Here is a 65,452-nt window from a genome sequence, read left to right on the forward strand (position 1 = left end):
CTCCCACTCGGAGTCTCCATATTCCAGCAGACCACCTACCATGGGCCCTGCAGCTTCTTTGCCGTGTTTCACCCAAGGTTTGTGCTCACCCTCTCCTGCGCTGGCTTCTTCCCAGCTGTGCTCCTCTTTGTCTTCTTCTACTGTGACATGCTCAAGATTGCCTCTGTGCACAGCCAGCAGATCCGAAAGATGGAACATGCAGGAGCCATGGCTGGCGCTTACCGGCCCCCACGGCCTGTCAATGACTTCAAGGCTATCCGTACTGTGTCTATTCTCATTGGGAGCTTCACTCTGTCCTGGTCTCCTTTTCTTATCACTGGTATTGTGCAGGTGGCCTGCCATCACTGCTGCCTCTACCAAGTGCTGGAAAAGTACCTGTGGCTCCTCGGAGTTGGCAACTCCCTGCTCAACCCACTCATCTATGCCTATTGGCAGAGGGAGGTTCGGCAGCAGCTCTACCACATGGCCCTGGGAGTGAAGAAGGGCTTCACTTCAATCCTCCTCTTTCTCTCAGCCAAGAACGGTGGTCCAGAGAGGAACAGAGAAAGCTCCTATCACATCGTCACTATCAGCCACCCAGAGCTCGATGGCTAAGATGGTAAGGAAGGAAAGTTTCTAAGTGTCTTTCCCATTCTCATTCTGGATACCAGCTAAGAAATAATATAGAATACCCCCAAAATGAGAGAACTTGCCTCAGCAAATTGATCACCCAACCTTCCACATCCTACACCCTCAGGATGAGGCAAATGAGGCTGGATCCTGACTTTCATACATAACCAGTTTCTGCACCTGCAAATCTCCACCCTTTGCTCTTCTTTGGAAATAGGCCTGTCTCCTAGACAGATATACTCGCGTCAAGGAAGGTACTGCTGAAAAGGTTTTTGCATATTAGATCCCATTTTTTATTATACCAGAGCAATGTTGTCCAATAGAAATATAATGCAAGGTTAATATTCTAGTAATCACGTTAAGAGGCAAAATTAATGTTAAGTTTTTTAAGTCTCAGGCTTTGATTTCTAAATTCTTATTTTAATTGTAGATATTTATGTAGTACAATGTCTTATTTCAAGTGGGCAGTATATACTGAATAAATCACAGCAACATTCCCATCACCTTAAACATTACTATTGATGCTTTTTTAAACCCAGTATACTCAGAATATTGACACAACGTTTAATCAATATGAAAATTACTATACTTTTTTCATATCAGGTTTTGAAACCAGGTGTGTATTTCACTCTTACAGAACATCTCAGTTCAAACTAACAACACATCACATGCTCAAGAGCCATAAGTAACTAGTTCCCCCATACAAGACGGCATAGCACGAGGGAGATCAGGTTCTTTTCTTGTTAACTATTGATTTTGGTGATTTACTACAACCACCACTATCCAACAGAGTCCCTGCCTTCCCTAACGTGTATCACAGGTTATACATGGCAAGTTTACATTGGATACAGGAACCCAGATTATAGGACCCAATGCTTGTCTTTCATCATGGGGTTCAAAACAATGTTTCTTTAGTAAATTCCCTCTCTAGTGATTATTTCTGCTATTGGCACCTCCAGCCCGCCACCTTTTTAACTCTCCGGTGCCCCTTCCCCCCTGTTGCCTCCATTGTCACTTGTCACTACCTGCTGATGACAATGCAGAACCTCAAACTGAGACACTGTAAGGGAAGAAAGAAGGAAAGAGGTAGGTCCTGAGTAGGCACGGCCAAGCTCTCAAGAGTGAACTCGCCTTGCTCCTCAGAGCTACACATTCTTGAATTCATTCTGAGATGTGCATTTTCCTAAGGAACTCGGTCATCTAAGATGCACCAAAATTGCCCAAGAAACAAGCTCGTCCCTTTCTTCTGGGTCATATAGAAAGTGACAGTGTTGAAGGCTGAAGATGCAGCTGCTTGATGGAACACTTGCCTAGCACATACAAGGTCCTGGGTTCCGTCTTCAGTTCTCCCTGCCCGCCCCCACGCAAATGCCCATGCTTTCCACCTGAGAATGATGCTTGAGGTCCCTCTGGGCAGCCCTGACAGCAAAAGTCAAGGCAGAATTGGCGGGGGGTGGGGGTGGGGGGGGTGGGGGGGTGGTCCAGAAACTCAAGAACCACATTGTACTTTCCTCTAACTCTTTCCTCACCCTTCTGGCCTTCGTTGTGGATTATTACAGTAAGGGTCTCAGAACACTAAGCTTAATAACCTCTCAGAAAGATACCTAGTTCATAACAAAAGGTGCCACGAAGAAAGGAAAACAGTGTGGGTTAACTTCTCTGGTATTTGGACTTTAAACACCCTGAAATGTTATTCCCTCACTATCTTTAAAATGATGGCTTGATGTGTCCAATGTGCAAAGGCTCATTCCAAGACATTGGAATTCTTCATTCAGATCTGAAATACTATTGAGAAGCCATCCTCCTCTCCACAGGATGCTTACAAATGGGTTTTCTTAATTCTCTGCTAGTCTTAAGTTAATTCTCAGCATTCTTACACCAGCCACTCGGAGGGTAATAATCACTCCTTTGACATTCGGTACCCTTTAAGATCCCTTTTCACTATCCTCCATCTAAGAGCCTGGTTTCTACTGCTCTATACCAGCCCACATTAACCCTGTTTTGGTAAGATGCTCTGTGGTTGCACTGTTTACCATTGTAGCTCAGAGGAGGAAAAAGCTTGCTTTCACCACAACAAATTTTATGTCCCTGCAACCAAGGAAGTTTTTGCTTCTTGAGTGGTTGACAGAACCCAATAAGCTTCACAACCATAATGTAATGGTTGGTCTGCATTACTACAAACTAGCTAAAATACAAATAAGAAGTGGGTTTTGGATAAAATTGAAAACTGGTTCAAAGCAATCCCCCCTTCCCCCCACCCCATTGGTGTTCACAGCTTAATTCTTGTCCTTCCTGCAAAGGACAGATCTTGCTAAGATAATCTAAGTTAAATTTAATTAGTCTGATTTAATCATTCCATATTATAAACACATCAAAGCATTACATTGTACTCTATAAATGCACACATTTATTTTTCAACCAGAAATTTTAAAAAAATTAAAGATATTTTAAAGCCGTAAGAAGAAAGCAGGATCTAAGAGGAAGCTAGGTGATAGGTGAGTTATCAGCTCCAGTGTAAGAACCCATGCTGTCTCTGTGAGGAACATGTACAGCTGAGAAATCACAGGCTTTGAAGCCCAACAGACAAGTGTTCAATTAGTGCACACTTTTAATCCCAGCACTTGGGAGACAGAGACAGGTGGATCTGAGTTCAAGTCCAGCCTGATGTACAGAGTGAGTTCCAGGACAGCCAGGGCTACAAAGAGAAACTCTGTCTTGAAAATCGAGAGAGAGAGAGAGAAAGAGAGAGAGAGAGAGAGAGAGAGAGAGAGAGAGAGAGAGAGAGAGAGAGAGAGAGAGAGAGAGAGAAGAGAAAAAGCAAGGGCAATTTGGTTCGGAACTGTGAAACCTTCACCTGATGAATAAGCCTTTTTTTTTTAATTTGGTTTTTTGAGACAGGGTTTCTCTGTGTAGCCCTTCCTGTCCTGGAACTTGCTCTGTAGACCAGGCTGGCCTTGAACTCAGAGATTCGCCTGCCTCTGCCTCCCAAGTGCTGGGATTAAAGATGTGTGCCACCACCCCGTGAGTTTTTTGTTTTGTATGATTTTTTTTTTGAGAGATAAGACTCCGGGTACAGGGTCTAGAGAAAGTGTTCAGTGATTTGGATCATTTGCTGTTCTTGCAAAAGACACGGTTTTGTTTCAGAGCACCGACATGATGGCTAACAACGGCCTCTAACTCCAGTTCCAGGGGATCCAACACACTCTTCTGGTCTCTGTGGTTCACACACATACACTCAAGCTCACACACGTACATATAAAATAGTAAATGTTTTTTAAATATATGCAGGAGTTCAAGGCCAGCCTGGCCTACATAGTGAATTCCAGGCCAGCCAGGGCTATGTAGAGGGTAACTCACAAGTGTAACTCCAGTTCCAGAGGATCCAATACCCTCTTCAGGCCTCCTCAGACACTGCACACATTTGGTACACAGGTTTACATTCTGGCAAACACTCATATGAATGAAGTAAAAATAAATAAAATCTCAAAAAAAAAAAAAAGATTCAAGGTGCAAAAAACAAGCTGTAAATCTAATACCTTATCAGCATCGAGACAGAACAAGCCACACACAAGGCACTAGTAGTGTTACATACTTGGGAGTACCTGCAATTAAGAACACTGTGTTAAATAAGCTTCCAAGACCAGAGACACAGAATGCTATGCAAAAGTTTAATGGCTCTCTTTGATGAAGGCTTATTCACAGAGAAGAGGAAACAGTGAGATTTCATTTACATATCCAATGTTATCCCGCAATCTACTTACAAAGAAGCCAGATTCTTTTCAGCAACTGATCAAATATCCAAAAGATATCAAGACACTGACACAATCAGTATAGAGCTATCAGTTACATTCATAGTTTCCAGGAGCAGCTTATTGTAAGTTTGTTGTAAAAATTGTGCCTTGAGTAAGTTTCATATTAAATCCTTGGGAAACTAAACTTATGCATATTATACTTCTGTTTCAGCTTCAGGATTTCTCTCAAGAACATGAAATCGCACCCCCTTCTGTATAATGTGTTTTGAGTGTTTTACAATTGGTAAAAGCAGGTTGCCCTGACCTGCCAACACTCTTGCATCACCACTCAGTCCATCTCTAGGAGTTGACCAGCCAGAATTGCCCTTGGGATATCTTCTCCCTAGATGAAGTTTTAACTGACTCAAAGGAGAATTAAAATCATGAGATTGATTTCTTTCTCAGCAAGTTTGGTCTGGCCAAACTGAACAGATGCCATTGAAATGAGCAAGCACGAGAGATCCTCCAAGGACACGCATAGAATAAGAGGAACTAAGATGTCAACAGCTGGGTGATAAGAACAGCAATGTACGCCAGGACAGACCCCAACTCTGACTATCATCTCTCACTCACAACTGTGTGATAACTGCAGTAGCTGCCTTGTCCATCCTTCAAAGGCTGCTGAGAAGTCTGGAATCCACCTCCTTTTCCATGAATCCTCCTTTGCTAGTTCTTCAAATTGGCAAACTCAATGGTAGTACCTACAAATGTTAACTGCCATTCATTAACTGTATGTCTGTATGCCTGTCTATCCCACAAATATTTAAGAGTTAGGTGCTATGAAACTGCATCTTTGCTGGGGTTTCTTTTAGAGGTGCACACTGACATATGAAACATATTTATTAACCCTTTTGTATTATTAAAGCTACTTTTGCTCATTTTAGAAATATTTGAAAATACATAAAATCATTCAGGTGCTTATAAATTATACCATCTAGAGATGGCCACTTTTATTCTCCATCTTTTTTTCCACTTTATATTATATTGTGTGTATTTTCCTATGTCACTGTGTCTTCTTCAAAAGCATAACATAATGGCTGTGTGTGTGTTTTCAACAAATGAATATGTAGTATTTTAATCACTTGCTATAGTTGTGTTCAAATTTAATATTTTTCATTGTTAAATCAGTATAAATAACCTGTGCATAAATCTCTGATGTGCCTCTGTTCAATTACTTAAGGATACAGTCTCCAAAGCAGCATTACTAAACCAACAAGTATTAATGCTTGATAAGAATTTTGATTTAGGCTATGTATGGTGGCGCATGCTTTTAATCCCAGCACTTAGGAGGCCATGGCAGACAGATCTGAGTTTTAGGCCAGCCTGGTCTATATAGTGAAAACTTGTCTCAAAAACAACCAAAAGTAACAATGATTTTCATTTAGGTTTTGACTGGCCTTCCTTGGAGTGTTAGGTTCCCCTGGGATGGCTACTAAGAGACATCAGATGACCAGACAGCACTGACATGACTATCTCAAGGAAACAAAAGCATAAGCCATCCAAGAAAAATTGGTTTATGTCAGGTCTTGTTTGGTTTAACAAAATGAAATCTTTTGATATGTCCTGCTTTCAAGATGCTTAATCTGTCTCCTGAAACTCAGAAAGCTGGACTACAGAACACAGTAGTTTAAGAAAGCCCTTCGCTGGGACTCCATCAATACAGCACACAGTGTGATATCCAGATATCAATTTCAGTGTTAGCACTCAAATTTTCGGAGGCAATCTTTGTACGATATCACAAACTGCTAAGCAAGCGTGAGAGCCAAACATTTACACAGAGCTAGGAGGTGAGTCTTGATATAGTTGAAGATGAGAAGCTGTAGTCTTCCGAGAGACTTACTGAAAAGGAAAGATGGATCAGGCACGGCAGGATAAAGTGCATGCGAGTTTAACATGCTACCCAGCCATATGGTCCCTGGATTTACAAGCTGTTAGGATCACAGTCAGTCATTGGGCTCAAGCAGCCCTCTCACGAGGAAGCCTGGAAACAATCAATGCAGCCGCTAAGGGTCTAAGATCTGTTGTTACATACAAAGCAATACAAAACACCCCCATTTCTTAAAACTCCACTCCGTTAGAGTTGGGCAGGCAGGATTCATTTGCTCCTGAGTGCAGAGGAAGTAAGATCACACAGGGCAGAGAGCCTGAGGAAGGCTCCACGCATATCTGTTCTGTTTTGATATGTGCTGCCTGACAATCCCATGATTCAATCCCATTTCCCATTCACCATAATGAATGTGCATCAGTTCCAGTTCTGTCTCAATTGTGTTGACATTAAGGCACTAAACAGCTGATAAATACACTGGCTTAGGTCATGTAAAAGGCTGTGCTGCCTTACAAAACTGTTAAATGCATTTTGACAAATGTGTTTATTGGGACAGTCAACAGATGTGAAAACACTTCACATAGAAAGCAACTGAACGTCCTATCAGCTCAGCAGTAATTTGGAAAGGGGTGAAATGCAAAAAACAATAAATTACAGCTGAATGGCTAGGAGATGATTTCAAGTGTGAAAAATTGATTCAGAGCAAGTGGCTTTTAGACCTTTGTACCTCAAAATTCCAAGTACCTCTTTAAGATGAGCAGGTCCCCCCATAATCTTACATATAGTAACGTTGAACTGTTTTTTCTTATTTACTAAATAAGTGATAGGAACATAGATACATTAAAAAGTGTGTACAGTGCCTGGTAGTGGTGGAGCAGCTGCAGCAACGCACACCTTTAATCCCGATACTCGGGAGACAGAGGCAGGCAGATCTCTGTGAGTTCGAGGCCAGCCTGCTCTACAAAGTGAGTTCCAGAACAGCCACGGCTGTTACACAATGAAACCCTGTATCGAGAGAAAAACAAAAACAAAAAAGTATATATAAGAGTAAGGTACAGCTCCAAAAACAACTGGAGTCTGATGCTAAAACAGTGAATAACGAGAAGCATCTTTTAGATTAAAATTTTAGAATGTATCATTATTGGGGAACAGCCATTCTAATGAAGAAGACATGAAAGATGCTGGTTTTTTTTTTTAAGGAAAGTGAAACTTTTAAAAGATCTGTTCTTTTTTTTATTTTATGTGTATGATTGCTTTGCCTGCATGTATATGTATGTATATGTATATATATATATGTGTGTGTGTATGTATATATATGTGTGTGTATATATGTGTGTATATATCATGCATGCCTGGTACCCACAGAGGCAGAAGAGGGAGCTGGATCTCCTGGAGCTAGAGTTAAGGGTGGTTGTGAGCCGACATGTGGGTGCTGGGAACTGAATCTGGATCCTCTGCAAGAGTAGTAAGTGCTCTTAGCTTCTGAGCCCTGGGAAGGCAAGTTTGTTTGTTTGTTTGTTTGTTTGTTTGTTTGTTTGAGGCAGGGACTTTCTATGTAGGCCTGGCTGTTCTGGAACTCACTATGTAGATCAGGCTGGTCTGGAACTCACAAAGATATCCTGACTCCTGGAATTGAAGATGTTGACCACCACACCTGACCTCAGAAAAGCAACTTTGAACTTTAGTTTACGCTACTAGAGGAGAATGAAGTGATTAAAATCTTAGTGAACAGAGAATTACTTATAATCAGGTACTTAATAACTTAATATCTGTTCTATAAATTTGGTTATTACAAAATATAACTTTACACTGGCTGGCCACCAGGTGGTGGTGGCACATACCTTTAATCTCAGCACTCAGGAGGCAGAGGCAAGCCTCTGTGAGTTCAAGGCCAGCCGGTCTACAAAGTGAGTTCCAGCACAACCAAGAGTATACAGGAAACCCTGTCTCTAAAAACCAAATAAACGAATAGATGACAGGTAGATAGATAGATAGATAGATAGATAGATAGATAGATAGATAGATAGATAGATAGATAGATAGAACTTTACATTGGAAGAGAGGGCTAGAAGTCTAGTCCCATATCCAAATTAAAAATTTCAACATTTCATCTATACTAATAAGTCCTTGTTCTAAACATCTTTCTGAACCCTGCAGTGTTACCCGCTGTGAACTGTGCTGGCTTTGACTGGAGGAAGAAGGGATAGGGTAACAATGAAGGTAATGGAAAAGAGAGGCCAACAAATGAAAGTTGTAGGAAGTGGAAAATAATGGGGAAATGATATAGACACAGTCAAGGTCTCCAAGGAAACCATCAAAATCCAGTATCACAGTTAAGTGTCCGAGAGTGACCAACCACGATACTACTGACCTCCTTCCTTTCTCTAATGATGTTGTGAAGATCAAGGAATTAACAGAATCACTATTTTTGAGTGCTCACCTGCTAGAAACTTTAAGTTACTCCTAACAAAGTAAGTCAGTTTACCTCTCGAGTAGTCATAATAAGCATGAGCTCATGGACTAGACTTTGGTTAGTATTTGCTACTTTTGATGAGCAAAGTACTTCACTTCCCTACGTGCCAATTTCTAATCTGAAAAAAAAATGAGACTAGTATTTGCCTTGCAGGGTGGTTTTAAGGACATTTTATAAACACATTATACTTACAATGGTATCTGGCACATAATAAATTATTGAAGTATCTCTCTCTCTCTCTCTCTCTCTCTCTCTCTCTCTCTCTCTCTCTCTTTCTCTCTCTCTAAGACACACACACACACACACACACACACACACACACACACACAAATCTGAAGTACCTATTAGACTTGATCAGAGATGTGGAGTAGACAATGGCACATATACACAAAACTAGTATGCAGGTCAGGGGAAAGGCACAGGCTGGAGATGTCCATTCGGAAGTCATCAGTATATAGACAGTACTTAAAACCATGGCAATTCTGTCCCTTCTAGTGGCTCAAGTTTGAAGTCATCTTTAACATAAATCATCTATCTAGTAATTCAGTTTTTTTAAATTAACATATACTACAGTACCTTTTGAACCTTTACTATATTTTTAGGTATTTTATCTGATACTTGGGCTACAGATTAATTCACTTAATCACTTGACAGATACTTACCATATGTAACTTTGCTAGGCATTAAGAATCCAGCAGTCAATATAATTCCTTTCTTTCTCTGTTTTTGTTTTTTGTTCTTTTTTTCTGAGACAGGGTTTCTCTGTGTAACAGCCCTGGCTGTCCTGGAACTCACTCTGTAGACCAGGCTGGTCTCCAACTCAGAGATCCACCTGCCTCTGCCTCCCTAGTGCTGGGATTAAAGGTGTACACCACCATACCTGGCAACTCCTTTCTTTACAGAGATTTCAGCCTGAACAGAAATGTGGATGTTACTTGAATGGTCACACAAATACAATATAAAGTTATAAACTGTGATACAGTGTAAGAAATTATAACAAGGAAAGTTAATGACATCAGGAGAGAGGAAACCACTTAAAATGTTCTATTAAGGGATATAAGCAATAATTAAAGAAGAGGCCATGAATGGGGGGCACAGGAGGAGCCAGAGTGGAGGGAAGGAGGAGTAGGGATGATATAGATACCATGCTCATGTACCAAGGTCTCAAAAACAAGTTTAAAAAAATACCAAATGCAAATTATTAAGCAACTTCTTGTACGATTAAACATTCTCATACCATTCTGCAATCATGCTCCTTGATATCTGCATAAGAAAACTAAAATATTACACCTACATAAAATCCTACACACAAATGTTTACTACCTCTTTATTATTGCCCAAACTTGAAAACAACAAAATGTCCTTTAATAGGTGAATGGATAAACTGTTGTGCACAGGGGAAACAGAGTATTATTCAACACTGTTAAGGTTTGGATCTTAAGGGTTGCCCCCCTAAGAATCCTGTGTTGAGGTCTTGGCCTTTGGCTGATGGTATCACTGGGATGTAGTGGGAAATGATGAGGTAGGGCCTAACTGCCGGAAATAGGTCACTGGAGGTACATCTTTGAAGGCTATTTTGGTACACAGGTCCCTTCATCTCTTTCTCCTTGCTTCCTGGCTACTACAAAGCAGATTACTTTCTTCTATCATGGTTTTCCGCCACCATGGGCCTCATCCCAGCTCCCAAAGTATGGTCATTTCACCTAATTGAACCGAAACTTATCAAACCAGGAGCCAAAAACCCTCTCCCTCTTTATGTGTCTCTGTATTATGTCCCAGTGACAAAGTGTTGTCTATGACAAAGTGTTGTCTAACACAGCACTAAACCAAAATGAGATCTACAGCCATCAGAAGATAGAGAAGGGGGCAAAGAGATGGCTTGGTGTTTAAGAGCACTTATTGCTCTTGCAGAGGATGCAGGTTCAGTTCCCAGCAACCACATGGCAGTTCACAATCCTCTGTAACTCCAGTTCCAGGGGATCCAACACCCTTTCTTGGCTTCCAAGGAGCACCAGGCAGCACACAGGTGGTACACAAACATACAATGCAGGCCAAACACCCATGCACACAAAATAAAAATAAAGAAATCTCTAAAAGACATAGAGGATATTTAAATGAACATCACTAAGTGAAAGAAGCCCATGTGAGAGGCTACTATATGATTCCAATTATGATACTCTGGAAAAGGCAATACCATTGAGACAGTAAAAGTCTTGGTGGTTGTCAAGGGCTAGGAGGATTTTTAGGGCAATAAAACCATTCTTTATGATTCTCTAATGGCAGATGTATGTTGTTAAACACTTGTCAAGATGTGTGAGGCCTTATCCACATGGTAACATCCACTCTTCCTTTGACTCAGCGTAAATGTCAACTCCACTAGGAAGCTTTGGCAAAGCCTCTAAGTAAAGCTCTTTCTCCTCCATCCTCCTGCAGCTTTTTGACCAGCCCTCTCACAGTGAGTAGAAGCAGTTTCTACTGTAAGGTAAGCTTTCAAAACAGAGACAGACTCATTCTTCTTATCCTCAGCATCCAGGAAATAAAAGGCACCTAACATTTGAATAAACACATGAGCGGATAATTATGAAGACCTTAACCCGGAGCACAGGGCTATATTGTAAGCCTTGGTTAGCATTTCATCTGTAGAATTCTTCCAAATGATCCACTTGTTTACTTGTTTCATATTCTGGAAAGAACCACTGCCCTGATGTTTAGAAGTGGGTGGCATTATGTTGACAAATGGCCTTGCAAAAACACAATGTACTTATTCTACTCCCATAAATGTGTTTTAAGAGTCCAGTCTCAATTTCATAGTCACTTTCTCTTTTTCACTTCCCAGAGAATGTAACTTAAGTTAGGTAAATGAAGACAACGTCAAAATGATTCAGCCAATAAATAGTTTAATGAGAACCAAGGTCTATAACATAGATAGCAGTAACTGTGCTGGTAGCCTTCTGCTGTAGCCTATCTGGGGATAACCAACTACATTTAACCCACATTTGAAAAGAAGACCCTTTGGAATGTCACCCATCAGTATCCATCTTCACAGAAGACACCAATCTGGGGTCACACTCGCAATGTTAATACTTCCTCTTAGGGAAGAGGTAACACAAATGCATCAACAACCTTAAGTCATCCTACTAGTCTTCCATTAGAGGGCCCTTGGGAGACCACTGGTTCTGTAAACACATACATCTTTGTCAAAATACATTAGGAACACAAAGGAGAACAGTAGAAAGGGCGGCAGGGCTGGGCTCACAGATGTTCAGTTCTTAGATCTGAAGCCTCTTGAGCTGCTCATATGTAATAAAAAACTGAAAAATGAGTCAGGGAAGATTTCTGAGTTGATACTGAAAGTTAAACCCATTTTGAAAACTGTGCATTGCGTTCTCTTAAATTAATGTACTTAGTCTAAAGGGGATTGCCTTGAAAGACTTTTCTTAAGATAAACTGTGTTGAGTGCCTACTATGTACCTACCATGATCAATGGCACTCAGCAATGGAAACTGATTATAATAAAGTTAGAGTTTTCAAAAGCAAACAGAACAAACACAACACAACACACAATTCCAAAGAGAGAAAGGAATATTCTTTCTGTTCAGCCTACAGATCCCAGAAGGGTGGGAGCTATTTTCCAACCCTGCCAAGTTAACAAGTACACTCCTTAGCATCACACACAGCATCCAGCATATGGCTCTAAACACATGAGGTATTTAAGCATGGCTGAAGGGGAGAAATCCACTCACAATAATAGAATCCCACTTGGCTGTGGATTCTTTCACTGTATGAATGCTTTGTGTCCTCTTAGGATTTTCCAGCTATTTGGGTCTCATAGTTATTTGTTAAGAAATCTAGACCACGCCGGGCGGTGGTGACGCACTTGGGAGGCAGAGCCAGGCAGATCTCTGTGAGTTCAAAGGCCAGCCTGGTCTCCAGAGCAAGATCCAGGACAGGCACCAAAACTACACAGAGAAAACCCTGTCTTGAAAAACCAAAAAAAAAAAAAAGAAGAAAGAAAGAAAGAAAAGAAATCTAGACCACAATAGCATGCATTTTCCTGTGAGCATCTTCGATCAGTGTTGCTAAAAATTTCATAGCCCTTTTAAGACTGGCTGTGCTTGACATTTTGTTTTATTACATTTGTTTGTTTGTTTGTTTGTTTACTATTTGCTGGAGAGGGCATGCACCTGCCACAGTGTGTGCATGGAGTTCAGAGGACAACTGGCTGTCCTTGACATTTTGTTGCATTACATTTATTTGCTTAGTTAGTTATTTAGTTAGTTAGTTAGTTGCTTATTTGCTGGGAAGGGTATGTACCTGCCACAGTATGTGTATGGAGTTCAGAGGACAAGTTACAGGAGCCAATTCTCTCCTTCCACCATAAGTCCCAGAGATTAAACTCAGGTCACCAGGTACGAAGGTGAGCTACTTTCCACATGGAGCCATCTTAGACATTTTGATTTAAAGAGGAACATTTGACACATCTTTTCTGTCACTTTAAATGTGTATTTGCCTCCAAGGGAAAGTTGTTTCACTATTGATTCCATTCACACTGGTCTCTAGTGGGATGCTTGAGTTTCTTACATGCCTATAAAGCATTTAATATCAAAATTACCTTTCCATAACCTAGAATTACCTGGGACATTGAAGCACTGGCTTGTATTCTCAATTTCTAAAAGGATACAATGATGTTCCAGGGTCCAAGTCGAAGCCAGTTTGGCCAAAATCCTTTATAGAGGGCAAAAAAGCCTTCATGTTTCCACATCTGAGGTAAAGACATAACCAAAAATAGTGAATTTTCCTTTTTTTTTATATTTGACAACCATTTTTCATGCCCACCCCCAGCAACTTTGGCTATAATGAATGACCTCTTTTCTGAAGATACACTTTGGAGTCTAAATAATTGGTAGTCTAAATCCATCAAACCATTATTCAACAATTATTACTGAGTACCCAACATATACAACACATACTTCTTAATTCTGGAAATATAATTGTAAAAAAAAAGCTGGGCATGGCAGCACATGCCTATAATCTTCGCACTCTGGAAGTAGAGGAAGTAAATCAGGAGTTCAAGACTATCTTTAGCTATACAGTGAATTTGAGACCAACCTAGGCTACATGAGACCCTGTCTCCAAACACCCTAATTAAATGTAGTGGGTCACAAACAGACAAAAGAGATGAGGAATAAAAGTTGTTGGGTAGTAGAAGGGAATTTTGAGGGAGAGGGACAGGAATAAGAGAGGATAATGCAGGATAATTGATCCAAGTTCTTTATATGAATGAGTGTAGTGAAATTATGAATAATAATAATTTCACAGGCATTATTATATCTGAAGTAACTAGAGATAGCTACATAAAGTGATGGCACACTTAAAGGACCCTATTGAAGTGTGATGCTAATTAGTCTTGTCAATAAAAAACATGAGTCAAATATCAGGGTAAAAATCAGAGAAGCAGAGCAGCAGCCACTAGAGACTTCTTACCTCTATGAATCCTCTAACAGAAAGAGGGGCTGAGATCCTGTCCCCACCCTCCTTATATTCCTGTCTCGACATCCTGATTGTGCTGGGATTAAAGGCATGAGCCTCCCAAGTGCTGGTATCAAAGGCATAAGCCTTCCAAATGCTGGGATTAAAGGTGTGAACCACCACCATCTGGCCTCTATGGTTAACTAGCAGCTAGCTCCACCCTCTGATCTCCAGGCAAGCTTTATTTGTTAGAACACAAACAAAATATCACACAACATTTCCCCATTTTTTTCTACATACAGTAAGTACAATAACTATAGGCAAGAATTATATTAACAATTCTAGTCCATTAGCATTTGACAAATTCAGAGAAAATACTCCATTATCTAGCCTATCTTGGTGAATCCAAAGGGTTGTACCTAATTCACTTTCTATCCTAACTTGAATTACCACATTTCTATACCCTATTCCCAGTCATCCATATCCTTGTGTAGTCCTCACATCGTAACATATCAGGACTGTTGTGAGTTACCAAAAAAACATAGCAGAATTTAACACTGCTAGATTATAAAAGGTATATATATATAATAAGGTGTCTATCTCCTCTTGAATTATTCACTCTGAAGGAAACCAGCTGTCATACCAAGAAGAGAGGCCTACATCATAGAGAGCTGAAGCATTTAACTAATACTGTCAAGTCATCTTTGAAGCAGATATGCTAGCCCAGTCAAGCCTTGATGATGACTGAAGCCCAGGCTGACATACAACTCGTAAGAGGTCTTAATCTAGAATAATTCAACAAAGCTGCTTTTCAATTCATGATCAAAAAAAAAAAAAACAGTAGAGGTACCAAAGTAATTTCACTGCCTATTTGCCGGGCAGTGGTGGTGCACGCCTTTAATCCCAGCACTCAGTAGGCAGAGCCAGGCGGATCTCTGTAAGTTCGAGGCCAGCCTGGTCTACAGAGTGAGTTCCAGGACAGGCACCAAAACTACACAGAGAAACCCTGTCTTGAAAAAACAAAACAAAACAAAAATAGTAGAGGTATCAATTTATGATCTGCTAAAACTGGAAAAGAATAATTGTTCTTTCAAGACCCTGAGTTTTAGAGTAATTTTTTACACAGCAGTACATAGCTTATACAGTCTGTGCCCCTAGAGAATGTATATTCTAGTGTGGACAAGCAAATACACACATTGTTATAGATAGACGGATATTGGTAGATATTAATATATTGATACATATTGTATCCAGAAATGATAAAAGGGATGAAGAAAATAAGGAAGAGAATAAGGACTTGAGAAAGTCACTTGCCTTCTCTGTTTTCTATTTTTAAAGTTATTGTGACTCCATGGTATATTTCATGTGAATGATTTAAGGACCATGTATGAGGAACAACATGAGCTACTTTGCACTGTGGTGCCCTTATTTATATAGTAGGGGGTCTCTATATGTACCAAATGGTCTCAAGATTTAGATGACAGACTAAAAGTCAAAAGCTGATATCATATGCTGAATTCTGCCAAAAAGTAGTTTATATAATACACAAATATCTATTAAGCAATGACAATATGTTGGGTGTTTTGTCAGATACTGAGAAATGTTATTCTGCATTTTCATTGGTGAAATGAATTTTACCATTGTTTTAAGAAATGAACACATTTTAATAAGATAATGATATGAGCAGCCAGATTTAAAGATATCTCTCTTCTCATCCTGCAAATTAAGAATCTAGAAATGTGTCCTCATTAACCACTTGGGAGTGGGGAGGACAAATAATTACATACTAATGATACTACTGATAGACAGCCATAGATAATATGCTTCTACTAATGGACCTCCAGCAAATCTGAAGGACTGAAGCCAAAATCCGTTTTCGTTTTTACAACTACTCAAAATAAAGCTGAGATGCAGATAACCTAAAAATATACAATTAAATGACAAGAGACTTCAGACATAATCCAATTATCATTATCTCAAATACCACAATAAAATCCTAATTGGTCTAAGATCTCCACCTACAAACTAAAATCAATCTTTAAGAATTATAAATCAGACTATATTATAGTCCTACTTAAAAGTTCTCAGGTGGCTTCATTCTAATTGCAAATTCTCTGCAATGATCTGCAGGATCCTTCATGATTTAGACCCTGTCCCTCCCTGCAGATTCTCTTCCTACTGCTTTCTCATTCAGTCACCACACTCAGCCACACAATCCTGATTTTTAACTCTAATACATCAAACTCATTTCAACTCAGGCCTTTTATAATCTCTTCTTTCTTTATGAAATGGTTTTCTCAAGGTTTTCACATGGCCACCTCCTTCCCATTATCCAAATTATCCATAAGATTTCTTAAGGATCCTAGCTGAAGGAATTCAGACCACCAAGTTGCCATTTCAATATGCTGTTATTTTCTTCATAGTATTTACTTCTATCTAAAATTATTTGTCTGTCTCTCTCAACTGCATTATAACTTTCAATAGAGAATGAATAGTGTTTGCCTTGTTCACCTCTATATACCCACCACCTCATACCTCTTGGAACATTAAAGTTTTGTTGAATATAAATGCACACACACAAAAATAGTATGATGCTCTAACAGTTCCAAAACTCATCTGAATCCTTATAATTCTCCAGGACATTTGAAGAAGCAGGTTATGTGTAAACAAATAAGAACTTCTGCAGGTAAACACAGATAACAGAGTTCTGCAATAAATATATCAAAATATGAGTATTAATATATTAATATCTACCAATATCTATCTGTCTATATCAATTTGTGTATTTGCTTGTCAATATCACTAGCACATACCTTCCATAGGGGCACTGACAGTATAAGTTATCTGTTGCTGTGTAATAAATGAATACATTGATTTAATAAATAACTTGCCCTGGAAAAACTAATAAATGGAAATGTATGCAGCTCTGTTTTCATGAAACTTTACTGGGACAAACAATAAAAGAAATTCCAATAAAAAGTACTAAATATGAATAAAATGTGATACAGTCATGCAATGTAGTATTTTATTCAGCAATAAAAAGAAGCAAAGAATTGATACATGCTACTATGGGTGAACCTTGAAAGCAAGCTACTTTGAAAGGAGCCAATTAAAAAGGTCATACAATATGATTCCATTTTGATAAAATATCTAGAACAGACATATTGATAGAAATAGGAAGTAAGCTAGTGTTTACTTAGTTCTGAGGGGATGGGAGAAACAGAGGTGATAAAATGGTAAATAGGTCATTTTTCAGGTCATGAAGATGCTCAAAAATTGACCGAGTAATTGTTATACACATCTCATCATTATATACTACACACCATTTTGAATGAATTATTTTAACAATATGTGAATTTGTCCTCAATGAAGATTTAAATATATATAGAGAGAGAGGGAGAAGGAGGGAGGAACAGAGAGAGAATGGTTAATGGTATGACAGGAACTATAAGAAACCCTGCACACTCAGAAGGCAGGGGCAAGGGAATCATATATTTGGGACCAGTCTGGCCTAAATAGTGAGTTTCAGACAAGTCTAAGCTACATAGCAAGATACTTTCTCAAAAAATAAACAAATATAAATATAGAAAAATAAATAAATAAGCAAAAGGAAAAAAGAAACCTTGCATATATAATCTAGTCCAATGGTTAGTAAAGGCTCTTGTGGAAAAAGCTATGGATCTGGAGAATTAATAGGAGTGGGAAAAAGCAAAAGGCACATTTAAGTTATTACAGCAGGTATCTAAGAAAGTATATGAATGAACACTTAGGGAAAAAAATCTAGGGCATTTGGAATATAGAAAGGGAGAAATGGGGGTGGCGGAGTGAAAAGGATACTAAAGAACTATACACTTCTTTACAGAAGTAGTGACTGACCGAGGCAGCAGTTCTCTGCAGGATACAGTTTGGCACAAGCCTTTAGTGCAAAAAACTGTATAGTACTTTAGCATCCTCAGAAAGTCAAAAGGTTGTGAACTACTCTATCTTCTCTTTGGTTATATACCTATCTGGATGCTAATGATCCCAAGGACACTTACCTATAACCACAAAATTCCCCCAACTTAGGCCTGATATCTCCAAATACCACGGGCTGCTCATCAGTTACACATCAAACTAAGCATCAAAACCAATGTCTCCTATAAAATCTGTTCTTTCAAATTTTTGTATGTGTATGAATGTTTGTCCATGTGCCACATGTGTGCCTGGTGCTCACAGAGGCCAGAAGATGCTGTTGCATCCCCTGGGACTGGAGTTACAGATGCTCAGAAAACTGTCATGTGGCTGCTGGAAATTGAACCCAGGTCCTTTGCAAGAGTAGCTAGTACTCTTAACTGCTGAGCCCTATTCATCTTATGATGTCTCCATCACTAACTGCCACCATCTGGTCACCAAATCCAAACCCAGGAGGTCATCTTTGACATCCCCTCCCCTCCACACCTCTCTGTATCATCTCAACAAAACTCTATTATTCTAATTATTCCACATTATTAAATTATTCTCAACTAAATTATTCTCAATTCTGTCCTATCTTCTACACTTCCAGTCATATTGAGGATCAGGCCTTCATCCTTTCTCACTCAAATCACTACTCAAGTCTTTTAATCAACATCTTTATCTGCAGGTCAATGGCTCTTTAAATCAACCAGATCAGAATCAGTACTACCCAGGAACTTCCTGGAAATACAAATTCTCAGGTCCCACTTCTGACATGATGAATTAATTCAAGTAATTCTGAAACATGTTAAACTTAGAAGACTCATTCACTGCCCTACCCTTATTCCCTGAGATTAGTGGTCTTCAAAGATGGATGAACACACAACCACCTGTGAAATTCTAAAACTTTTGATAACCCAGGTTCTGAGTTGACTGATCTAAGGCAAACATGGGAGCTGTGGAATTAATGAGTGATTTCAATGTATACCCAAGATTGAGAACCACTATCTTAGATCCTATTTCCACAAAGACAGAGTGCTCTACTTAAAATACAAATGGGACCTGATTAAAGCTCTCAGTATCTCCAAGTGTCTCGGTACAACATTCAACACCCTTTATAACCCAAATAACCTATAGCACTAATATCAGGAAAGCACCAAGTGTTTTAGTTAAGAGTGCTTCCTCACGCCAAAGGGTCTGAGTTTACTGCAGCAGCCTACTTGCTAACTGAGAAGCTCTAAGGCAGGTAAGCCTTCAGTGCTTCGATAGCTACCTCGTGGGATAATGAGGAGAACTCAATGACTGAATACCTGAGAGTCTCATTAGAACAGCTCCTGTCATGCAATACAGCATTCAACAGAAATGAGTTATTATTCAATTTGCTAACATCTCCAGAGAACTTATTTCAACCTTCTCAAGTGTGGGCTATAATTTCCTACCATAGATTTCTGAGTTTTATCACTTTTTAGGCTATATTGATTATCTATTTGTAACTGCCAGTACTTTAGTAATAGCTATAATTTCCCTTTAGCTATTAAAATAGTGCCCCATAAATAACAAATAGCTGTTCAATGAAACTGATAACAGCAGAAAAACCATATGGCCCCTTCATATTTTATCCCTGAATTTGTTTTTATAGCAGTAATGCAACCAATACTTCTGTATACATTTATGACATTCAACCCCAACAGGAATACTCAAAGCAAAATATGATCAACCGAACAACTTGGAACTTAAATCAAGTATTGGGTTTGAGGTTTCTTAAGTACCAGGCTTTCTACGACAGGGTCTCTCTTACTTGAAGTTGGAAAACATGGGATATTATAAATCCTATTAAAATGTTTATTTTATGTGTATAGGTGTTTTGTCTGCATGTGTATCATATACTGTGCATGCAGTGCGTTGGATCCCCTGGCATTATAGACAGTTGTAAGGTATCATGTGGGTGTTGGGAATAAAACACAAGGCCTTTGAGAGAGTAACCAGCACTCTTAAGTGCTGAGCTATCTCTCCAGCCTCCTAATTAAAAAATAGAATTTCATACATAAGTACTCATTTATATCATTTCCATCCTTCCTGCTCCCCTTCCAACTTCCCCTTCCATGACCTCAGATATATTAAATCTTGAAATTCTACAAAGTGCTATTAATATATGTATCCTGTATTTTCAAGCATTTGAACTGGAATAATATTAAGAAGCACTACACATCAGCAAATTTCCTAGGAGATAGGTTATTTGTCTTTGAATGATTCTCAGAAGCTACTGAAAATACACATAATGGTTGTTTGATGTTCAGAATATGTAGCAAGAAGAATAAAGACTGAAAAATGTCTTAAACACCAAAGAAAAACTGAAAGTGTAACCCAAATCCACAGTACACATACCTTTAAAATGCCATCCAAAGTACCCTTGTAGAGGTCCACATGGCCCACTATTGCCCTCTGATTCATCATTCGCGTTCTCACAACGTCAACTGGGTTAGATGCCAGAGCCCCAGCCAAACCACAGGTAAAGCTAGAACTAAAGGAGAAAACTAATTTAAGAAGACAGATTATTCTCACTTCCACCACTTGCCCACTTAAAGAGAACTTATGCCAAAGGCAAAAGGTATAATAACTCAGATCCACTAGATAAAGCCTGACATCCCTTCATTATAATCTAAAGAGAAAGAAACTCCTTTCTAAGGAAAGGCTGTCCCTTCCATTTTCATTCTAAAACTCGGCCTCTTTTAGAGAGGACATAGTCCATAGACCTTAACGACATCCCTACACAGGAAGTGTCCTATACCACTGATAAGTTACATAAAATTTTCTGAACACAGGATCATATGCCAAATGCATTTAAGTAGCAGAATATCATAGAGGTTACACGACAAAGAAAATGCAAGATGAGGGCTGGAGAGATGGCTCAGAGGTTAAGAGCACCGACTGTTCTTCCAGAGGTCCTGAGTTCAATTCGATCTGGCGCCCTCTTCTGTATACATAATAAATAAATAAATCTTTAAAAAAAAAAAAAAAGATTCAGGCAGGCACCACCAGCCTGGCACATCTCCATTCCCCTACAGTAACCTGCTGATAGAATTTAAAAAAATAAAATAAAATAAAATAAAATAAAACCATCTTCCAAAAAAAAAAAAAGAAAATGCAAGATAAGAGCAGAAATAGTCTTCATCTAAAAACTGTTTAGCTTCAGAAACTCTACAAAATTCGACCCTTTTTTCTGGGTCCCATTAAGAGCAAATTTCCCTTCAGATAAGGAAAAACAAAGGCAAGAAAAAGAATGTGCATATAAGAAGTACAGGTTGATGGGACCGGGGCTGCAGCTCAGTTCAGTGTTTGCCTAGCAAGCATGAAGCCCTGGCTCCGATCCCTAGCACCGAAGAAACAGGTTGTGCTAGTGCACTTTGCCCATCTGTAATCCTAGCACTCTGAAAGGAAAGGCAGGAGGATCAGAAATTCAAAGGAATCCTTGGCTTCACAGTAAATCTGAGGCCAGTCTGAGCTCTATGAGGCCTTTCCTCTAAAATATGTAAGTAAATAAAGTACAAGCTATCTAAAAATATCATGCAAGCCAGGTAGGTGGTGGTGCACACCTTTAATCCCAGCACTTGGGAGGCAGAGGCAGGTGGATCTTTGAGTTCCAGGCCAGCCTGGGCTACAGAACGAGTTCCAGGACAGCCAAGCCTGCACAGAAAAACCCTGTCTCAAAAAACCAACAAAACAAAAGAGTATCATACAAACATCTAGTAGGTCTCTACACTATACACAGCTCCCAAGTGGCCAGGTGTCCACAGTATCTGAGGATAAGTGCAGGTAATGGGTGGGGGGAAATATAATCAGAGTACTTCATATGCATGTTATGAATATGAGCATGTTATGTTATTATATAATACAAATGTGAGAAAATGTCATACTGAAACACAATCTTCTATAATGAATATATACTAATTAAATAATGAGAAAAGTAAATATCATGAAATGTCATAATAAAACCCACTATTTTATATAATTAATATATAGCAATAAATTTAAAACTATACAATATCCAGAAGGCTTGAAGTATTGGCCATAGGAGACAAGTGTTAAGGCCATACATATCAGTTATAAATCTACCTGAGGATATCAGTAAACGAGGCTTTTTATGTTAAAACTGCTAAACACAGACTGAATCAAACACAGCTCACTTACACAAAGTGTGTTAAAATGGTGTCTCCCAGCATTCCCGACAGTATCAGGTGCTTCTTGGTAATATCATACACTGGCAACTCCACTCCCACGACGATGGCGGCACGCTGAGCAGTTGGGACCACACCCTACAAAGCCAAAGTGATATCAGACCCTGAGAAATACCGAGAGTGACATAGATCTGCAAAGTGAAGCAAAATTGCTGGGTGGTGGTGGAAATTACCAGAAAAATAAACTCTGAAATGTATAGTTCATTCTTTCAAATCAGTGACCAACACTGAGATGTTTGTAATTCCTAATCAACATGCTGTACTACAAATAAAACCCTCCCTAACACCCAAAGCACAAAAGACAAAAAAAATAGATAAAATATGTTAAATTGGATCGCACCATAATCAAAACCTTGCAATTTAAAAAAATACCAGGGAGTGAGAAAATAACACACAATGGAGAAATACTTGAAAATCATAAATAATTTAGTCATTAGAAAAATATATACATCAAATATATATACATCAAAACCACAATGATAGTCAGGCAATGGTGGCACTTGGGAGGCAGAGGCAGGTAGATCTCTAAATTTGAGGCCAGCCTGGTCTACAGAATGAGTTCTAGGACAGCCAGACCTACACAGAGAAACCCTGTCTCAATAAAAAAAAAAAAACTGACAATGACATGCCATTTCACACCTACTGGGATGACTACAGTCATGTTTTCTAAGTAAAATAGCAGGTGTTGATAAAGATGTGAGGAAACTGGAACCCTTACCACTGCTGATAAATACATAAAATGGAGCACCAACATGGTATCTCCTCAAAACATTAAACATAAAGTTACCAAATGACCAAGCAATTCCCTTCATAGATCTATACCCAAGAGAACTGAAAACACATTTTCTTTTGTTGTTGTTGTTGTTGCTGCTGCTGCTGTTTGAAACAGGATTTCTCTGTATAACAGCCCTGGCTGGCCCGTCCTGAACTCACTCTGTAGATCAGACTGGCCTTGAAATCAGAGATCCGCCTGCCTCTGCATCAGGAATGCTGGGATTAAAGGCCTGCACTGCCATCACCTGGCCTGAAAACACATTTTCATGCAAAAAAAATGTACATGGCAATGTTCACAGCAATAGCTAGCATATTATTGAAAAGCACAAAATAATCCAAATGCTCATTCATTGGTGAGTAGATAAATAAAAGATACAGCATATCCCCAAAATGGAATTGTTATTTGGCCACAAAAAGAAATGATATACTGAGACTTGGGGCTTAGCTCAGTGACAGAAAGAGAGGAGGAAGGAGGGAGAGGGCAGGAGGGTTGCATACCTACTCCCTGAAGACTGACATAATACAATTCTACTTGGATGAAACATGTAAAGTAGGCAAATCTGTACGGACAAAAAGAAGAGTAGTAGTTTTATAGTGTTCTGAGGATTGGCAGTGATGGGAACGACTATCTTTCTGGTAATGAAATGTTCTCAACTTAGACAATAGAGATGGTGGCATAAATCTATGAAACCACCTGATATAATTGTATATTTTAAAGATGAAAATTTTTACAATATGTGAATTTTCCCAATAAAGCTGTTAGGAGGCAGGGTGGTGGTGGCGCACGCCTTCAATCCCAGCACTCAGGAGGTAGAGCCAGGCGGATCTCTGTGAGTTCAAGGCCAGCCTGGGATACCGAGTGAGTTCCAGGAAAGGCGCAAAGCTACACAGAGAAACCCTGTCTAAAAAAAAAAAAAAAAAAAAGCTGTTGCGGGGGAATAAAATCATAAAGGAAAAGGCACTGAAGAGGGCAGAGTTCGGCAATAAAGTGGCAAGTTAGACAGCTCCTTCCATATGACGCCCCAAATAAGACGTCAGGGCAACAATGGGGAGTCTGTATTACAAGGACAGAAAGAGAACCTGAGGAATCAAGGAAGAGGTTAAAAACACGGAGATACAGAAAGGTGAGGCAAAGAGACCTAAGGAACAGTTCATAGCTCCAGCCCCATCAAGAAGGTGAGAAAGATGCTGCGTAGCAACCACACACAAGCAGTAGAATCCGGGCAGTCCGAGTGGTAACTAAGTGGCAGTCCTGCAAGCCTTAAATCACATATGGAGATTTGGTGTGACACTGAGTGTTCCTGGATGGCAGGCTATCCTTGGAGAAGCAGTCCACTGCATCACTGCCCAAATGCTGGAGTGTAATAATTGGGTAGCATCTTGAGAGGGGGCCCGTTGCTTGACTGAGCTACTCTACAGAACTGAAAACCCCTGGGGTGGGGCGGGGGCAGGGGCGGGGGCACAAGCTCAGGAATAGGAATACTTGGGACACCTAGGGATACCCTGTCACAGTGTCTGGATGGGAGATGCCCATCAGAAAAAGTCACATAGAGAGTTCGACACAGACCTACTGAACTTTAAGCGGAAGGAAGTGTGAGGCACAGAGGATGAGGACAGAATGTGCTCCCATCCTCTACAGTGAGCAGCGAGTCCTGTTACCTGTGGATTGCATCAGAGGCTGGAGCTCTAAGCTCTTACAGAGGACCTGAGTTCAGTTCCTAGCACCTACATCAGGTAGATCACAACTGCCTGTAACTCCAATTCCAGGGGGATCCCCTGCCTCTAGTTTAACTCCAAAGCACCTGCACTCACAAACACATTCCCATACATAAATACATACAAATGTACATAATAAAAAGTGTTTTAAAAATATATAATCATGAGTTCTTAGGAAAGAATAAATCTTGATAGAACAGGTAAATAAGAATTAGGAGAGAAGAATCAAACATTATTAACTCTTTAGATGAGGCAATAACTAGGATAAGGAAGAGACAGAAGAGTACATACCTTTTCAATAACAGCCTTAAGTGTAAATGATTTTAAGTCACTAATTAAAAAGCCACAGACTGGCTATATGGAATTAAAAGAAGAACACTCAAGACCTAAGTGTTTGTTATCTGTAAATGACTTACCTCACTATCAAAGACATACTACATGGGAAGTAACAAAAAATGATATTCAAAGCAAAGAGAATCTAAAAGTAAACAGAATTAGCTACTCCCATAGGTGACTAAGCTGATTTCAAAGCAAAATTATTAAGAAAACTAAAGAAGGTCCCTGGCTGGGGTTATGGCTTAGTAATACACTACTTGTCTGGTATAAGGCCCAGAGTTCAATCTCTAGCAAAGAAAGGAAAGATGGTCACCACATATTAATAAATAGAATAATCAACCAAGAAAATATAACAACTGCATATAAACAGGTACCAAATATTGGTGCACCCAATTTCATAAAACAAACATGACCAACATAAAGCGACAAGTAGGTATAGAAGCAATTGTACTGAGCGACTTCAGTAACCCATTGCCAACAACACATCTCATCTAGGCAAAAAAACAAAGAAACCAGTTAAACTACAATACAGATAAAATGGGCAAAATAGACATGCGCATCTACAGAATATTAGACCCAACAGCTACATAATACAAATTCTTCTCAGTAGCCCATGGAACTTTCTACAAAGTACATCATCTTTTAGGCCATATAAAAAGTTTTAAGGGGGCCAGGCATGTTAACACCAAATTTAAGTCTCAGCACTCTAAGTTCAAGCAAAGGCAGGCAGATCTCTAAGTTCAAGACCAGCCTGGTCTACATAGCAGTTTGCAAGTCAGCCAGGGCTATATAGTTAGACCCTGTCTCAGTTAAAAACAAACAAACAACACCCTAGGGGGCTGAAGAAACAGCTCAGCAGTTAAGGAGTACTGGTTGTTCTTAAATAAGACTAAGGTTCAATTCCCATCACCTCTGTGGCAACTCACAAGCATCTATAACTCCATTTCCAAGGGATCCAATACCCTTGCCTGGCCTCTGCAGGCACTACACACTCATGTGGTAAATAGACATACATGCAGGCCATACATACACATAAATAAAGATTTTTTTTATTTTAAGAGGGGCTAGAAAGATGGCTCAGTGGCTAAGAGCGTGCACTGCTGCTGCAGAGGACCTGAGTTCGATTCCTAGCACCCATGTCAGGTGGCTCACAACTGCCTGTAACTGCAGCTCCAGGGCACCCATTGGCATGGCTTCCAAGAGAACCTGCAAACACACAGAGCTACACACACTTAAAAATACTAAGAATAAATCTTTTCTTTAAGTCTTAAGGGGCTCAATGAGAGAAGTACTTGCTATACAAGCATGAGAAGCTGACTTCAACTCTCAGAATCCACATATTTTTAAAAAATGGAGTGTGGTGATGCCTATTTGTAATCTCAGTAGTGAGGAGGAAGACAGAAGACTCCCTCTAGTCAGATACCTTGTCTCAAAATAACAAGGTAGACAGCTCTTGAGGAATCACATCCAAGGTTATTAGTCTCTGTCACCCACACAAATGCTTACACACACACACACACACACACACACACACACACACACACACACACCATCAGAGCAAAAAGGGAATAATCTGTGAAGAGGGAAACTACATGCAATGGGGGGGTGAATACAATCAAAACATGCTATATGCATATATGAAAATCTCAGCATGAAACTCATTTTCTATAGTATACACTGACAAAATGTCTTTTTTTTTTAAATGATAGTCCTGGTAATCTAGTCTTGGCAGTTAATCCCAGCTACTCATGATGTTAAGGCAGAAGAACCCTAAAATCAAGGACAGTGTTGACTACAGAATGAGTTCACAGCTAGCCTTACCAACTGAGTGAGATCCTATCTCTCAAACTATAAAGAAGAAAAAGGATCACTGATATAGTTCTGTAGTAGAGCGCTTGCATGGGACACACAAGGCCCTAAGCTCAATCCGCAGTACTAGAGGACGTTTCTCTAAACAAGGTGAGACGTGAGTCCACACTCATTACAGCGACAAAATAATAAAAACATTGGTAGCTGTGCTTTGTGGCACACACCTTTAATCCAGCACTTGGGTGGCAGAAGCAGGTAGATCTCTGTGAGTTCAAGTCCTCGTAACAAGTTTGAGGCCTGCCTGAACTACACGATAAAATTTTGTCTCTAACATTAAAAAAAAAATTGAGGAAGATAACGAAAGTCAGTGAAATGATGAAGGGGAACTTCCCAGTGTGACTCCCGGAATGTGAGGGTGAGAAGAAAGGATGACACTAGGGTGAAGGTTGAGTGTGAAAATCTGGGGAAAGCGCAAAGGAAAACAGTTCCTCCCGTACATGTCCTTCTGCAGCGAGAGATGAACCAACAGAATATGCCTATCACAACTCTCATGACCACAGACAGCTGGTAATGCATGACAAGTCAGACTTCTGTCGTTATCCCAGTGATGTGAGCAAGGACAGATCCTTGGGGCTTTCTAGACACCCACTCTAGCAGACTTAGTAAGTTCCAGGCCAATGAGAGACTCTAGTCTATGGTGATATTGTGTCCCCCAATATATTGTGCACCCTAATAAACTTATCTGGGGTCAGAGAACAGGACAGCCAGTAGATAGACATGGAGGCCAAAAAATGGTGGCACTCACGCCTTTAATCCTAGCATTCTGAAGGCAGAGATCCATCCGGATCTCTATGATTTCAAGACCACACTGGAAACAGCCAGGCATGGTGGCACACACATTTAATCCCAGGAAATGATAGTAGAAAGCAGAAAGGTATATTAAGGTGTGAGGACCAGGAACTAGAGGCTTTTAAATTTTTAGGCGTTTAGCAGCAGTTCAGCTGAGATCCATTTGGATGAGGACTCAGAGGCTTCCACTTTGAGGAAACAGGAGCGGCTGAGAAGTTGGAGAGGCAAGGTTAGCTGTGGCTTGTTCTGCTTCTCTGATCTTCCAGCGTTGACTCCAATACCTGGCTCCCCTGAGTTTTTTGTTTAATAAGACCATTTAGAAATTCATGTTACACTTGTCTCAAAAAAAAAAAAAAGATAGATGACACTTAAAGTTGTCCTGATGCATTTTCTTAAATGCATGATATGAAATTATATCCAGCACTGCTATTCTAAGTTTAGAGAGAAAGGAATATATACTTTTCAGAAAGGATTAGAAGGAAATATATTAGCCGGGTGTTGGTGGCACAAGCCTTTAATCCCAGCACTCGGGAGGCAGAGCCAGGCGGATCTCTGTGAGTTCGAGGCCAGCCTGGGCTACCAAGTGAGCTCCAGGAAAGGCGCAAAGCTACACAGAGAAACCCTGTCTCGAAAAACCAAAAAAAAAAAAAAAAAAAAAAAAGAAGGAAATATATTAAAACATTTAATCTGTTTGTCTGTTTGTTGGATTAGAGATAAGGTAATTTCATTTTATACTTTCCTTTTATCCATTTTTTATTATATTTTAATTTTGTGTGTGCATGTGTGTGTTTGTGTTATATGTGTAAGTACACACATGCATGCTACCCATGTGGATGTCAAAGGACAACTTGCAGGAGTCAGTTCTCTCCAGCCACCATGTGAGTCCCAGAGATTGCGCTCAGGTCATCAGGCTTGGAGAGAGGTTTCATTACCCAGTGAACCATCTCACCAGGCCCTCGTTTCTATGCCCATCAGTTTTTAAAAATTTCACATGGAATGTTTTGCCTTTATAAGTTTCATTGATCATTACTCCCTTTGTGTGTGAGCAGGTGCATGGGAACAATCCTCTGGAGCTATCCACGTTGATTTTTGAGACTGTGTCTTTCACTGAGACCTGGGTCTCACATACTAGCCTATGCTGGCTGGCCAGCGAGCCGGGGGATTCACCCATGTCTGCCTTTCCAATACTGGGAATGAAGCGCACACCACCGTGCCCGGCTGTTGACAATTTTATGGGGATACGGTAATCAAACTCAGGTCCTCATGTTTATATATCAAACATTTTACCAACAGAAATATCCGTACAATCCACATTACTCCTTAATCATGTATAAGGGATTTGTTAAGTACACTTGGACAAAAATAGAGACTCAATGAAAATAAATAAAATTTAAGAACTGAAAATAACATATTATGTAGATAACCACTTTCTGAGGCAATTATTATATTAAAGTATTTCACCCTCTCTGAATTCCCAAGCCCTAATTACAGGCGATGCAGCAGCGCCAACGGGGATCCTGCTGACCTAACCTAACGGCAGCTTGCTCTATGCCTCTCCCATCTGCTTCACTCTGCTAAACAGAATGACCATTCCCCTAAGACCACACTGGTGACCAACAAGGTCCTAATCTAGGGCATACTGGCTGATTGCACTCCACAGATATTATTTATGTGGCCTATACAACATTTCTAAAAGATTTGGTTAGTTGTCAATTAAGGGATTTCACATAGAAATGCAAGTTTCTAGATTCTCTTGAAAAATCAAATTTTAGGGGCTAGAGTGATGGCTCAGAGCTTAAGAGCCCTTGTTGCTTTCACAGAGGACCCAAATTCACTTTCCAGCGCCCACATAAAGGCTCACAACTTTCCCTAACTCCAATTCGAAGGCATTTGATGCCCTCTTCTGGCCTCTGCTGGCACTACATGCATGTGGTGCTCTTCTATAACATTCTGGCAAAAGACTCATTCATGCACATAAAATAAAAATAAATAAATCTGGGGGGGAAAAAGAGAATTCAAAATTTAGCCGCACACAGCTTCCCACTAATGCATGACAGCAACAAACCACAGCAAAAATGCAGCTATCCTCTTTGAACAGGTAAGGTATACTCCAGCTTACCAGACAAGCCTTAGCACACAACTGTCTCTCCAACTCTTATATAAGTTCCATTTTGTTACCACTTCTTTGTACAGAGGAGTTAGGAACACCTTGAAATTTCTCAGGACCAAATGTTACAACCAAGGCAGGAATATTAAACAGACTAAAAGGATCACATATTTGCACAGGGGAAAGTAAATGTATTTCTTTGTTAAAATTTTTGAATTTTTTTTTTAAATTTGAAACAAAATTGGAGTTTATTAAGAAAAGGTGTCAACATAGATTTGTATGCAGGCATACCGGAGATTGAACCTATGGATTCATGCATGCTAGGCAAAGTATCCACACTGGGATATACTTTTCTCAGAACTAACTATATTTTTACATGTAAATAAAATGTATTTATTCTTGTGGAATAATCCTTTTGTACACTGTGAAGATGTGTCACTCGGGTTGATTTATATAAAAAGCTGAACAGCCAATAGCTAGGCAGGATTTTCAGGGCAAAGAGGATGCTGGGAAGAAGAATGAAAAAATGCCATGGAGTGAGCAGGATGAGCACTACAGAGATGAGGTAATAAAGCCAAGAGGCAGAAAGTAAATTAATAGTAATGGGTTAATTTAAGTTATAAGAGCTAGTTAGAAACAAGCCTAAGCTATTGGCCGGGCTTTAATAATTAATAATAAGTCTCTGTGTCCTTATTTGGGTGCTGGCTGGTGGGAGAGAGAAAGACTCACTACATACGGTGCCCACTGTCCGGGTACATATTTCAACATAAGACCCAAAAGAGCTTTTTAAAATGTTCCAAACACAAAAATGGAGTCAAATGCAGCTTCCTAGTCCCATAGTCTCTTAAGCAGGCCAAAATACAGAGACACGCCTCCCAGCCATGGCCTGAGGGCTTGAGTCATAAACTGTGAGGTTTAAGATTTTGCTGATGCAGACAGAAAAGGTTACAGTTACACAGTAAAGCAGGTTTAGATGGGGGAAAAACCTCTAAATAGTTGCAGTGTGTTTAACAATGTGTAGGCTTAAAAAAAGAAAAAGAGTATATATCATCATAAAAATAAATGAGTAAATAGTTTAAAAATAATAAAGTAAACGCTTTAAAGAAAGAGTAAAGTAATAAAAAAAAGAATAAGGCATGTAGAAATGGGAAATACACGGGGAATCTGGATCCTGTATGCTGTTGTGTTGTCTTTGAATTTTTTGATTGCTGATAAGCAAAGGATAGCTGCTGGGAGACACTGGATTGTGAAAGGGACTGTAGAAATAAACCAACCTAGACATTTAAGAATGCCTTAACTTTAAAATGGAACTCAAAAATTGAATTCATTTGGGAAAGGGGTTATGCTTTTGTTTCCACAAGAAAAAAAGAAGACTGTGGATTTGTTCAAGGTTAATAGATATAAGATTTGGTTGACCTGTGTTAATGCAGGTATGTATGCCACAGTCCATACTTGTATTAATGCAAATATGTATGTCACCTTTGAAAATTTGTGTGTTTTCAGAGCAAGGGGACCACACACCAATGAAAATGGGTGGCTCAAATGATCCAGCCTCTCAGAGTGCCTCTGTTGCATTTGCTGAGTTCTGCATCCAGAACAGCTTCAAGCCTGCTGGGTGAGATGGTCCAGACTCATAGACTATTCTAGCCAGGACTTGATCATTATCCTAATTTTCTCAGAGTCCCCCAAAGATGATAGTGCCCCCAGACAACAGGAAGCAGTTTAGAGAACACAATGCCCACATTCCCATGAGATGGAGTGGGTAGTTTTTGGTCATTTGGTGGTTTATGGATATTTGTCACTGTTTAGGGGGGTTGATTATAAACTGTTATTGGTCATGGTCAAAAAAATTGAACAAACAAGATTAGATTCAGGGATCTCTTTCTGAAGAGAAAAGGGGGTGATATGGTATAGAAATGATGGGAGAAAGGGGCAGATTGTTGAGTCTACTTTCGAACAACCACTAGTCTTAAAACTTTACACTGGTATGGATTTTGGTATATTGATACAAATTTAAAATTATTTTTGTTATGCTATAGGTATGCTTCTATTCTTGTTTGTGGTATTGTGCTTATGCAGCTCATTTAAAATGTAATGTAAAATTAAGAAATGCAGGTTAATAGTCATTTATAATAATCAAACTTGTAGACATATTGGGTATGTTCTCAATATTAAATGAATATATTTTAGATATATATGTAATCTTCAAACACTTCAAAGACCTACAGAATATGGCATTTAAGATGTTTAAAAACCTGAGACTTTGCATGACAGTGAGATACCTCTGCTCCTGACAGCACCAATTTACTTTAGAAAGGATGGTGGGCATCAAAGAACCTCCATATGGAGTTTGCTTTCATTGTGGCAAAACCAGCCATTTGGGCAAGAAACTGCTCTTGTCTTGACTGCTGACAATATGCTAGACAAGCAGGACACAAAGGAAAAAGATTGCTGAACTTTGCCAAGATAAGGTGGAACAGTCCTTCAAAATCCCTGCTTCATAGAAAGGTCTGCCAGACAATCTACAGGGCACACAGGAAAGTAACTGCTGAACTTTGCAAAAAAGAATCAGGATAGTCCTTCAAAATTCCTGCTTCATAAAAAAGTCTGCCAGATATTCTAGGTCTGTAGGCCAAAGACTGGATGCCCCACTGTTGCAGAGGAACTTTGGGTGACTGTCCAAGTAGCCAAATGTCTCTGTCATTTCTATATCTTTGCAAGTTGCTTGCAATGCACTTTGCTTATTCAGGTAATATTATATCCTTCTAAGGTCTTTGATGGAGTTGAAGACTAGATAGTAATACTTATACTTTTCCTTAGTTATGATAGAAGGTAAATTAAGTTAAAAAAAACTTTGGACTCACCAAGATAGGATAAATAATGGAGTATTTTCTTTGAAATTGCCAAATGCAAATGGACTTGACATTGTAAATGTAATTCTTACCTGATAATTGTTCTTATTATATATAGTTTTACTATGTTAGAGTTAAAACCTTTCCTTTTTATTTAGACAAAAAGGGAGAAATGTTGCGGGATAATCTTTTTGTACACTGTAAAGATGTGTCACTCAGATTGGTTTAATAAGAAGCTGAACAGCCAATAGCTAGGCAGGATTTTCGGAGTAGGGGAGATGCTGGGAAGGAGGAGGACATACCAGGGACACAGAGCAAGCAGAATGGGCATTACTAAGTAAAGGTAACTGAGCCATGTAAAAGAACATAGAATAAAAGCTATGGGTTAATTTAAGTTATAAAAGCTAGTTAGAAACAAGCCTAAGCTATCAGCCAAGCTTCCATAACTAATAATAAGTCTCTGTGTGGTTATTTGACAGCTGCCAGGTGGGACAGAAAAAAAACAGTATATCTCAAGAAAATACATAACAAAATATAAAAGGGCAAACTTAGATAAATCCACTTATTTCAGTTACTTGACGAATTCACAAAGACAGAGAGTAGTATGGGAGTTGCCAGGAGCTAGGGGAAAGTAAGAATGGTTGTTTAGTGGTTATACAGTCTCAGTTTTGCATGATGAAATGAATTCTGAATTCATCATGGAGCACAGAGAGGCTCATGAGGCCTTACTCTTCATTGAGGATTTAATGGCCGGTAACAGTTTCTAGAAGTGAGAGGCTCATGAGGCCCCACCCCTGACTAAGGATTTAAAGGTAGTTAACACTTTCTAGAAGAGAGAGGGGCTCATGAGGCCTCACCCCTGAGGATCTATAGACAGTTAATGGTTGCTGGGGGAGGAAAAGATTTTATTTTAGTGATATACACATTGGTAAGGTATCCATGCTCCTGTAAGTAAAACTAATTAAACCCATTGGTTCACAAATAAAAACAAAAACATGGAAGTAGAGGGAGACAAACTGGAAAGAGGACAGGGTTCAATAGGAGTAGAAGGGTAATAAAAGGGTGAAATGAAACTCACTGTTTATAATTAATATATGTTAATAAAAATAATAATTTTTTAAGTTCTGGATATTGGTTGCAAACAATGTGAATAGATTCAATACTATTGAAATTCTATGTGTATTGTATGACAATTACCACAAGTAAAATTAAAAATAAAATGTCTGGGTTCCCCTAACCTAATTTATAATCTCATTGTTTGGTCTTTGTCTCTTGGCATCAATTCATGAAAATGTTCTAGTTAATTCTATTCTTGCTATAAATTGGACTAATCAGGAAAGTACGCCCTATGTTATCAAAAAGCAAACCTCAAGGATCATTAATGGTGCTATGATCATTAAGTAAAAAGGTATGTCTATATCAAAAGAATACATAACACAATGTACTTTGCTTCTGTACATTATGTGCCAGGATCATACAAGTAGCGTGGCCATAAAAGTAGTTATATTCAATTATTAGGTATTGGGATATACATGTTGTCAGAGTTTCACCTCATAAATTACCTGCTAATTGCAAAAGGATGAAAAGTTTGCCCTTTATGACAGCAAGACCTCTTGGACATCATATGACTAAGCAGGCATCTCTGTACAGTTTAATGTGGCATAACCAAACACACACCTCTTACCTTGATGCAAAAGGTTTAGAATGAATGTAAGAAAATCAGTAGACTCAAGTTTCAGGCAATAGAGGAACAAGCCAAAGACCACACAGAAATATACTATATGAAAACTATCCTGGTCCCATAAATAGGCAGATTTTTAATATGTTCTAGGTTTTAAGTATTAGGTTCTTTTTTCAGATTTATTTATGCATATGCATGCTTTGCCTACATGTATATCTATGCATCACATGTGTGCCTGGGTTCCTGCAAAAGTTAGAAAAGGGCTTTGATTCCCCTGGAACTAGAGTTATGGATGGTAAAGCTGCCATGTAGTAGCTGGCAACCCAACTATTTCCTCTGCAAGAGCAGCAAGTGTTCTTAACCACTGAGCTATCTCTTCAACCCCTTAAGTACTGTTAACTTTCTTACAATTGACAATAGTATTGTTAGCATACAGAACGTTTTGTTCTTTTTCTAAATTTATTTTACTTTTTATTTTTAATTATGTGTATGTCTATGAAAGGGTATGCACACATGAGTGCAGCTACCTGCCATTACATTTAGCCTAAAGTCGGGTCTCTGCAAACACAGTCTGTGCTCTTAACTGATGAGCCATCTCTACCTTCTTCTTATGAGACACATCTTGAAGTGTTTAGGGAACTTTCATAATGTCTATGACATACTATTATATTGTTTAGCAAAACAGTGTGTGTGCTTCTGTACTCAAAGAGACAGATCAAGTAATTATGCCAAAACGTTATCAGTTGTCTAATCCAGATCATGCATATTCATAGTTTAATTCTTTCAGCTCTATTTTGTATGAATTTTTAAAGTAAAAATTAGCTGTAGAAAATTATAAAGGAAAGAAAATAATAAAGCTCTCAATTTTATTTAAAAGTCTATCAATGGACTTGCCATGCCATTCTGCTCTCTTTGCATATTCTAATAATAGTCTTATTTGCTTAGAATAATTCAATGATCACAACAGAATAAAAAGTTATTCAATGGTGGTGGTACATGCCTTTAATCCTAGCACTCAGGAGGCAGAGGAGGGGGAGCTCTGTGAGTTTGAGGCCAGCCTGGACTACATAGTACACTCTAGGCCAGCCAAAACTACATAGTAAGATCCTGTCTCAAAAGGAAAAGTATTGCAACAGAAGTTAGGTATAGTGGAACAGACCTGACTTCTCAGCACTCAGGAGACATAGGCAGGAGGATCACAAGTTCAAGACCAGTCTGGGCTACTTACTAAACCCTATCTCAAAACAAAACAAAAACAAAAAAGTTATTGCAACAATGACAGCAAAAGGCAAAGTATAAATAAAGACTAGACAACAATGACAAAATGTTCAAAGTGATTATCTCTAAGTGGTGGAACTACTGGAATTTTTCCTCATATTTTTGTAAATTTTATCAATATTTTATGGTACATCCTATGCTTTACAATTATAAGGTTAAAAACACTGTTATACTCTTTGAACATAAGCACTATAGAGACCATGACAGACAAACATTACTGTGTTTAATCCAAAACTGACAAAGCTATACTGAACCACTAAATTCACTGTGAAGTTTAGGAAAGCAAAATGGCTCTCTCAAATAATACAGCATTTCCCTCATACATACAACCCTAAACTGTATGTCTAGACACAGGAACTGCTGGTAAGTTTTGATCCTTTCAGGGGTAGCAAGGAGCTCTTTACCTTGCTTGGGGTTAGTCACAGTCTATGAATATCAAGGAAGAAGTAAATTACACCAGCAGGAAAAGAGTACTCACTCTCCACAGCCCCCTGGTACCTTCTTGCTGGTATATGTCGATGAAGCTGCCAATCATGCTCCCTTGGAACAAACTTCCTTGAGCCTGCATCCGAATCTAAAACACAAAGAAGTGAACATTTTATTTTGACAGAGAAAACCAAAACGAGAGAGTTCACTCCTTTAAAATTAAGGAAGTACTTTATATAATTTGTGTCAAAGTATATTCTATAAAGATTTTCATTCAGCCTCATATTTCCTATAGTAAATCTCTCTTTTCTGGAGTTGGACAATGACAAGTCTTCAGTGAAATATAAGTAGTTTGAGCCAGGCGCAGTGACACACGCCTTTAATCCCAGCACTCAGGAGGCAGAGACAGGTGGATCTCTGTGAGTCCAAGGCCCACCTGTTCTACAGAGTGAGTTCCAGGACAGTCATGACTACATAGTAAGACCCTGTTTGAAAAAAGGATGTAATTAGTTCAGTAAAATATTAGGGACTATTCAAATGCCAAAAATCAACATCAACAATCCATTGTTTACATAATGATGACATCCATTTAACAGAATACAATGGAGCCATAGCATTTTCCCCTAAAGTATTTGTAGACTTTAGAAAGTATTAAAAATTAACTGTTAAACAGAAAAGTGATGCAAAGCAGTATATATAATTCTTACCAAAAACATGGAAAGTTTAGAAAAAAACTATAAACACAGTGAGAAGACTAGATGATCATACATACCCAAATATTAATAGAGGTTTACATATGAATGGGGATTCTATAGATGAGCATTGTTCTCTTTTGAGTCCAAACCCTAGAACTCATTGTTAAAAGAGAGCTGATTTCAAAAGGTTGCCTCTAACCTCCACATGTACATACATGTGCCCCCCACACAAAATTATAGTAATGATGATGATGACAAATTTTAATTTGGGGGCTAGAGAGTCAGCTCAGAGTTATTCCAGAGGACCTGGGTTCGGTTCTCAACATCAAAGTAGCAGCTCACAACTCTCTTTACAGTTCCAGGGGATCCAACGCCCTCTTCAGGCTCTACGGACACTAGGCATACGTGGTACACATGCATACATTCAGGTAAAGTACACATACACAAAAAATAATATTTAAATTTTTAATTTTCTTTTTTCTTTCCTTTTTTATTTTCTTTTTTGAGACATGGTTTCTCTGTGTAGCTTTGGCTGTCCTGGAACTCACTCTGTAGACCAGGATGGCATTGAACTCACAGAGATCCACCTGCCTCTGCCTCCCGAGTGCTGGGATTAAAGGTATGCGCCACCATCACCTGGCTAGTTTCATTTTTTAAAAAGAATGATAATTTATACCACACAATCAAATAATGATCAAAATAGTCTGCAGTTTTATATTTGTGGATTCAACCAATACCTAATTGAAAAATCTTTGGAAAAAAACTGCACTTGTACTGAACACATGTAGAATTTTTCCTTGTCAATATTTCTGGAATAATATAGCAACAATTTTTATATGTTTACATTATATTAAACATCATAAGTAATCTAAAGTGGATTTAAAGTGGATTTTAATGACTTCTTACACACAGGTTATGCACAAATACTGTTTCATTCTATGTAAGGGACTTGAGCATCCAAGGATTTTGTTATTCACTGGGGCAAAGCCCCGGAAGAAACCCCTACAGATTGGGCTGAGTATCCTCTTATGCATTATAGACTCTGCTGTTATTGCTGTAAGGTGACTGACTCTCCTACCACTTGGTCTGCATTATCCTGGATCCTAATTTGTACTTTCTCTTATTATAAGCAATGAATTTGACATTTTTTCCCATAACTCAGGCCTGGAGACATGGCTCAGCAGTTACGAGTACTTGCTGGTCTTCCAGCAGACCTAGACCCAATTCCAGCACCCACATGGTAGCTCACAACTGTCTGTAACTCCAGTTCCAGGAACTCAGATGTCCTCTCCCAGCTTCCATGAACACTGCATGCACGTGGTACACAGACACACATGAAGGCAAAACACCCACACACATAAAATAATATTTTTTAAACTTGAGATTCATGGTTGTAAATACCTGTATTCCCAATAAGACAGGAGGACCAGGAATTCAAGGTCATTCTTTGCTACTTAGTGAGTTCAAAGCTAGAATGGGCTACATAAGATTCTGTCTCAGAAAAACAAACAAAAATCCCAATTTGTGATTCCCTCACATAGTTTAATCATACATTTAGTGCTTTCTTAATTAAGAAGGAAATTTTTACCATTTGTCAGATAAAGCCGAAGGCTGGCATTAAAATAAGTGTTTCATTCTGTGACTGATAAAACACTAAAGAAGTCCAGTCACATTCTAATAAATCAGCACAATCCAAGATATATCACATTGAAAGTCAAAGCTCATCTTTAATAAAAATGTAGACAAGATAAGGAAAGACAGAAACAGTATAAATTTAAGGTAAAGCAGATATGAAAAGAAACTTCTCTAAAAAACTCTACCTCGATCTATCCTAGTTTGATGTCTTAGTTTACGCTACAGATCAATACACCATCTGAAGATTTGGAATAGATAAGGGATATGCCTTTGTTTTGTAAAATGGGAAAAGGGTTATTAGAAACACAAATTCATTCTCACACCACTTGAAGAATATAACCAGAATAAGGAATCTACAAATCAATTCCCGGCACAGCTTTGAAAAGAACCTATAGTGGATTGCAAAGCCCAGGCTGAAAACCAATGGATTAATGCATATCACCTTAAAATATTTTTGAACATCTACTATGAAGCATAATGTTATATAAGCTTACATATATTACCTCTAATTCTTAACAACTTTATGCTATAAGAACTGCATTATCTTCATTTCAAAACAAGAATGAATGAGACATTACATGGTTAAGAGATTTACCCAAGAATTTAGAACTAACAATGGGAAAGTAAGAATCTGAACTTGAATCTGAGTTAAAGCTGTGGTCTTTCAACTCACATGGCAGACATCTCTCTTACCTTTAGAACATCAGTGGGATTGGCTATAGTAGATGAAATCACTCCTGACACTACCCCACAGATCATATTAATTAGGAGAGTTTCATCTGTAAAAATGTAAAATAAATAAATAAATAAATAAAAAGGGTTCATTTTATTAAGTACTGGTGTCTCAGAGTCCCTGAGACACTGTATGAAGAAAATCCTTTCAAGTGATGACATAAAAAGGAACTTCAAGGTTTATCAAAGTAAAGACTTTCAAATATTTGTAGACCATCCCAAATTTATACAAAATATATACAAATTATAAAATATAAGCCATTATTTCCTTAAAAACATTATCAGGAAGACATCATCTTCTTCTACATAATTGCCTACTACACAAATTAGAATATGGTATTTCCTTATTAACCACTTCAAACATATAATGCATCTGATTTAAATTTTTTTGAGATTATAATTTACGGTTTTGTTTTGTTTTGTTTCTCAGTTTTTCAAGACAGGATTTCTCTTTGTAATAGCCCTGGCTGTTCTGGAGCTCAGTCTGTAGACCAGGCTGGCCTTGAACTCAGAGATCTGCTTCCCTCTGCCTCCCGAGTGCTGGGATTAAAAGGGTGCACCACCACTGCCTGAGATTATAATTTAATTATAACATTTCTCCCTTCACTTTTCCCCCTCCAAAGCCTTCCCTGTACCTCTCCCTGTTCTTCAAATTTATGGCGTCTTTTTTCACTAATTGTTACTACATGTACATATGTACATACATGTCGCTGGGTGGTGGTGGTACACACCTTTAATCCCAGCACTCAGGAGTCAGAGCCCGGCAGATCTCTGTGAGTTCGAGGCCAGCCTGGTCTACAGAGCGAGATCCAGGAAAGGCACCAAACTACACAGAGAAACCTGCTGTGGGATGTTTTGTATGTTGTAAATATGTGTTGCTCTGATTGGTTGATAAATAAAATCCTGATTGGCCAGTAGCCAGGCAGGAAGTATAGGCAGGATAAGTAGAGAAGGCGAATTCTGGGAAGAGAAAGACTGAGTCAGGAGATGCCAGCAAACCATCCAGCGTGTTATGGCACACAGGTAAAGCCACAGAAAACGTGGCAACATATAGATTAACAGAAATGGGCTGAGTCTAAGTGAAAGAGCTAGTCAGTAATAAGCTTGAGCTAATGGCCATACAGTTCATAAATAATATAAGCCTCTGTGTGTTTACTTGGGTCCAGTGGCTGCGGGACTTGTGGGTGGGAGAGATTTGTCCTGACTGCAGGCCGGGTGGGACACAGGAAAACTCTGGCTACAGAAACTCTGTCTCAAAACAAAAACAAAAACAAAAAACAAAAACATTTGTACATACATATATATTCCTAAATATAACCTGTTCAGTCTCTATGTTACTTGTATGTATGTTTTCAGGGCTGACAATTTGACAGTGCACAACCAGTTGGTGCACTCTTCCCTGGAGAAGACACTTCTCGTGCTCCCAGCTTTCTGTAGTTGCCTATAGTTCCCTGTGTAAGGTTGAGGCCCTGCGAGCTTTTCCCTGCCCAGTTTGGCACACGGGTTGGTATCATCCTTATTCAACTTTTAAGTCTTTTTATGGATAGTCAACTTTAAGACTTAATAACCAGATGCAAAAAAAATATAATCTTATGAGTAATAAAGTCATCTAAATATTAACATTAAATGTCTTTATATCTCTCCTAGCCTCCATTTATGTACAGAAGGCTTCTATAGTTAGATATGAAAAAGCAGTAGTATAATTCCTAGCACTGGATGATGGAGAGACTTATATATGCTAGACCAGCACTCTGCTACTGAGTTACACCCTCAGGTCCAAAAGAAATGATTTAGAATTAAATTCCCTCAACTAGAAACAAAAAGAAAGGAATAACAGAGCATATTGTTCTACAGAGAAAATCTAATCTTCACCATTCCTTCTCCTCATGAAGAGCCTATAAATAGAAAGTTAGTAAACCCACATGAACAATCTACGAAAAGAAAATATTTCCAGGAAAGACGAAAATGCATCCTTCAGGATTCCCACTGATGAGGCTCCAGAAAAAAATGCTGATTTAGAATAAAAAAGTGCTTTCCCATCCATCCAGTAACCCCAGGCCCATGATAAAATATATCCATCATGCAAGTGTCAGGCTCAAATGGAGAAATATACAACAGCTCTGCATGTGGGTAAAGTGGCCATAGGTACATCAGCATCTAGACTACAACAGACTAAAATTTATCTACCTACCAAAAGCTTATCAAAATTGGGCTCTAGGAAATGCCTTCAGGTCCTCTAACTGATGAAGACAATATTCATTTTCAGGACATGGCTGTTCTAGGCTTCTTCAAGAATGACAACAAGGTTGTTTTTTTTTTTTTAAGAATTGCTATTTTGCAGGGAGGACATATATCATGGCATATGAATGGAGGTCAGAGTTCAACTTTACAGAATGTGGTCATTCCTTCCACCTTTGCATAGGTTACAGCTATCAAACTCAGGTAGTCACACGTGCACGAATTTACCCATTAAGCCATCTTGCCAGACTACAAGTTTTTTAGTTGATCGTAAAACATACATTTGAAGAGCAGGTTCCTCTAACCCACATATCCCCTCTGGAGGGATTTAGCCCAAGTCAACAGATGCTCCCTTTATCCCCACAGTGACTGTCTTTCACTCTCTGGTATCATGAGATAAATATTTCACATTAAGCATGATTTCAACAATCCTTTGAGGATAACCTCGGAAGATGAGCATACTGACCTTCCAAACGTTCTACAAATAACCGCTTCAAGCTTTGGTAAATACCAATTTTGATGGTGCCATATGATGCCTGTCTTAGTAAAGCAGGGGCAATTCTGCCCAAGAGAGAGAGAGAAAGAGAAGTTAATTTTATTTAACATGCACTTGTAGATTTTACAATTCTTTTATCTATATCTTTTCAAGCAATACAGCATGCATTTTTTTCACTCACCCATGAAAAACTGACAAAGAAAGCTCACATCCCAGGTCATAAAACAAACATCAACAATGTTAAAAGAACTGAAATTATACAGAATATATTCTCTGACCATAGTGGAAGCAAAGCAGAATCTGAGGAGGATGCTCAAACACTTAGAAATCAAACAATACACATCTAAAACAACATATGCATTAGAGAAAGTTGCAAAAGAAATGTTTTCAATGTATAGATATGAGTAAAACTTCAAATACATCCTATAAAATACATGGGATAACAACAAAGAAAAAGAAAAAGATGCCGGGTGGTGGTGGCAAACACCTTTGATCCCAGCACTCGTGAGGCAAAGCCAGGTGGATCTCTGTGAGTTTGAGGCCAGCCTGGTCTACAAAGTGAGTTCCAGGCAGGCTCCAAAGCTACACAAAAAAAAACCCTGTCTCAAAGAAACCAAAAAAAGGAACCTATCTTTGGGTTGGGGATTTAGCTCAGTGGTAGAGTGCTTTCCTAGCAAGTGCAAGGCCCTGGGTTCAGTCCTCAGCTCCAGAAAAAAGAAAGAAAGAAAGAAAGAATAAGATGCCATGGATATGAGAGAGGGAAAAGAGATATATGGGGAATGGGTGGAGGGGGAAAGGGAAGGAGGAAATTATATAATTATAATTCAAAAAATGTTAAATCTTATAAATAATAAAAAAGTACACGGGATAGAGGTGGTCTGGCAGTACAGTTCTGTAATCCCAGCAGCTACCTGCAGGCTAAGGTAGGAGAATGAGGAGTTCCAGGCTTGCTTGAACTAGGGTGAGTACAAGGCAAGCCTGAGCAGGTTAATATGGCCCTCTGTTACATAAAAAGCCAAAAAGAGGACTAGGCAGTTCAGAGATAGCGCACTTGCACAGCATGTGTTCGACCCTAGGCTCAGTCACCAGTATTAGAAAACAATAGGGGGAAGGCAGAGACTATATAGCCAAAGCATAGCTGAGAACCATTTATAGTCAAGTGCTCACCTAACCTCTAGAAGTAGGAAAAATTCATCCTGGCTCTTTATAAGACATCAAGTATATGGTATTTTGTTACAGTGGCCCAAACTAAGAGTATTAAATTTTTACAAAATAAAATTGAATCCATAGTTTTTAAATTTTTCAGATTATGTTTACTTTTATTTTATGTATATGGGTATTTTACCTACAAATATATCTGTGCACCATGTGCATGCAATGCCCATGGAGGCCAGAGGAGGGCATAAGATCTTCTAGAACTGGAGTTACAGGCAGTAGTTAATCACCATGTGGGTACTGAAAATGGAACCCAGGTCCTATGGAAGAGCAGCTAGTGATCTTAACTACTGAGCCATCTCTCCATCCCCACTAAATTAATAGTTTTATAAAAGTTCAAAAATTAGAAATTCCCAGCCCAAACAAGTTTACCAAAAAACAGTTGAAGAATTAACATTAGTCTTATACAATTTCTCCAGAAAACAGAAGCAAGAATGTTTCCCAAATCATTTTGGCTAGCATTACCTTGATAGCAAAAAAAACAGATAAAAAAAGTACAAACAAAAACCACAGACCTATATCGCTCATGAACTTAGATGCAAAACTCCTTTAGAAAAGATGAACAAATTGAATGTAGCCATTTACAAGAGTTAAGACACTAGCCCACCCCTTATAGGTTAAAAAAAAAACAACGTTGATTTCCTAACAGTTGCAGATACATCTTTAACCCGATCAAAAAGGAAGCAATGGCGCCAAGCTCTCAACCCTACTGAAATTCTGCTCATAAACTGAAGATGTTCTCACTCACGCCTCCTTTGAGAGTCATCCAAATTGCAGAACTATACTTTAAGAGATATAAATAGAAATAAAGCAACAGCTCAAATGGTTAGGATTGAAGAAGAAAAAACAGATGACTAAATATGCATATTTCTGACTCTATTACTTGTATCAGGAAAAGAATATCGAGGTTATCTATGCTAATGAAAGAACAAGGTAAATGAGATGATCCATGAATCATTTCATTCTGGATGAAGATCGGTTTTTTGTTTGTTTTTTGCTTTTTTTTTCCTCTAAGAAAACTATATTTTAAATAGGCCCAACCCAGGTCACTGGTAAAATTGATTTCCATCCTCCCAGCAATTCTGGTATCCTAGATTTAGGATGGACTAGGAAACCAGCAGCAGGTGAACTACAAACTGGACAATAAATCATAAACTGATTATGAGGTGATGAAAAAAGATTCTCCCTTTCTCCTATTCTTCATTCCTATTTAATATGCCAAAATAATGTCTTTCACAAAGAACGTCTTAAAGGAAGCCAGTGTTTGCCAAATCAGGAAAATTCTCACAAGAACGTATACAGCTAATTGGTGCTGCTTTTACAACAGCCAACGATGAGTGTCAGGAAGCCAGAAAAAAAAAAGCTTATGCTGCAATGATATTATCCATCTTCACATTTCTTACCTACAGCCAGATTAACACAAAATCCAAAGCTCAAGACTTACAAGCAGATGAAATATACAAAATCCCACCAATACAGAATTACAAGTTGAAATGTGAATGGTGTAAACCATCATGCAGTTGTTCATGACAGAAGGAAAGAAGCCAGACTTACCCTGAATACAGAGCCAAGATCCCTTCTTCTTTATAAATTCGGAACAAGGCATGAAACATCCCTCTATATTTTATTTCTTTGAAACGGACATCAATGCTCTGGCCTTGGACTTGCAGCCGTGTTTTAGTAAGGTCCACAGGGAAAGTGCCTATGAAGGAACACACTCCTAAGTATTTACAAAGAACACAAGTATGTTTTGGCTAAATATAAGGCAACGACAATATTGGAAATCTAAGACAGGGCCCTTTTCATAACACTCAGATATCTACTCCACCACCACTGCCAGAGGGCAAAGGCTCTAAGTGAAGTGAAATGCACTAGCCTCTCCAAAAAGCACAACTTGCCACACAGTATACCTGATACTTTCTGTCAGAAATGCAAAGAAGTTTAGATGTTTCCTTCACTTTGTCTGTAACATACCAATGCCAATGACATTAGTCTTTTCCTCCCATTCTCTCCCACCGCAAGTCTCCCTATCTCTCCCTCATAAAATCTCCCCACATTATCACAAGCACAGGAAAGCATGGGATTGCTGCTTTAGATGTTCTTAGATGCAGTTCCAATAGTGTGGGGGTGGGGGTGTCGGCATGTGTGTGTTTACAACTTCCTAATATTATGAGAGAAACTGGCCAAGTCTCACTTGGTTCTACTCACCATGGTGCCTTGGATAGTTCAGGAGTAATACCCACAGAGTACTTAAGCCATTATTTTTTTCAATTATGCTTTATTTATTTGTGTGCATGCATATGTATGTGTGGGGGTACATTTGCCATGGCTCATGCATGGACATCAGAGGACAATCTACAGGCGTTGGTTCTGTCCTACAACCACATGGGTCCCAGGGATCAAATTCAGGTCCCTCAAACTTGGCAGCATGCATTTTTACCTGCTGAGCCTTCTTGTCATCTCTAGCAGGATTCTTCAATAAAACTCTCTTTTCTTATCTCAGCACATAAAAGTGGTTGTTGCATGAACAAACTGGGCTTTAAGAAAGATTTCAAGATCTAAAACTAGCAAGCTCTTTATATATGTAGTTCTGAACTTGTGTGACCTGGATAGCATAAGACCAGAGTATATAGCAAGAAAGTCAACAAACACTGCTGGATTGTAGATACTTAGGAGTCATTTAGGGAAAAGAAAAATCTGGAAAATGAAAAGTCATAATCTAAAAATATTACTAAATTTAAACCAAAATAGAGATGACTCTTGTTTGATCTTGTTTGCTTCTAAACTGGAAGTGAGATTTTCAAAAAAGAAGCCTTGATAAGAAGAAAATTATAACCATTAGTACAAGGAATACACAGAAACCACTATCATATATAGTCCTCTATGATTATGTATATTTGGCTTGGAAAAATTAACAAATCACTAAGCTGTCAAAAATGTTCAAAATTTGACTTCTTAATCCCATTTGCTTTATCATTACTAGCACCTTCTCAGGAATATTCCTTGATAGCTATAAAACAACAAAATGTTTTGGTTTTTCAAGACAGGATTTCTCTGTGTAGTAGCCCTGGTTGTTCTGGAAATCACTTTGCAGACCAGGCTGGCCTCGAACTCAGAGATCCACCTGCCTCTGCCTCCGAGTGCTGGGATAAAAGCTGTGCACTACCACCGCCTGGCACAATAATTTTTAAGACAAAGATGACAACACTCTTTTTATTTGTTCTCTGGTTTTCTCCGAAAATAATTGGTACCATATTTAACAATCTGTGGAATAAAACTCATACTTGTCATTGTTTTTCAGATTCTTACCGAACTCGGCAACAATAGAGGCAAGGCCGCCATACACAAAAGGTTTCCAGTTCAGACCAGACATCTCATGGCTTAAAGTGGAACTTTTCTGATGCTAAAAATAAACATGAATCAGAAAAGGGCACAAGAATGAAGAGAGTATTGGTTAACACTTGATTATATAATTTGAATCAACAAAACTGGCAAATCAAACAAATGTAGAGGAAAAAATAAAAACCACCAAGTGGAATGAGACAAAATGGAAAGTCCTGTTTCATGTGCTGGATGATGATGATGATGAGTTCATTCTTTAATGTCATTCTGTAGGGTAGGTGTACAGTCACTCAAAAAATCAACATGTGCCTTTCATTCTTTCTAATTTAATTTTCCATTATTCCCCACCCAAAGAAGCTTCAGCCCATCCAGCACACCCATCTGTGACATTCATCTAGACAATCACGAGTCAAGGAACCTGGAATTCACGTTACATAGGCTGAGGCATCTTATAAAAGCAGTTCATGGTATTCAGTTAGCTTGATTCAGGCACAAAGGACAAGCTCCCAACACCACCCCCTAATGTTCTCAGTTCTCTCGGCTCTCCACTAAAATTTAGCATCTCAGTTCCAGGAACTGAGTTAGCTCCACACCAAAGCGGCTAACTCAGTGAGGCCCACACTGAGCTAAGGAGCAATTCACCTCGCTTCTGGCCCTGGAGAAATGACAGCAATGTGGATCTATCACACTTCGGACATTGAACATCAGCCATCCAGTGATCTCCTTTCCCTTCCCCTGAACTTGAATAACATCTGCAAGTCCTATATTTTTTATGTTCTCATTCTTTAGGAATGTACTTCTGTCCCCAGCCATTTTACTTCTTCCCCATCAGATCCGTCTTAGATCTGGCATCTTCAAAATCTTCAGTTTTGCCAGGGCAGTGGTGGCCCACGCCTTTAAGCCCAACACTTGGGAGGCAGAGGCAAAGGCAGGTGGATCTCTGTGAGTCTGAGGCCAGCCTGTTGGACAAAGTTCCAGGACAGCCAGGGCTACACAGAGAAAGCCTGTCTCGAAAAACAAAAACAAAAACAAACACCTTCAGTTTTATGCTTTCTGCCGCTCTCAGCTCCTTCACTCTTGGATTTGTGTTTCCACAGCTCTAGCATCTAGGCAAACATTTGTCAAATTGTAGCATGTTCCAGAATCATCTAAAAGGTTATTAAAACATGAACTGCTGAGCCTCTCCCCCAGAGTTTCTGATTGGTGGTTTAAATCTTGCCCTGAGAATCTGCAAGGTCTCAAAGAATACTGATGATGCTTTAAAACTACTGCTGTAGGCGTCACTGCTAAATCCTGTTCCAGATTTCCTTGAAATCTTTCTTTCTTTTTCAGAGCTTCAAAGTTTATATACTTCCTGATTTGAAAAGGGTTAACAGTCAAAAAGGAACTCTGAAATCAGATCATCTAACATTGAATAATGGCCCCAGATTCACATTTTGACTCTCTCTCACTTACTAGTTGTGGCTCTGCCTCCATTTTCTGAAAGCGATAATAATACAAACTCATGCCATAGGCTTGTTGTGTTATGTATAAGTAATACATATTAACCACCTAGAAAAATCCCTGAAACTTGGCTCAATAGGTTAGCTAGTTATTACTGCACTGCTGAGTTACATTTTAATAGATAGCAGTGCTGTCCACTTCCCCTTGCCAAGGTTGGCTAAGCACCATTGAGCCACTTTCTGTTCTTCGAGGCAACAGGGTTTTGATTTATTTTTTACAAAAGTAATTCTCTGAAACGAAGCAAAGAGCAATTTTCCAGAGAGGCTAACAAGCACATACATAGATATCTAAGTTACATGCTACAGAAACAATTGTGGAAGCTTCCTTTCAAACATAGTATATATTGCACATGTGAGCAATAGCCCTATAGGAGGAAAGTTCATTAAAACTCTAAAGAGCAAATTGATAGGAAAAGGAGAACTAGGGCATTCCTCCTAAACTGACAAGAAAAAATGAATTTCTGCCGGGCGGTGGTGGCGCACGCCTTTAATCCCAGCACTCGGGAGGCAGAGGCAGGCGAATCTCTGTGAGTTCAAGGCCAGCCTGGGCTACCAAGTGAGCTCCAGGAAAGGCGCAAAGCTACACAGAGAAACCCTGTCTCGAAAAACCAAAAAAAAAAAAAAAAAAAAAAAAAAAAAAAAAAAAATGAATTTCTAAGTCAGACGTAGTGGCAAATGCCTGTAATTCCAGCACTTGGAAAGAGGAGTCAGGAAGATCAGTAGTTCAAAGTCACCCTTTCCTACATAGGGAGTTTGAGATAGCCTGAGCTATGTAAGACCCTGTCTCCAAAAAAGCACACACAAAAGAGGAGAAAAATCACTCTCTGGTGTCAAATTTAGAGATTTCCCTAAATAGCCTTTGATATTTCAAATGTCTGCTGGGCTTCTCCCCCAGACTTTCCCTTTACAACTTCATGCATCCTTTCTCAGTACAGAAAAAAATTCTTCCACATCTTTAGGACATACTACTCAATGTTTTAGAAAATATTGAGTGTTTTATCATTTTTTGGTGTGGATGAGTGTTTGCTTACATGTATGTCTCTGTACCACATGCATGCCTAATGACCATGAAGGCCAGAAGAGGGTGTTTGATCCCCTGGAACTGGTCACAGGTGGTTGTGAGCTGCCATGTGAGTGTTGGGACTTGAACCTGAGTCCTCTGGCAGAGCAGCTACTGCTCTTAACAACTGAACCATCTCTCTAGCCTTCTACCCAATCTTTAAATGAGGAAAATGCTAAAAGTTCAGGAACAATAACAAATCACTAAGTGTTGGGAACAGAGTCATACTAGGAAACAGAAAGATCAGTCTCTGGATCTTAGGTCAGGTAGCCCAGGAGTTCCTAAAGAAGTTTTTCTTTTTTTCAGCTACACATATGTCATCATCTAAATGACTACTAAATCCTATTATTTATCCCTGGAGCACTGATATATCGTCTTTCTTATATAAAATGATAATGGTATTAGGTAGTTGATAATATTTAGTGTCCTTATTTGGCAAAATAAGCATAGTGATCTTTATCTGTATCCCCTCCACCATGTTTTCATCTAAATTCCATTAATCCATAAAATTACACAAGCCTGTAGAAGACTGACCAATACCAACACTGTCCCTTTACCACCTCCCAGGTCACATCTGATAGTAAAATCTTTCACTCCAATGTTAAAAATCAAAGTTATGAAAGAAATTCTGTATCTCCTTTTATTAGACTTTATACAGCCCTTCCTTACAACAACTTGGAGGCACACTGAACAAATTTATGTCCCCACAAAGGAGCCCTTCAAATATTTAAAGTCAGCTTTCCTGTTCCTACATTGTTCTCTTTCTCGGGCTAAATAGTCCTGATCATTTTCTTCATTCTATATGTTTTACTTCAGTTACTATACCTGAAGACCTCTGTTTCTTTTCAGAGAGGCATATCATACAACTGAAGCATTAAAGTTTCAGTGAATACCGAAGTCTTTTACATAAAGCTGGATACATGGATGCAAGTTATGCCCCACCTATTACTCTACAGCTATGTGATTTTTTTTTTGAGAAATCTGTTTAGTCAACATCTTAAATTCAGGCATAAAATGATGACGAGGGTGAGGTTTATTCTCTAGTTATCCTCTTAAATAGGTAAGATTCCCTAAAAGATGACACCATATTTCAAAAAAACTTTTTTATAGGGGCTGGAGACATGGCTCAGAGGTTAAGAGCACTGGCTGCTCTACAAGAGATCCTAAGTTCAATTCCCAGCAACCACATGTTGGCTCACAACCATCTACAATAAGATACGGTGCCCTCTTCTGGCCTGCAGGCATACATGCAGGCAGAACATTGTATATATAATAAATAAATCAATCTTTTAAAAAAAAACTTTTTATAAACCTCATAGAAACTAGTATAAAATGAGGACAAACATATCAAATAGTTGAGTGTCTTATTATGCAACCTGTATATAAACAATTACAGAAGAAGCCACAAAAGCAATTTGCTGGACCTGGCCAATACTATACACCTTATACAACACCCTCCTGATCCCCAGATTCTCTACCTACAAACCCTTGTCTCTTGCTTTTGTTGCAGAGAATTGCTTCATAAAGTATCCCAACTCCTCATAAAGTTACTTTGACTTATGGAGGCTAACCTAAGTTTTGGGTGAAAGGACAGAAAACATATCTAAGTAACAATATAAATACAGTGCCCTAAATATTTTTATTATATAAAGAAGTCAATGAAATTTGTCTTCAGAATTTGTGCATCTATTCCTAGAATCCGATTGTGGAAATCTTGATAACCTAACAAATAACAATAAAAATATCCTAGAATCCATATTATATAGCCCCTACACTTACTTCAAAGTCTGGTCAGGAAATTCTGGGTGACCTTCTTGGTTTCTCCTTTAAGAAAGAGTAGGTATTAGACACGTTCAGAACATTCTCATGTTCGGAAGATAGCAATAGGGAGCCTAAAGCTGTGTGTTAAAGGCATACTAAATACTCAACCTGCAATGTGCTATGAATATAATTGGTCAAGCTTGTAAAAATCACAGCCTGGTGTAGCGATGGATGTTTTTGAATCCAGCACCTGAGAGGCAGAAGCAGATGGATCTCTGTTCATCTGAGGTCAGCCTGTTCTACATAGTGAGACCCTGTTTCAAAAAAATTCACAGAAATATATTCTAACATAGACAATATTTGTCAGTCCACCTATCTTCCCTGGACAATCATCTGGTAGAAGAAATTAATTATTTTGTTAGAAAAAAAATAAGTGTTAAACTGTATACCAATCTATAAGAGCAAGAAAACAATAGGCATGGGTTTGAATACTTTGGAAAAGCTATTGGAAGTGAGAGAATTCAAATTGGGTCTCAATAGTGAGCAGAAGGAATCTGGGTAGGAGCAGGTAAGGAAGATATCTGGGATGGGTGAATAGGATGCATAAAGACAGATGTGCAAACATACACAATCATATGGAGGTAGGCATCAATATAGTTTGTACTGAGACAGAAATGAAGGACCCAAGCAGAATACACACTATGCTTTTAGGTTGAACAAGTGAAAGGAGTAGGTTCTACTGAAAGGCTTGAAAACAAGATGTTGGAGGAAGACTAGTTCTATTTATAGGGAAGTGAATTAAAGTAATACCCTGTTTTAATTAGCTACTAGGGACTACAAGCGCAGTGGGTTGCAAACAGAAGAGGTAGGGAAATAGCTTAGAAGGGTTTAAAGTAGGCAAAAAAAAAGAATGCTCATTAGCAATGGGGTTAATCTGTTGAAATGGAGACAAAAGACACTTCACGATATAAATGAAGAGGAGGAAAGAGCTAATGGCTACTCTAAGCATCTCTAGGGGTTGGGCAAGGAAGCACTGGTAGAAAACTATAAATGTCCCTGCTGTTACCTTGTCTGAGAAACAAAATTCATGTTAATAATAGCTGTGATCCCAATCAAGTAACTGAACTGCATTTTAATAGATGCCTTCAATGCCTCAACCTCAGGAGTGACAGAGGGATAGAAAGTGATGGGGCGCATCTCTCAACAGCATCCCTCACACTGATACAATGGAGATGTTTGCTTACTCCGCTTACAATCACAGCCGCCGTTGCAAACTTCACCCTTAGAAAAATTAGGATTATTCCGGGAAAGATACCCATTCACCCTCTGGGTAGCAGGATCTTGCCAGTTCCTCAGCTGTCAGAGCGAGCTCGCAGAGAGAAGGGAGGCGCCTGAAGGAGGCGGCCTCCCGGGGGGATCGAGGAAGCAGGGTTCAATCGAAGAAGTAAAGCCACCGATGCCAGAAGAGTGAAAGACAGGGAAGGGACTCAGCTGAGGGGAGAGAGAGATCAAAGGACCGTTAAGCCCCTCCCAGGCCGGGAACCAGGCCAGCCTGGCCCTGCGCGGCCTGCTTCAACCCAACCCCGCTCCCCAACCTGGAAGTCCAGGAGCTCCCCCTCACCTGCTCAAGCTCAACAGACGACTGGGAAGCGGAGGCTCCCACAGTAGGAAACACCACCGCAGCGCCAACCCGGAAGCATTGAAAGGAACGGAAGTAACCAAGGCGTCGCCTCGGCAACAGTGGCGCAAGCCATCCTAACTCCGCCCCCTCCTAGCCTGAAAAGGAAGGCGCGAATGAAAGGAAACCATTAAGGTCAAAAGGCCAGAGTCCTGAAGGCTGTGCAAAAGGTCGGGAGCCAGCCACCTGCCTTTCCGGAGAGGGCGCTAAAGCGTGAGAATGCGGCCGCTTCTGCAGCGAATGTGCTCACTAGAGATGGCAGAGGCGATGCCTTGGCACCCACCCACCTGGAGCCTACCAGATGGTCCGCGTAGCCTTAAAAAATGCGAGCCGGCAGGAGGGGCATCGCGTAGAGGGAGGTCGATCCAGAGATTTCAGATGAAGTGGGAGAATTTCTTTTGCCTGCTTTTGGGACCTTTTTCCCCCTACTGGGTTGGCTCGCCCAGCCTTGACATGAGGGTTTGTGCCTAGTCTTACTGTGACTTGTTATGCCATGTTTGGTGGATATCCCCGGGAGGCCTGCTCTTCTCTGAAGGGAAGCAGGAACAATGAGTCTTGGGGAACAGGGGAGGTGGGGGAGGGGGACTAGGAGCAGGGAAGGGAGGGGAAAACTGCGGTTGAGGATGTAATATATGAGAGAAGAATAAATAAATACATTTTTTAAGAGTGGGAGAATTTAAAATTTAAAAAAAAAATGAGAACTAGGAGGTGAGCAGAATTTAGACACTGAACCCGGGCTCAGAAAGGAAAATCAGGATGAGGGAAGCAAATAAGCCTCATCTACTGAATGTCAGATCGCAGTAGCTGAAGCTACATGCCCTCTTCTCGAAGCCGAGAGATAGAAATTTCGGGACAAGTTGGGAACAGAAAGAGGACCATGAAAAGTTAAAGCGAACTAATCTGAAGAGAATAATGGGAGTTAATCCGCACCTCACAATTGTCCAGAAAAGCTTAAACAACAGCTTCAGACCCCAGTTCCTAGGGCCACTGGAAAAGAAAACAACAAACTTCTGGGTGAATCCATTAGCTAGTTTTTTTCCATGTATCACAGTTTCTACAATCAACAAGTGTTAATAAGTGTTTATTATTTACATAAGTATAAGTGAGTTCAAGGCACATGGTCCTGAAATTATTTGTTGAATAAATTAATGATTTAAATTCATTTATTCCAAAAGAATCTTCCTCATCTCATTCACAACTACTTTTTTTTTTTCACTTAAACATTTTCTTCAGGCAGTACACATGATAATAGATGACATTATGGAGTACTTAACCATGTGCCAACTGTGATGCTAAGAGTTTTTTTTGGGGGGGGGTGTTTGTTTTTTTCTTGCAGCTGCTTTACAAGGTTGATACAGTTATTTTCTCCTCCTAAGGACTAGGAAAAATTAGGTCATGAAAGTGTAGCAGAGTTACATCATAACTGGCAGAATTCAGATTTCAACTTGAGACTGACTTCAGTGCCCAAGCTCGCAACTCTAAAAACTGTCTTTGTTAATGTCAGAAACGTCATTACGTCATTACTCTGGAGATAAGAAACACTTGCATGCATTCCAAAATGTGAATTCTATGAGACTGAAGAGATGGCTCAGCAGTTACAAGCACTAGCTTAGCTGCTTTTCTAGAGGACGGGGTTCAATTCCCAATACTCGGTTCCCAAAGCTCAATAAACGTCTATAACTCCGGTCCCAAGGGATTCAATGACCTCCACTGACCACAGGCACTCAAGTGCTGTGCAGAAATACATGCAGACAAAATACCCGTAAAGTAAATATTTTTTTATTTTAAAATGTGAATTCTCTTTCATTTTAAACACCAGCAGAGCAACACCCTTTCAGGCAAATGGGTAGACTATAACTTGGGAGGTTTGGACTCGCTTAATGACACGAAGTATATGTGGAGCTATGGCCTGGGTTTGTGTTTCACATCCAGCTCACTGAAACTTGTAGATTTTGCCTGTCCCTCGAGCAAATCACTGTCTTAGCTTTTGTACAAGACTATATTTTCCCACTCAGTCCCTACTACCAACAGTTAATTTAGTTATCTACTAGATAAATTTTTAAAAGGTCCTTTGTTTTCAAATGATTCGTATTTAAAATTCTACACGTGAGCAAAAAAAAAATAGCAATTGTAGAAACATTATCAACACACACCACACTAACACATTTGCAGTTTGGTTACATTCTTTCAGTTTTAGCATTCCTTAATGTTAAATACATACACAAAGATCTTTAATACACAAAGATCTAATCCTTACCAAAGTTGGGCATTTCCCTTATAAATTGCCTTCTATTAGCTAGTCTCTCCCATAAAGATCAGTTTTTCACCACACATATTCTGTCTTGGGTTATGTTTAAGTTCTGATCTACCTAATTATATAAGCTATTCAAGAGATCAGAATCATGGAATCTAATTCTAATGTAACTTAGAAGTTTTTTTATAGACACTTGTTTAGACCCTGCTAAAACATTTCTTGCTGCTTCTAAGAGCCATTCTCTCCCTCCCTCTCCATTTACCCTTCCTATCAGCTTTGAGTTTCTTTCCAGACTACCACAAAAAAAGAAAGAAAGAAATTCTTTAAGATTGTTTCAACTTTGAGATTCCAGCCAATCTCCTTAGATTCTCGGGTGTTTCTAAATCTTCCTTTTTCACTTTTTTCCTATGCTTAGAGGCTCAAACCTAAGACCTCATGCACGCATGCTAGGCAAGTGTTCTACTGAGCTCCACCCTAACCCAATATATTCAAAATATTTCCATTTCAGATTGCAGTCAATAGAAAATATTAATGAGAGAATTTAGTTTATTTTCTGCTAAATCACTATGTATTTTATACTTGCATTACACCTCAGATTCAGCCTGGGCACTTTTCAACTGCTCAGTAACCACATGTGGTATTTGGCCACCATGCAAGACAGCAGAGATCTGACTCCTTGCTCTATCTTATGCATTATCATGTACCTTCTCCAGAAAGCCCTCAACAAAGCATCTAGCTCCCTGCTACTTTCCTGAGACCAAGTGACAATATCAGGAACACTTGGAGCTTATAAGAAATTCTGATAGTCAGACTCCAGCCAAGTCCTATTTAAATCAGAATCAGCATTTTTCATGATGCCTATGTGATTAGTTTGAATATGAAAACTTAAGAAGTCTGTTTACACCTTATCTTGCACACATCCAATTCACACCCAAGAGGCATATACTACCCTTAAGTGGTTCTAAATTATTACAAAAACATTTATCAATCTTTTATTGAGTATTCTTTATGAGCCCAGAACTATATCATATTTAAAGAACACTATGAGGTAGGGGCTAATTTTGGCTCCTTATCATATATGGTTGTAATTATTGTTTTGTAGAAAAAATAGAACTTTTCATAAAAATTAAACATTTTTATCTTTTTTCTTTTATTGTGGCAAAATGTTTTATTTTAGAAAAATATGGAGGAGGGTGTGGTGGCCCACTCAGGAGGCAGAGGCAGGTGGATCTCTGTGAGTTCGAGGCCAGCCTGGTCTACAAAGCGAGTTCAAGGACAGCCAAGGTTGTTACACAGAGAAATCCTATCTCAAAAAAAAAACAAAAAAAAATCTAGAATAATTTGAATTTACATAGAAGTTATAAAGATGCTACAGTGTTCTCTTATTAGCTTCTCCAAGCTAATTGCTAACATTTATGTAACTTGGCATGTTAGTCAAATAGCAAGGTATTTATGTGGTATAACACTATTAACTAAACCATAGACATTCTGAGCTCTCCAGCATTTACATTAATTTCTTTGAACCATTCTAGTATCCAGTTCAGTGCTATGGGCCGCAGGAATATAGTATAAGAACTCAGCTGGTTATGGCAAAGCCACTACCTGAAGGGATTAAAGAATTCCTTCAGAGGAAGCCAAATTCCAAGGAGCTTTTGGTGTTAATTAGCTTGTTATATATCAGCTGTCTTCTGTTATGAAAATCATGTGTGCCTTCATAGCTTTCCTAATTGCCCATCCGTTTCTTCTCCTTTTAGCGCTGGAATTAGATATCTCCCTTAGCCACATTCAAGGACTAACAGGAATAACAGTCCAAACCACCACATAAATAAGTCTCTTGAACTAAAGTAAATTCCACATGGAGATACTGCCTAGGTCAGGTGGACCTTAAGTAATAGCTTCGCACAATTTAGCTCAGACCCTCCTTTCTTACAGCCTTACTAACTTTATAGACCTCTAACTCCTTACCTAACCACTTCTAGGAATATTTAGATAATCTTGTGGGCTGACAGCTATGCACGGCCAGAACCCCAGTGCAAGCCTCCCTGTAATTATCATCATTGGCAGCATCCAGCCAGATCCATCCCCAGACCCAGGAAAGTATCTTATCAGAGATACCTCTGTACTCTCTCAGAACAGACCCTAGCGTCCAAACTACCTGTTTGAGAAGGCCTGGCAGATGTGGCAATTAAGCTTAATTTTCTCCTTTCCCAAATCTTGCCTTTAGTTCCAGATCTCCCTTTAACTATTGCCAGAGGCATCTAGCTGTAACAGGTTGCCTAGCAACCAAGCACACTTTCCCCTACCCTGCAGAAAAATCGGCAGATAGCTTGGACAGATAAGGATCAAAGGGTTAGAAAGGCAGTTTTATTTTCAGAGAAAAAAAAGATAGAGCCTAGAGGAATAAAGAGAACCAAGAGAGGATATTGAGGATTTTGGCTGGAAAGGATTTTTGACTAGAGAACTAGAGGTCAGGATGGAAGATGAGAAAGAGCCAGACAGGAAGTACTAGCTGGGTAAGAACGAGATGAGAAGGACCTAGATGAGGCAGGATTAAGACACAAGGGAATTAAGATAGAACTTAGAGGGAACAGTAGATAAAGGTAGAGAGAAATCAGGCAAGAGAGGAGCTAGGCACGAGAACAGAACTGAAGCTGTGTAGATGGGGTTTTATCCCAGAGGAACAAAGTAGACGGACAAAGAGCTTAGTGTACTTAGATTCATTTCCCGAAAATAATTCTCACCGTTCGTAGTTTTCTCTTCTGAGTCCCTGGAAAGTATATCATTAAAGCTGGTCCTTTTAATATTGTACAAGAGTTCAGGACATTATATTGTATTCAGCTCCCACATCTCCAATCTCTCTCTCTCTCTCTCTCTCTCTCTCTCTCTCTCTCTCTCTCTCTCTCTCTCTCTCTCTCTCTCCCTCTCCCTCTCTCTCTCTCTCTCTCTCTCCCTTCTCCTTATATTATTTTCTCACATAATATATCCTGATTATGTTTCCCTCCCTCTACTCCTCCCAGTTCCTCCCACCCTCCCCCACCACCTAGATCTGCCCCCTTTCTGTCTCTCATTGGAAAACAAACAGACTTCTAAGTGGATATAATAGTATAGTATAGTATAGTATAGTATAGTATAAGGAGATAAAACAAAAACTAACATATAGGAATTGGACAAAATAAACAGAAGGAAAGAGCTCTAGAGAAGGCATAAGAAACAGAGACCCACTCTTTTGCACACTCAAGAATCCATAAAAACACTGAACTGGAAGCCATGATATATAACATAGGACCTGGTACAAACCCGTACAGGCCCTGATATGCTGCCTCAGTCTCTGTGAGTTCATATGAGCCTTGCTCATGTTGATTCAGAGGGCCTTGTTTTCTTGGTGTCCTCCATCCTCTCTGACCCTTACACTCTTTCTGCTTTGTCTTTCACGGGGTTCCCTGAGCCACAAGGGAAGGGATTTGACGGAGACATCCCATTTAGGGCTAGGTGTTCTAAGGTCTCTTACTCTCTGAATAATGTCTGGCTGTGGGGCTCTGTGTTTGTCCACCTCTGCTTCGAGCAGTGTCAGGCATGGATTCCATCCCATGGGCCTTAAGTCAAATCAGGTACTGGTTGGTTGCTTCCACAAGCTCTGTGCCGCCATTGCCCTAGCATATCTTACAGGCAGGACACCTTTGTAGACAAAGGGCTTGTGGCTGGGTTGGTGTTGGTGTTTTTCTTTTGAGAGCTTGCAGAGTACCCTCGTGGATGAAACACTAGCACATAGAGTGAAGGTTCTATGCAGGCACCAGCTTATCTTCTCCTCCGTGTTCAGTGATTTGTGCCTGTGTTGTCTACAATAGGACCTTGCCATTAGTTTTTAGAGAACAGCCTGGGGTGTTGGGGATTCCCATGGGACCCCTTTGGCCAACAACTCAATTAGATGTAACCCAATCCCAGTACTGGAAACTTCATTTGATGACAAGAGATACCCAATTGTGACTCTGTCTCGTCCATTATTTGGTGATTTCATTTAAATTGCCTTCATATATGTATATATTTTAGGAAGCTTCTACTGTATTAGGTTTCCATATTACCCCTCAAATGACCCTTCATTTTAGCTTTCTCTTCCCATATTCTTTCCCTCATCTTCCCTCCTCTCCCCCTCCCAACTTGATCCTCCCATTCCAGGCCCTCCATCCATCTATAACCATCTATTCTATTTCCCTTTCCTAGGAAGATCTATCTGTTCCCTGTAAACCCTTACTCTAAGTCCATACCTAACCTCTGTGGTTCTACAGAGCTTGGTTATCATTGATTTAACAACTTATAGCTGAACATAAGTGAGTACATACCATATTTATCTCTCTGAGTATGAGTACCTCACTCGATTTTTTCTATTTGACCCCATTTACCTGAGAATTTCATTATTTCATTTCTTTTAAAAGTCTGACTAATGTAACACATTTTCTTTATCCATTCTTCTGTTGAGGGACATCCAGATTGTCTCCAAATTCTGAGTATTATGAATAGAGCAGCAATGAACATGTTTGAGCAAGTGTCTCTGTGGTAGGATGAGGCATACTTTGGGTATATGCCCAAAAGTGATATAGCTGGATGGGTTCCAGCCACACTGGTTTCCATAGTGGTTGTACAAGTCTGCACTCCCATCAGCAATGAAAGTGTGTTCCCCTTGCTCCACATCCTTACCAGCATGAGCTGTCACTTGTTTTTATTGATCTTAGCCATTCTGACAGGTATAAGATGAAATGTCTAAGTAGATTTGATTTGCATTTCCCTGGTGACTAAGGATGTTGAACATTTCTTTAAAGTTTCTCAGCCATTTGAAAATCCTCTATTGAGAATTCTCTGTTTATATCTGAACCCCATTTTTAATTGGGTTATTTATTTTCTTGATATCTAGCCTTTTGGTTTCTTTGTGTATTTTGGATATTAGCCCTCTGTCAAGTTTGTAGTTGGTAAAACTCTTCCCCCATTCTGTAGGCTGCCCCTTTGTCAGAAAGATGATGTCCTTTGCTGTGCAGAAGCTTTAGAGTTTATGAGGTCCCATTAACTAATTGTTGATCTTAGTGCCTGTGCTAACAGTGTTCTCTTTGGAAAGTCTTTTTCTGTGCCAATGATTTAAGGCTGTTCTCTACTTTCTCTTCTATCAGGTTCAGTGTAACTGGTTTTATGTTGAGGTCTTTGATCCATTTGGACTTGAGTTTTGTACAGGATGATAAATATGGTTCTGTTTGCATTCTTCTACATGCAGCCGTCCAGTTTGACCAGCACCATTTGTTGAAGATGCTGTCTGTTTTTCAGTGTGTATTTCTGGATTTATAAAAATTCAGGTGTCCATGGGTGCTGTGGATTTTTGGCTGGGTCTTCAATTAAATTTCATTGATCAATATTTCTGGTTTTATGAGACTACCATTCTGATTTTATTACTATAGCTTTGAGTTATGACTTGAAATAAGGGATGGTGATACCCACGCCCCCCACCCCCCAGCAATTTTATTATTCAGGATTTCTTTAGCTATCCCGGGTTTGGGTTTTTTTTTTTTTTTTTTGGTTTTTTGTTGTTTTTTTTTTTTTTGGTGTGTGTGTGTGTGTGTGTATGTGTGGCTATGTGTGTTTCCACATGAAGCTGAAAACTGCCCTTTCAAGAGCTGGAAAGAACTGTGTTGGAATTTTGGTGGGGATTGAGGATTGTATTGAATTTTTAGATTGCTTTTGATAGGATGGCCATTTTTACTATACTAATCCTACTGATCCATGAGCATGGGAGATCTTTCCTTATTCTGACATGGAGGACAAGGGGAAGAAGGCTTCATCAGGTGTTCTGCTACAGAGCTGTGGATGAGACTGGGTGTTTGGACTTGGAAGGGTGGAGGGAGAGGTGAAAATCTGCAGTTATTCTACCTGTTCCCCTTGCCAGAATGAGAACATTTCATCAAACTTAAGCAAGGATCTGGGTTCAATTCTTGGCACTCCCTCCCCTTGCCAAAGTATATGAAGTCTTTCATCTTGTTCAAACATACTCAAGAAATTAAAAAAACGGGATCTAGGGAGCATTCAAGCATTACATTTTTAGGGGCTGGAGAAATGGCTCAGCAGTTAAGGGCTTTTCTTCCAGAGGTCCTGTGTTCAATTCCCAACAACCACATGGTGGCTCACAGCCATCTATAATGGAATCTGAAGCCCTCTTCTGGCATGCAGGCAAACTCATATACACAAATAAATAAATCATTTTAAAAAGATTCACACTTGAAATTGTTATTGCATCTGTCTATTATTTGTTTGCAGGGGTGGGGGGTTAGGAGTCAGCTTTTTCCTTTCATTATGTGCGGTTCAGGGATTGAACTCAGGTAGTCCAGTTTGGGGACAAGTGATTTTAGCCACTGAGCAGTCTCACAGCCCCAGCATTCAAGATTTAAAAGAATCTTGTCCTAAAACAAAATTGACCTGTAACTTTTCTTGGAACCATAAGTAAAAGGAAATGAACACTTACAGAATGATTACTATATTCCAGATAGTGGGGGGGGGGTATGTGTACCTGTACATATGGAGACGAGAGGCTGATGAATGTCTTCATCCATCACTCTCCACCTTTTTGAGAGAGAGAGAGAAAGAGAGAGAGAGAGAGAGAGAGAGAGAGAGAGAGAGAGAGAGAATCTCACTGAACCTGGAGCTCACTCATTGGTTAGGCTGGCTAGCCAGTGAGCTCCAGGAATCTGCCTGCCACCATACACACACACACACCCACTCAACTCTGAGGTTACAGATGCAACACTACCCAGCTTTTATGTGAGTACTGGGGATCTGAACTCAGGTTCTCATACTTGTGTACCATAATGATGAACCAACTCCCTAGCCTGAAATTTCAGAGATTTTGCTGAACACTTTGTAAAGCTGTGTGGTGATATTTTATTTGTACTCTAACAAATAAAGCTTGCCTGGGGATCAGGAGACAAAGCCAGCCACTATATTAAACATAGAGTCAGGCAATGGTATCACACACCTTTAATCCTAGCATTCGGGAGGCAAAGATCCATTGGGATCTCTGTGAGTTCAAGGCCACAGTGGGAACAGAGCCAGGCATGGTGGCACACGCATTTTATCCCAGTACTAGTTAACCATAGAGGTCTGGAAGTCTGTGCAGACAGACAGGAAGTGATAGAACTGGGCGGAAAGAGGAAGTGAGGTAGCTGAACAGAGAGAGGAAGTAAGATGGCAGGGCACAGAAAGTTATATAAGGTGTGAGTTTACAGGAAGTAGCTCTCTCTTGGGCTGAGGATTTCCTAGCAGTAAGAACTTGTGGCTGACTTGTTCTATTCCTCTGATCTTTCAGCTTTCACCCCAATATCTGGCTCTGGGTTTTTTTTTATTAATAAGACCATTTAGCAATTTGTGTTACAAAGCTGTCTTTACTTGATTTTCCACTCACTCCTTGTGGTTTTGGTTTTCAATGGTCTTTGCTTCTGGGATGTTTCTTTTTTTATTAATTTTTTTTCATTTATTTTATATCCTAACCACAGTTTCCTCACCCTCCTCTCCTTCCATTCCCTCCCTCCTCCCCCTTAGCACAATAGCCAACTAATTGAATGAAGTTCCCTGGCCTAAAGAAACAGGCCTGGCTTCCCCCTTTACCACCAGTGGGCCCTTTGTCCAGTGTAGGCCCTTGGATATGTGAAGAGAAAGCTGCCTGTCCCTCAGAAAAGAGAGGGTGAACCTTATTTTTTCTAGGAGACGTGCTCCCTCCTCCTGCTCCCAATGAAGGCGGTTTCCTTACCAGCCTCAAAAGCCTTCCAAACCTGCAGATAAAAACTCCCAAGTTTACCCTTTAGTCCCCAGTTTGCTTCTGCCAGGTACCTGCTGGAAGGAAGTGGAGAGCTCCGGAAGGAACACCAGGGAGCCCTCAGTAAGGGCGTGGGGACAAGCTTCCAGGGCTCTCTGTAAGCCAGGCAAGTAGAAGAATGCCCCCACCTTGAAGAGCAGGGAGCTGTAGGCAGAGAATACCCCCCCTCTCTATCTCTCTCCTTCTTAGAGCCTCCCAAAAGCGGGCCAGGACACATAGCTGCAGAGGCAGGCTGTCCATGCTAGAGATGGCTGTCATCTGCTGTCCTCAACTCTTGGAAGCTCGGATACAGGGAGGCTGAGCCCTAAGAGGCTCAAAACGATGCTTAGCTCACAGAAAGGAGGATTGAGTGTCCTCGATCAGATTGGATGTGTGCCCAGTTTTCACAAGGCAAAATGGGCGTTAAGTTTCCAAACCCAGCCCTCACTCAATTCCCCATGTCTGCAATACTTTCCAATATGACTTGGGGCCCCAGAATAATGCAGCAGGAAGAAAAATGGATCAGAGACAGTGTTCTTCATTTTACAGAATAGGAGCCGCTACCATTCTGACACAAGTTACGTATTTGGCCTGAGGAAGAAGCTTAAAACAGAGCAGAAAGGAACAGACTTCGATACTGTTCAATTAGGGAATGGAAGTAAAAATGTCCCAGAGACAAGCAGTCAATTTTTGGGTCCGTGGATGCAGTTTAGACTTAAAAGGCCCATGCAGAAGAGACGTTACTGAGAAAGAAGGCACATCTGGAATACCAAGTTGCAAGGAAAAAAGCAAAGATTGAGGACAATGGCATGGCACAAAGGAGCCACTTGAACTCTGGGTTGGAATATAATGGAAATGATTTATTTTTCATGTTTTTCTTTTGGTTTTTTGAGACATGGTTTCTCCGTGTTGCCCTGGAACTTGTTCTGTAGACCAGCAGGCTGGCCTCGAACTCACAGAGATGCACCTGCCTCTGCCTTCAAGTTCAAAATGATTTCTTACAACCCGGAGATGTTCAGCGCGTGTGTGTGTGTGTGTGTGTGTGTGTGTGTGTGTGTGTGTGTGTGTGTGTGTGAAGAGGCAATTGTAGTTAGGTATTTCTGTGATGATGTCAATGGTTAAACTGTGACCCAGTGTCAGATCCTGTTGTTGTCCCCTCCAGTTCATTAGTGTCACATACTTGCCTGGGTATGTAGGTTTCCATTATAAATGAATTAGCATAATCCCAGCTTGATAAATCTGAATAGTTACATTCTAGGCTATTGTTTAGCTCTGATGCAATTGAAGACAATGAGAGTTGGTTTTAGGAAAGTGTTTTTATATTCTTCTGGGGGAATGTGCTGGCTATTTTTATGTCAACTGACACAAGCTAGATAGAGTCACTGGAGAGGAGGGTGCATCAACTGAGAAAAATGCCTCTATAAAAACCAGACTGTACCCAAACCTGTAGGGCATTTTCTTAATTAGTGATTAATTGTGAGTTGTGCTTCTGGTCCTGGGTTCTATAAGAAAGCTGGCTGAGCAGGCCAGGTGGAGCAAGCCAGTAAGCAGCAGCACCCCGCAATGGCCTCTGCATCAGCTCCTGCCTCCAGGTTCCTGCCCTGCTTGACTTTCTATCCTGACTTCCTTCAGTGATGAACAGTGATGATGAGAAGTCAAACAAACCCTTTCCTCCCCAGGTTGCTTTGGTCATGATGTTTCATCACAGCAACAGAAACCCTAACTTGCACAAGGAGTTTTAGAAGCAACTAACTCTTCTACATGTATTCAGAGAAACAAGGGACCCGAGGGCTGTGGGCAGCCATCTTCCAGCCACAAGAAAAGGCACGGTAAAATTAACCAGACTTTTTAAAAAGGATAGGCAGAAAGCAAATCTTGTTTGATTCCCCCATTGAGCCCCCAAATAAAAAACTTTCTGAATACAGTTCTACATTTACTGATTAGGGCATTAGAATTTGAGGTTTCTGTCACTTATAATAGAGTTCTTTCTAACTAGTGTGGCTCCAGTGGCCATTTTTTTTGTAACAAAGGCCCAAACATGAAATGAGTACATGGACTGGATAAGTTTTGAGGATCCCACAATCAGTGGTAAAATTCCACAGCTCAGTGGTGAGGCTACAGACCCCGGGGAGGAAGAAGCATCTGATCTTTTCTGATAGATCAGCATTTCTTTTCCAGAGGAATGGGTACCAGTTTGTCACCTTTGCCCGACAACTAGTGCAGAAGAAGAAAGAGCCATTTGCTCAAATCCTCAGCCTTGTCAGCTCCTGTGGGGGATTAGCTGGTGAAATGTTCTCATATTTATTATGACCCATAATGGTTTGCTTTATACTTCTTTCTCCTTGTTCTATGACGGATTTCTTGAAGGGTAGGGCTGTCAGGCATCATTTCTGCACCATTCAGTGAATGAATAGGACACTCAAAAAGTGAGGGCTGGCAGGAAAGCTCTCAGTCTTCTAACACACACCATTTTTGGATTTTTTTTTGTTTCGAGCTCTAATGCAGCCTGTCATTTTGCATATGTCATTTTGATGGGAGGATATGTTATTATTCCCACAAATGTAATTCCTATAGTAACCACCTACTTAGTGTTAGAAGAAACAATATGATGTTTTTAAAAATGGTTCAATAATAATCAGATTCGTCAGTTCATGGAGAATTCAGCGGAATGCTCAGTATTTTCCTCTAAATGGGCAGCAAGAATATACCACTTACATGGCTTTTTGATAGAATTATTTGCATTTATAATTATTCACATTGTTAGATATAAGAAATTCTCTAAGCTCTGTTTGTGTTCATATTTATTTTTAAGATGAAATTCAACTAACATACAAAGAACTGTTTTACAGTGTTCAATTC

At 39.5% G+C, this 65,452-nt stretch overlaps 2 protein-coding genes across 5 annotated transcripts in view; one reads left to right on the plus strand and one right to left on the minus strand.

Moving 5' to 3' along the window:
• The window catches only part of Gpr119 (G protein-coupled receptor 119), a 1,140-nt gene extending 546 nt beyond the window's left edge, over positions 1 to 594 (plus strand). Inside the window, exon 1 of the mRNA XM_006996638.2 lies at positions 1 to 594. This exon is cut by the window's left edge and continues 546 nt beyond it. Coding sequence (XP_006996700.1) covers positions 1 to 594 — 594 coding nt within the window.
• A 10,984-nt stretch (positions 595 to 11,578) lies between these two features.
• On the minus strand, positions 11,579 to 52,544 carry Slc25a14 (solute carrier family 25 member 14). Of its 4 annotated transcripts, none has more exons than XM_006996637.3 (11): positions 52,461 to 52,536; positions 52,093 to 52,330; positions 46,484 to 46,577; positions 44,729 to 44,876; positions 41,930 to 42,024; positions 39,187 to 39,272; positions 36,216 to 36,311; positions 22,289 to 22,413; positions 20,486 to 20,621; positions 13,380 to 13,460; positions 11,579 to 12,009 (listed from the first exon to the last, which is right to left on the minus strand). In XM_006996637.3, the coding sequence occupies exons 2-11, from the start codon at positions 52,156 to 52,158 to the stop codon at positions 11,968 to 11,970; spliced, it is 969 nt and encodes a 322-aa protein (XP_006996699.1). In that variant the 5' UTR covers positions 52,159 to 52,330; positions 52,461 to 52,536; the 3' UTR covers positions 11,579 to 11,967. The 4 variants fall into 4 exon arrangements, with proteins under 4 accessions (XP_006996699.1, XP_006996698.1, XP_042125006.1 ...); XM_006996636.4 differs by having other exon boundaries at positions 52,084 to 52,330; XM_042269072.2 differs by lacking the exon at positions 52,093 to 52,330 and adding an exon at positions 50,858 to 50,902 and having other exon boundaries at positions 52,461 to 52,521.
• Between the last annotated feature and the right edge of the window lie 12,908 nt (positions 52,545 to 65,452).

This window comes from Peromyscus maniculatus, chromosome X, assembly GCF_049852395.1.
Source record: "Peromyscus maniculatus bairdii isolate BWxNUB_F1_BW_parent chromosome X, HU_Pman_BW_mat_3.1, whole genome shotgun sequence".
NCBI lineage: Eukaryota > Metazoa > Chordata > Mammalia > Rodentia > Cricetidae > Peromyscus > Peromyscus maniculatus.

What these genes read in the sequence shown, in the direction of transcription:
- Slc25a14 (XM_006996636.4), bottom strand. Translation starts at nt 52,158, where the DNA reads ATGGGTATCTTTCCCGGAATAATCCTAATTTTTCTAAGGGTGAAGTTT. An exon ending in ATCTTGGCTCTGTATTCAGG is followed by an intron (nt 42,025 to 44,728) that starts GTAAGTCTGGCT and finishes TCTCTTGGGCAG; the next exon opens with AATTGCCCCTGCTTTACTAA. An exon ending in ATTTGTAGAACGTTTGGAAG is followed by an intron (nt 39,273 to 41,929) that starts GTCAGTATGCTC and finishes ACATTTTTACAG; the next exon opens with ATGAAACTCTCCTAATTAAT.